Source organism: Mixophyes fleayi, chromosome 1, assembly GCF_038048845.1.
Source record: "Mixophyes fleayi isolate aMixFle1 chromosome 1, aMixFle1.hap1, whole genome shotgun sequence".
Lineage (NCBI taxonomy): Eukaryota > Metazoa > Chordata > Amphibia > Anura > Limnodynastidae > Mixophyes > Mixophyes fleayi.
The window spans coordinates 26,489,956-26,562,044 of record NC_134402.1 but is presented as its reverse complement, the minus strand read 5'-3'; the positions used below and the strand labels follow the sequence as shown (position 1 = coordinate 26,562,044).

Genomic DNA, 72,089 nt, shown 5'->3' with positions numbered 1-72,089 from the left:
CCTGTCTCTGATCATTCCAGGAGCTAACATATGGCCAGAAGATATCTACTACATGTATAAATCGTTTATAACTAAACTTTAAGTCTGCAGCATGTAATAAGACAATACCGACTACTGTAAACCCACAATCTGTGATGGTTTCGACGCACGGGCGTTTTACATTCTAAATACAACAAAAGGGCACAGGAGGAGAAGAGTTTGGACACAGAGAGCCACGCGTTCTCTTGGTGGTGGTCAATGATCCCTCCCCACTTGTGTCTGTGCGCTGTCTATTTTAATAAAACATAGCACCAATGTGAAAATCAGATCAGGCACATTTCACATTAAAGGGTTTATTTTATTTTTTTAAGCACCTGATGAATGAGAATACATTTTTTCTGACCAATAATCAACAATTCAATTGAATTTTTGAATGGATACTACACAAATCTTTATACACTGTACAGACACTGAATGAGTAATGTAGTACAAACCATGAACTTTAAAAGCACAGTGGGCATATGGGAAGACCATTAGACATAACTGTTCAGAAAAGGTAGGGTTGCCTATAGCAACCAACCAGATGTTTGTTTTCATTTTCTAAACTGTACTAGAAAAATTACATAATCTTCTAAGCAGCTAAGAGCGTGACCTGTTCTGTGGAACAGTTTTCATTAAAAAAAAGACCCCCACAGTACAAAAGAAAGACCATGATATGGCCTTGGACACCTACTGCCACCTAAATGTCCCATATGACACTTATCATACTATAGTTTATAGTCGTTCCCTTTATATCACCTATGCTCTGACATAACTCAAGTCTCACACTAAGTCTGTTCCATTCTTTAGCTAATCACTCCCACCTACACCATGATAACACTTCTGGAATCCCTGAGGTTCAGGTACACTGCTTGGGACCCCATATTTCTCTTGTCCTATCTAGTGTCCCCAAACTAGAAAATAGATACCAAGCTGTGGAGGTAAAATGATGGAACCAGAGCCTTATCAAGGCTGTCATTAGTCCTACTGGTATGGACAGGTTGTATACCACTGCGTCTCAGAGCTATAATTCCCTTATCACCCCTATTGTCTGGAACACCCACTTGTTATTTAAAACATCTACTGCCTCTTTATATCCCTTGATCTTCTTACTGAAAACTTTCATCTCTGTAGAAATCGCTCTTCTAAACCTATGCTACTCCTACAAAGCACATTTTACTAATCTTGCGTCACTTGTATTATTAACCCTCCAAACCTCACTCTTGGATTCCTTACCTCTGTTATTCTGATGTACCCTTTATCATACTGAGCTTTCATTAAACAATCACAACTGCCCTGCTGTCTCTCGCTACTGTCTACCATCAGACTTTTCCTGAGGTCTTATTTCACTATATATAGGATTATGGACACTAACTTAACCTTCTATCCCACTCATCTGAGGTTTCAAAATACACAGACTTTTCATGCACACTAACTTGTCATACACAGCGGTCCTTCAACCTTAAACTATCTCCTTCCACATCCCTCAATACTCGCACACATACGGAAACTTGCAGAATGTAGACATGCCAGTACCTAATGATAAACTGACATCTGCCATACACCAGAATACAAAGACCAGCCCCTGCCATAGCATAGAGTATGATAAAATAAGAGGTAATCCTGTTTGTTGCAATTGTAACATTGAAGACCGTTGCTAGTGTAGACCAGTGCTCTAGGTTTGAAACCTTTCTATTGGCTTTTAGCAACACCCCAAAACCTAAACAAGCTCAGCTCCACTCTGATTTCTGCTCCGCTCCAGAGCATTGTTAGAAAACAAAAGAAACCTGAACTTAGAGCAGGCACTTCGCTCCAGAGTATCCACCCAGGGGCAAACGCAGGATTTGCAGAGGGAGGTTTCCACACCACGTCGCCAGTGGGCGTGGCCAGCATGCATGGGGGAGTGGCTATAACTTTAGACAGTGCTTGGCTGCTCTCCAACTCTTCCTAGCCCCATAATATACATGGGCAATGCTGCGTGCACTACTGTTAGGTGCACACAGCTCTCCCCCCTTTTAAAGCAGAGCCGTGTGAAGCGGAGCAGGGTCCAGCCACCTCAATTATACAGTGCCCCAGGCTTGGAGGGGGGTTTCCAGGCACTAGGAAACCCCCCTCGGTTTGCCTATGCCACCATTCCTAATTGGCCTTGGACAATTTTTCAGAACACTACACTAGGACTGTCAGCTCCTATTTTATTACTATTCTAGTCAGTGATATTAAGGTGAGTGGAGTACTCCAATGACCAAAGTAGAGTTTGTGCATAAGACACATGCCCCTATCCTGAACTTTTACCTTTGAGGAGTAGGACTGATCACTTAAATGTATGCCGTCCATACTAGTGCTTCTATAATTTATATATATAAAACATTTTTCCACGTTGTCTGCCGCCTTATTTTGGTCACATGACAACACGCAAATCACATGACTATGAACAGCTGTGATCTGTCCTATAGAACAGGGGTCACATGACTATGAACAGCTGTGATCTGTCCTATAGAACAGGGGGTCAAATAGGTAACCAATCATGTGATCTATCAAAGAATCCGTGGTGTAGTCACATTCTTACACAAGCCAGACATTGTGGACAAGATTCAAACTTTTAATAAAATAACATTTTTAAAAAAGAAGATGGCCCCCTCTGGAGAAACCCTTAGTTCACTATATAGCAGCTAGTACGACTGCAATACGTGCGCCACAGTTCTTTCACATGGAAGTCCCATAGAGCATTCAAACTGGCATGACGTTCCCCATCTCACGCAGCGGTAACCTGCCACTTGTAGTTACACTGTCAGTCACTAATCCACCCATGTCTCATTGTCATACTGCTCTCCCTCCCAGTAACTACCCATATCCCAGACTGTAAACAAGCCGCAGCTCACCTTCTGCCTCTCCAGGGTAGCGGAGGCCTTCTGGGCTTCCAATACGGTTAATATACAACAAAGTTCAAGTGCTTTTATTTCACATTACAGCATACAAGAGCATAGAAGAGGAGACTGTACTGTCCTTGGACTTTACCAAAAAATAAAAAACACTGGCTTTAAGTAAATGGAGAGGAAATTTGGGAGCATATCTGAAGTGTCAAACGTGTTCCGAAAAAACGCTGCTTACACTGACGTAGTCTTAAAGGTCTCCAGTTTACGACAGAGTAGTGTGATGATCTAAGTTATTCGAACAGGGGATATGGTGCATACACAGCTGACCTGTTATCCCAAAGTCTAATGACAATTCCCATTCAATATACAGCTAACCTATGTGCTCAAAATTGGGAATTAGGTAGTTTATGTGAAATACCTTTCAGAAATGATCAATATAAGGGAATCAAGCATCTGTTCTTATGCATTAAGTTCTCTGAGCAAAGAATATGATGAGTACATATTACATAAAAAGCACTGTATGCTGAGACCATCATTACATGGTCTACATACCTGTTCCGAAAATGTGGAAGTAGATTAGATTCTCCCAATCAGATGAATATGGGATGTATTCATGTGAATATATCCAGGGTTGGACCAATCCCAGTCACATTAAACAATGCCCTCTGGCGACAGGACCACTGCCTATGATGGCTCATACTGGAGCACATTGGTCGGGAATCGTTAAAACGGATTTCTACCATAAAGAGCTACTAATGCATACAGAGCCTAACCTACATATGTGCCAGACACACCAATGGCATTATAAACATAATCCCTGCATTGCAGCTCTTTCCGCAGGAAAAGAACAGGCTTATAGAACGCTGTGCGATACAATGGAGAGGAAAGTGGGGCTTGTACTTTGTGTAGTGGGTGTAAACTGGTTTGGAGTTGTGTACAATATCATCTGCTTTGATCTAAATGCTGGCAAGATGTAGCTTCTCTACAGAGGGACTTAAATAAACTGGAGGATTGGGCGGCCAAATGAAAAATGGAATATGATGTTTAACATAGATAAATGTAAGATTATGCATTTAGGGATCAAAAACAAGAACGCAATCTATAAATTAAATGGAATTAATTCAAATCTATAATGGAAAAGGATTTGGGAGTGCTCGTAGACAGTAGACTTAGCAATAGTGCTCAACGTCAAGCAGCAGCTGCAAGGGCAAACAAAGTATTGGCATGAATAAAAAGGGGCATAGATGCAAGGGAAGATAGTGTAATTTTGCCACTGTATAAATCGTTGGTAAGACCTCATCTTGAATATGCAGTACAATTCTGGGCAAAACTCCATAAAAAAAAAAAGATTCTGGAACTAGAAAGGGTTCAGAGAAGGTCGACAAGATTGATAAAAGGTATAGAGTCATTAAGTTATGAGGAAAGAAAAGAGGCGTTTAAGGGGAGATATGATTACTATGTACAAATACATTAAGGGTCAATACAGAGAACTTTCATGGGAACTTTTTACCCCAAGGACTATACACAGGACACGCGGTCACCCCCTAAGGTTAGAGGAGAGGAAGTTTCCAAACCAGCAAAGGAAGGGGTTCTTTACAGTAAGGGCAGTCAAGATATGGAATTCAATGCCAGGGAAGGTTGTGATGGCAGATTCAATAGATATGTTTAAGAAAGGGTTAGACAAATTTTTAGCAGAAAAGTGTATCCAGGGATACGACCATTAATTAAAATGAAGGATAGTAGTGGATATAGGGTAAATATAGGACTGCAATATTGAGTCTGGGGGGATTTTCACAATTGAAACAGATTGGCAGTTGCTTACTCTGGATCAATTTCAAATATAAGTGCAGGATCGCAGGAGATCCAAAATAGGTTGAACTTGATGGTCTGGTGTCTTTTTTCGACCTCATCAACTATGTTACAACTGTTAAAGAACAAAATAAATGTAAAATATTATTGGCTGGAAGTCAACAAGTTTAATTACCTGGGATGAACCTTTTCTTTTCAATCTGCAAGGTTTCCCCAAAGCCTTCTACAGTCCACCACTGCTCTATTCTATTACCCCTGACCCGTGAACGTCCCCTTGGCATGCACGGAGAAGTACACTGAGGCAAGGCTTAGATTAAAATCAATTCCTGTTTAAATCAGGAGCAGAGCAGCACTGAATTGTTAAAGATTGTGGGAACCATTGTGGATCAAGCAAATGGCACATCCCACGTAAGTAAAGCTCTCGCTTATACCTTAACTTTATTTTTTTATTAACTCCATCCAATGCATAATTTTATGTTTTTTTAGATAGAGTTCTTCTTTAAGTGTGATATCCTATATGAGTATGCTGTGCAATTCATGTATATTGCATAGACACGTGCCAATGTGCAAAGTCCCACTAATTATGTTTATGTGCACGATTCACATTTTTCATATTACAAAATTGATGAGCGTTAACATTTGACTCTGGCTCCTTATTTTTTGAAAAAAAATCTGTCTAGAACTGTATATGTCAACACACAAGGAAGTGTACCATACAGTACAATGTGGAACGTTTATTGGTGGAAGTTGTATATTTCCTTTGACCTAAAAATATCAAAAACCTACTTTTTTCCTTAAACAGAACACAGAGGGTAGTACATTAAGGGTGGAAGTAACAATCTTCAACACTAATCTACATCATGACAGGAGCGCTCAAATACAGATCAATAACCTATGAGAGTACATGTGGTATAATAGTTTAAAGTAGCACTTGGGAAAATTAAAGTTGCACCCCCCCCCCCCCCCCAAAAAAAAAAAAAAATACAGCAGCTTCTAATGAAAAAACAAAAACAAAAAAATACAGTCAAGTCAAAGCGGTTATCTTCACTTGTTTAGAAGTGTCAAGCTGGCTGGTGTAGACTAAAATAGCTCGCAGGCGATGGGGCTCCAATGACCACCAATTACAGCCGAGAACTATAGAAATTCATCTGGATTTCAATTGCTCTGGCTGAAAATGCAGTTAGTCAGCGACTGCGGTCACTACGAGCGCAGACATCTGCCGACCACACTAATGGCCAAGGCACTCAGTCGAAAGCAGAAGTGTTTACAAACATCTAAATACCCAACATCAGGCCCATTACTAAAATAAGAATACAAGTAAAGCCTGTTCCTATATACAAGGTGGTGTGTCATGTCAGGTAATGGATCATCAGCAAATATTTCCTTTGTATAAAGAAAAATAATTTGGTATATTTAGGTGAAACACTGGAAGGGGAGGAGCTGTGTTTAGAATACCATATATAGACATTATAAGACTCTCCACTCCCAAAGCATATAATTAAGAGCTAGGATAAGGGGGGCTCACTAATTACATCATAAATGAAAAAGAGATTATGATGCAAACTCTATATAAAGTCCAGAGGACTCTGAAGTGCCTTAAAGACACACCCAATGAACTCCCAAATCTAATAACAAGGGGATACAAATCCAGCGATTATCCAAATTACAAGGACTTCCACTTTCTTCCTCAATACCTGGTGGAAACGGAGTATCTGTCATTTCCATACTCTGCGTATATGAAGATCATGGATTTATGCTATAACTATTTTCCAGTGATATCAGTGGAGCCTGCTTTGTATATGCCTATATTATGAATAAACTCAAGACAATATTAACCAGTGGGGATCCCAGTGGCATAAAGCAAACAGGGTAATTGGAAAAAATAAATATCTTATGCACATATATACCATGAATACAAGGGACTGAGAAAGAACACTATTCCCATAACATACACTGTGCAGTTAATCCTACTCCCATAACATACATTAATGAGGCCATAATTATTCCCAGGGAAGGTAGAGGGGACTATGGAGTAAATGTCCAATCCCCAGGATATAATTATTGGGGGGCTATGGGGACTGTCAGAGGTTTAATCAGATTGAGGCAACCTGTGGGTTTTCTACCTGCTGAGGAAGCTGCACGTCCCTGGATGCCCTGACACTCTGGGACTTGTAGTTCCCCAGCAGGGATCTCACTACAGAGGTGGGAGACTCAGACTCCCAGTATAAGGACAGTATATAGGATAGACAGGGCCTGTGCCCCTCCCCGGGGCCTGTGTGTGCAGGCTGGGCCTGTCCCAGGCGGGGCTCACTCACACTCACCTGTCAGGCAGGGGATGGTGGTGTGGGCACTACTACTAATGTCACCCCCCGCCATGGGCACGCTACAGGGGCTGCTGCTCTGTGTTATACTCTCCACTAGCTGCGGGATGATCATCGCACCCTCCGACGCCATGTTTCAGGCACTGAGCTCTGCTCTCTCTCCCACTTCCCCCACCCTCCGAAGGGACTGACCGCACCGGGGTGTGGACAGCAACGTCATGAGTGACGCGTCACCTCCGTCACAGAGCCCGTTTAACTTGTTCCCGGCGGCCCGTTCGGCCTGTGACCGGAAGTGCGTGTGGAGGAAGTTTCAGGCGGCTTCACTTGCCCTCTTCTCGGGCGCGCCATCTTTCTTCAGGGCAACAGCCCGCAACAGAAGTAAAAAGTCATTCATGCATTTTATAGACAGATATGTCTATATAATAAATATAGATATAATGTGTTAATATATATAGATTATTGGTCAGAGAGGGGGAGGGGGTATACGGCAGGGTGTATATATATATATATATATATACATACATACAGATGTATATATATGTACTCAATCACTGTACACACACACATCAGTTATATAACGAAACATAACGGTCGCCTTGCCTGCAGTAAGCACTCGATCAATCACAAAGCAGAGCAGCGCCATCACAACCAGCGCGGATGAAATACGCATGCGTCGGACTTGACACACAAGCAGCCCGCATGCACCGTTTTAATGATTTTGCGCCGACCTGCTACGCTCGACAGAGTGATTCAAGTCCACGTCAAACATCAAATGTTCAAAGGTTACTTTTAAAACTTGAAAAAAAAATCAGTCGAAAAGAAGGTGCCAGAACTCAGTACCGGTGAGTTCTATGACAAAAAAAGCACTGTGTATATGTATATATATATATAGGTGTGTATGTATATCATACATGCCAACTCTCCCGGAAAGTCCGGGAGACTCCCGAAATTCGGGTCAGTCTCCAGGGCTCCCGGGCAAGCTGGCATTTCTCCCGCATCCCAATCTCACAGAGAATTGCGTCATTTGACGCGATTCTCTGTGAATCACGCCATTTTGGGGGGCGGGATGAGGCCAATCGCGTCATTTTGGCCCCGCCCCCCCGCAACGCAAATTACGGTTTCGCGGGGGACGGGACAAAAATGACGCGATTATCCTCGTCCCGCCCCCTCCCGCCCTCCAGTCATGCCCCCTCATGATGTATATATGTATGCATATTTATATATATATATATATTTCAACAAAATAAAAAGAAAATACTTTGGGCCTAATTCATTAAAGAAAGTTGAGGAAAAGTATGTGAGGCAAAACCGTGTTGCATTGAAGGGAGAGGTAAAATTAAAGTGCAGATTTATATTTGGGGTAGGGCATGTCCTAGATCAACTTTACATTTCAGTGTACAAATAAGCTGTCAAGTATTTGTGTGCTACATGAAAAAAGAGACAGTATTTTCCTTATGTGCAAATTAATAACCTCATTATTTCGCACCCATTACATTGCACTATGGTTTTGTCCAGAAAACTCGAGTAAGAAAACTTTAATGAGTCAGGCCCTTTGTCATGAAGTGGTTAAACATAGCACAGCCATCTATATATATATATAAATATTGTATACTTATGCATCTATCTGTAGATTTCTATATATATAGATGGCTGCGTTATGTTTAACCACTTCATGACAATGTTTTTTTTTTTTTTTTGTTGAATATATCTTTTATTTTTATTTATTATTATTACATTTTTACAGTGCTCTTCTCGGGAGACATGCCAACTCTCAAAACTTCTCCCCCGGAAGTCATGTGACGGGGTAGGAGGGAGCATGGTGATCATAGCCCCGCCACACTATACAATGCCGAAATTCATTGCATTGAATAGTGGGGATGGGGCTTATTGACACAATTAAGCCCCGCCCCCGCCATTCAGTGCCGTGAATTTCGGCAAATCTGGGAGGTTTGCCTACTCTTCCGAGAGGACTCCCCGAAATTCGGGAGCCTCCCGGGAATTCTGGGAGAGTAGGCAAGTATGTATTACGTTAGTCTGTTATTAAGGAAGAATGGTGGATTATACTTTAAGTAACTTTGAACCAGTTAGAGCAAGAGTATAATTCCCTTAGAAATCTAGTCAGCTTGGTCTCCCAAGTGTGATGATTGCAAGTATGTGGTGTTTATTTAGATTATGAAGTAGTGGTTGTGTTGTAAGTACTAACTGGGCATATTCACTTAGTTTTTATTTGACAAACACTGCTTTGTTTGATGGGTCTCTGCTTTCTGGGTAAACTGGTTCTGATACACCTGTTATTGTGAATGATAAAGTAATAGATGCAATTTGAGGCTGCTTTAACACATGAAGTTCCTGATTTAGAGTTACACATAAGTGCATCTGCGCTGTGTAAAGACGAATCTCTGCATAGAATTGATACATTGCCCATGTGCACATGTTACATATGTAGTTAGATGTTCTTGATATTAATAATGACAAGATATGCCCCCTTTAATATTAATAATATACATATTTGAATGAAGAAGTGTGCCAGCGGCGTGTGTCAGCATCAGAAAATGAAACCTGCTATTGAAAATTTTAGCGTTTTCATATTTGTAATAATACTCCAGACTGTACTGTACATGGTTCTATTTTGTAATCCTCAGCTTGAGACTGTTCCGCCAAAATCGGCACCGATGGAAGGTATGAACTATGGTGGAAAGGAAGACAAGCCACAGGCATGTGAAATATTCTATTACCGTCATTTTATCATCATCATTTATTTATATAGCGCCACTGATTCCGCAGCGCTGTACAGAGAACTCATTCACATCAGTCCCTGCCCCATTGGAGCTTACAGTCTAAATACCCTAATATAGACAGACACACACAGTGAGACTAGGGTCAATTTTGATAGCAGCCAATTAACCTACCAGTATGTTTTTTTTGGAGTGTGGGAGGAAACCGGAGCACCCGAAGGAAACCCACGCAAACACGGGGAGAACATACAAACTCCACACAGATAAGGCCATGATCTGGAATCGAATTCATGACCCCAGCGCTGTGAGGCAGAAGTGCTAACCACTTAGCCGCCATATATATAATATATGGGGGTAAATGTATCAAGCTGAGAGTTTTCCGGCGGGTTTGAAAAACCAATCAGATTCTAGCTGTCATTTATTTAGCACATTCTATAAAATGACAACTAGAATCGAATTGGTTGCTATAGGCAACATCTCCACTTTTCAAACCCGCCGGAAAACTCTCAGCTTGATACATTTACCCCATGGTGTCTGTTGTGCTTGTATAATATACTTGTACTGGTAGGTACGGTTTTGTGATTGCTGAGACTTATAGTTCCACAACAGGCTCAAAGCCACATTTGGACCACTGCATTCTACAGTTCCTAAGGAAAAACCATAAAGAAGCCCCCACACGTCAAAATTGTTCAATATGTCGTTATTATTGAATGTTGAAAATGTAAAGAAAATTGTACATATAGATGTGTTGTTTTCCAGCAGCTTCAAGCAGTTACCTTCATGGAAAGGTACAAAGGGGTCGTACTCATGTTTAGGTGCGGAAAAAGTACATTCATAGTGGAAGGGAAATAAATCAGTAGAACTTGTACCCATTGATAAAACGTGGTACTTCAGGTAAGGACAGTGGTCTATTACTTACCTGATAATATGGGTTGACCTCCTGTCCCGGTAATCAGTATCCACTTGTAAGGAGGACTGCAAGAAAAGGAGTGTGCACTCATTAGAGTGCGTAGTATACCCAGATCCAGCAACTCAAATCAATGGTTAATACATTTAGGAGGTTGTTTATGAAGTGCAGAAAAGAAGAATCACGTGTGCCGCATGTAATAATGACAGTTCTTATGTTTCCGCATTCTCAGGAATCGTGTAGTGAAAGAAGTGGTTCTAAATTCCAATCCAGATGTTTGTGCCTCTCCGCACATATGGGTGCAGCATGAGATCAGAGAGTATACATGGTGAGTGCTCTGCTCTGCGCATCCATCGCACTTTGTAGGTTACCTCTTCTGTGATACAACACTGTAGCTTCAGTTACCACTAGGCTCAGTTAAAGTCTGCTGCACCCTTTTCAGCATCACTAAAATTTGCATCCTGATCCTGCTTCCTGATCTGTCTTTTTTCTTGATTCGTCTCCAGACTCTTTAATTGGTTCATTGTTCCTATCAGATGATATCCTGTTGGTGATCCGGCTTCGTCCTGATCGACTGCTTTCCCCGGCTTGGCATATTCTGATCCTGAACTGCCCTCCACTCACCCTGCATTTGTCTTTTCCCTTTAACGTGTCACATACCAGCAGCTACAATGCTGTCCTGATATCTTGGCTGTCTTCTGCAGGTGGGGTGGCATTGTACAGTAACACAAGGAGGGCTACAGTCTGCATTCTAGGATATCAGGGACCCGCGTGTGGCCTTAGTATGACGTCTGTTCTCAATTAGTATTTTCTGTCTTTGGTGGGATTCCCTGTTTTGGGCTTAGTTTCTGTAGCTCCGCCCCTTCTACCAGGGATATATTTTACACAACATATAGAATTTATTCAAATATAATGCTAGGCAGCCCTCTGGGGGAGTGACCACGCCCCCATCTTACTATGGCCACACACCCTTTCCCCGATGCCAGAGAGTAAAATGTTGGGAAGTATGATCATGGTCAGCACGTTGGCTCAGTGGTTAGCACTTCTGCCTCACAGCACTGGGGTCATGAGTTCAATTCCCAACCATGGTCTTATTTGTGTTGAGTTTGTATGTTCTCCCCGGGTGCTCTGGTTTCCTCCCACACTCCAAAAACATACTAGTAGGTTAATTGGCTGCTATCAAATTGACCCTAGTCTCTCCCTCTGTCTGTCTGTGTGTGTGTGTTAGGGAATTAAGACTGTAAGCCCCAATGGGGCAGGGACTGATGTGAATGAGTTCTCTGTACAGCGCTGCGGAATTAGTGGCGCTATATAAATAAATGGTGATAATGATGATTGGCTGCTGAAGATTACATATCACGCAGTATGTAACATTTGTACAGCAGTGAATGAGATGGAATGCATGTGCTTCATATAGAGCTGCAAGCAAATCCTGCTAAATAGAGCAAGAAATTACTGGGAAGCTTTATTTAGACATTGTGATTTACAGTTGAGCTAGGGCACCTGAATCTGTCTGCTCATTACAGCGCAACAAGGTTTTGGCAAGTTGAAAAATTATTTCTAACTCCAAGGGGTATATTTACTAAACTGCGGGTTTGAAAAAATGGAGATGTTTTCTATAGCAACCAATCAGATCCCAGCTATCCTTTATTTAGTACATTCTACAAAATGATAGCAAGAATCTGATTAGTTGCTATAGGCAACATCTCCACTTTTTCAAACCCGCAGTTTAATAAATTTACCCCTAGCACTCATACCCTATGGGGTCTATGCGTTATGCTGATGAAGTGGAAACAGCTGTTTCCGCATGATTTAAGTTTAGTTGCTCTGCAATAACTGTCTAATGGAGAAGATTTCACAGAAATCTCTGTTTAGGCAAATACCATATAGCAGTGGTACCCAAACTGTGTGCCTAAGCTCCCTGGGGTGCCTCGGCGATTTCACAGGGGTGCCTCAGCTAGGGCAGTGGTAAGCAAGGCGGGGGAATACTTGGTAACTATTTTGGCTTAGGGGTGCCTTGAAAAAATTATGGAGACCGAAAGGGTGCCTTGAGCTGAAAAAGTTTGGAATCCACTGCCGTATAGCACTCATATTAATCTATGGGGACTGCGATGTTCTGCAATGCATCAAGCTTTGATAAGCTTTGCATTGCGCAGACAGGAAACGCCATCACAGGATGGTGTTACCTGTCATTTACTTTGGGATTCTGGGATTCTGCTGAATCCTCTTCGGGTTCACAGAATCCGTTGCAGTGGAAGTGCCGGGCACATGTGCACAGCACTTCCTCCTATCACCGGCAGCGCTAAGTTGCCGGTAAATAGAAAAAAACTGATCGCGGCACAGGGTTCACTTTCGAGAGTAGCTCCAGCATGGTGCATTTCAGCGGTTTAACTGAAATGTGGTTTGCAGCGATGCATATTTAGTTGCACCGCATCCTATTGATGCATAGACCCCTGTGTGTCTAGCATTTTACAAAGTTTAACGTGTATCTCTTCAACGGTACAATAACACAGCACAGTGGCCACAAGCGGTACTGCAAGTGTCGGGAGAAAATCATTACCATAGCCTGTATATGCCAATGGTGTATATGGGGTATGTTAACAAATACCTCCGTAAGAAGAGATGTGCCTCTATCTGTAGATGTGTCTTGCTAGTGAGAGGAAAATGTTTAAAACTAAAACAGGCACTTTTATCCCCACTGGACCCTATAAATACGTCTCACCTTGAATAAAGTACACACATGTGGTATCACTGTACTCAGGAGAATTAAATTGTGGTATATTTCAGTTGTGGGCAGTGGATGAAGTCGGAATGTAGAAGTGCTGATATGGATGGCAGAGAATGGCAGGGGGCACTTACTATTAACACTGTCACTGACACCTCTTGAGGTGCGTCCAACTGCACATGTGCAGGTAAATGAGACATTTTCTTGCATGCCTTTTACCCCATATCCACTAAGCCCATACGTGTCTTTGAAACACTTATTGATTCCCAAAGCTGTCCCGCCAAATTCATCTGGCTACACAGCAACTCCCTTAAGCCAAGTTCACTTTATCAGTTGACAGGATAATAATTGCAAAACTGACTTTGAACAAGTGCAACGTGCCCCTAATATCCATAGACAGAGCTGTTTTAGATTTGTACCTGGAAGTCACAGTGATTGTGCTGCAAATCTCCAAGCATTCTGTCAGTGAAAGATACAAGAATGTGCCCCAAATATTGTATATGCAGTTCACCCACCACAGACCTCGGATATTCATGAACACATCAACTATCGCTTTAATGTGCATTGATTTTGCCTATGTTTCCTGGAGCACTGCACTCTCCACTATTATAAAAAAAGGCCAAAGGCTTCATCTATTAACTGCTGCTGTGACCTCGTGGTCACATGATCTGCAAGCATAGCGCCTGGCAGTGCCGTAACTAGACATTTTAGTGCCCTGGGCGAGACAGGGCACCGGCGCCCCCCCATCTAAGTGGGAGTGGCATTTGACAAGTGGGTGTGGGCAACCTAATGTGTGGGTGTGGCTAGCACTATACTGAAAGAATTGTTATATGTATGCAAAAACTATATAGCAATAGGTATTGTAATATTTTATGCACTTAATACTCAAATAAGAACAGCAAAATTTAGACTGTAAGCCCCAATGTTGTAAAGTTGTTCCTGTCCAACTACACAGGTACAGTTCAGATTTTTTATGGCCATTCCAATTCAAAGGCAAATTTAAGACTAAACATTTTTATTTTTTGAGGCAGAAAATTGAACCCTGAAGAACGGTTTTAGCCTAGGCAGAAGGATGACCTGACATGGTTAAGGCAAAGGGTAGTTTCTGCTATGAATAGGTTAGAGATCTGGGAGATTGGCAGGTTGTAATTTGTAATTTTTTTAATATTGACCAACTGCACAATTAAATAATTATATTTCTGTCCCTTAGATGCAAATGAAATTGAATTAAAAGTTGTTATTAATTGAAGATGAGGTAGATGTCTGAGATTATGCTCCTATATATTAGTAGCAAAATGTGGAATCTCATAATGTGGTGTTTTGGCGTAAATGCCATTTTCTCATGTATTTGTTCTAACTTCTTTTGCTTTCTGTGTGTGGAATATTAGAACCACAGGATACTTCAGTCACTCTCAGATCATTTTGATGCCCGGAGTTATAACCCGCTTATCCTCATCTCTCTTCATCTACAATGGGAGAGAGGTGATTGAGAACTAGATATCCACACTCACATAGCTCCTGATTAGTCTCACAGCAGCCTGCCCTTTGGCTAATCTCTTCCCCAGTATTATATCTGCCAGTGCTTGCTGCTCACCATCTAAAATAAAGAATAACATTTCTTTGTGCAGTGCTTGTAAATCAAACTTTCCTTACCTTTCCATCGCCTTTATCTCTTCTGTTCTTCTCTCTTCTGTGTTGCGCTGCCGCTGCTCCTATCTGCCCCAGCAATGCTCCTCACTGAAAATGACATCGGGCGTGATGACGTCACGCCCGCATTCAGTGGGCGCGAGGAGACTGCTGGGAGCCGCCGGGAGGTCAGGTGACCTTTTTTTTTTTTTTAACACTGCCGCAAACGTTTTTTTTTACTATGCCGGCGGGGAGGGGTTGGTAGCGGGCGGCTGCTGCGCCCCCTTGGGCTTGCGCCCGGGGCGACGGCACCGCCCGCACCACCCTAGTTACGGCTCTGGCACCTGGTTGTGAACCGCATGGGCAGCTGACAGTGCAGTAGGTAGAAGTGTGCTTATGTCATACCGGCACACAGCGGCCACTTCGACCACTGGTTGTGGGTAGAACCATTGCAAAGAGTCATTTTTTTCTTCACCTTGGATGTGGGTACTATTTGTCCTTCTGCCTCACCACACACCACCATTCACACAATGATAGGCACGGCACCTAGTATCGGAGAGAGATAATAGCCGCAGCTGTTTATTTAAAAGATCTGATCTTAAAACCTTAAGGGGAGGGGCGTGTCCTTTCCTGGCAGGCCGCGTACCACCATGGCATATGACATACTTGCCAACTCTCCCGAAATGTCCGGGAGACTCCCGCATTTTGCGAGAGTCTCACGGACTCCCGGGCGAGTGTGGCTATCTCCCGGTTCTGCCCACTTCACTAGGAAGTGCCCACTTTTATTTTGTAACCAACATCTTTTGTTACTTGCTTCATTACATGTCTTTCCATGCTTTATGTTTTATTAAGTATACCCTAAGGGTTACCTTAGGCAGCTTCAAGCAGTACCTCACACTGTTCATTATAACTAGCAACATTAGTAAAACATTTACATGCATAAGGAATAGCTTAGTGTAAATGTTACTTAGATTAGTATGATATACAAATACACTTTGTAAATATAATCACATGTTTATTATCATCATCAACATTTATTTATATAGAGCCAGCAAATTCGGTAGCGCTTTACAATTGGGAACAAACATTAATAAAACAATACAGGGTAATACATACAGACAGAGAGGTAAGAGAACCCTGCTCGCAAGCTTACAATCTATAGGACAATGGGAGTTCGAAACACAAGGCATGTGCTACATCATATTGCACATTGGACCAGCTAGAATGCAAAGGTAAAAGTATTGAGTGGGCTGTGTGTGGCAATGTTGGTCAGAGGGTTGTTGTCTTGTGTTAGCTGTGTAGAGGGTGGTAATAGGGTAACCTCATGCTTGCCAACTCTCCCGGAATGTCTGGGAGACTCCCTAAATTCGGATAGGTCTCCCGGACTCCCGGGAGAGCAGGCAAGTATCCCGCAAACTGCAACTTTTTCGTCAAAATTACGCAATTCGGAAAAAACTTCATTTTGTTGTGGGGACGGGGCCAAAATGACGCCCCTCCTGCCCTCCAACCAAGCCCCCTGCCCGGGATCTCCCAGAATTAACTTTTTAAATGTTGGCAAGTATGGGTAACCTAGGGAGATTAAGATGGTAGTTGAGGTATAAGCTTGTCTGAAGAGGTGGGTTTTCAGAGAACGCTTGAAGGTTTGAAGACTAGAGGAAAGTGTTAGATTAGTATGATATACAAATACACTTTGTAAATATAATCACATGTTAGAGGTTTGTGTTATCATATAAATAAGGTGTTGGAATGCCAAATACACATATTCAATGTTTGCTTACATTACAGAATTAAGTGTTATGTAAATTGAAGAAGATAAATAAGTGAGTCACATACAGAAAATAGGATTCTATCCTTTATATCCAGCATTAGAGGGCTCCTAATTCAGGACAATCTCTTTCTAACAGCCGCCATCAAGTAGGAATTAAAGAAAGTCACATATGCCTATTGTGGACTATTTTTAGGCGTTACATCTGTGTTCAAGGGTCTGGAAGTGAGTGGAGTTGAGCTTCAGATAAAGCAGGAATTTGGCTCCACTTAGAACTGGTGCTATTAATATTTTTCTCTTCCTAAAACCCTTCCTTTCTAGTGGCATTACATGGCACGTAAACCGTTCCCCATAAGACCCGCAATAAATGTATATCCAGATACCAGCAGATGAAGAAGAAAGGGACAGATGGAATGTTCTGAATATATTTGATTAAACAACCCCACTGGGTGTGAAGAGCTGTACAGCACATACTTATATTGATACAGTAACAGGTACAATTTACAATACATGGTTCACATGCATACCTCACAACAGTCCCAATTTTCGTGGGACAGTCCTGAGTTTAATCGTATGCCATAGCATAATGAAGGCATCACCTTGGGAGAAATGGGTTTTATATGTGTGAATCGGGCATGTTTTGAGCAGAGCAGAGGTGTCCTAATTTGCACCCCATTTTTTAATAAAGTCAGCCTCTAATTCATACTTACCAACCTTTTTAAAGTTCTTTCCGGGAGATCCTAGGCAGGGGGGCGTGGTTGGAGGACGAGTGGGGCGGGGCGCAGTGAATCGCACCATTTTGGCCCGCCCCCCGCGACAAAATGCCGGTTGAGTACAGAAAGCACATAAGCCCCTGTAGGATAACAGAGGATAGGAATTGGCCCAAAGTCAGATAAACTATTCGGTTGTAAAATATGTTACTTTCACCAGATAGCACATTTTCAAAGCGAATTAATTGTAGATGAAATTTATAAACGGTTAGATTTTTTAGTATCTTAAGTTTGCCACTTATTTTTCCTGCCCAGGATATACTTGAAATTAAAAATAGTCTAAATATATTTTTGCTACAATTTAAAAAAAAAATAATAAGTGTGTGAGATTGGAGGTTCCTGATGGATTTACAAGCGTTAGGCAAAATTCTTCTCTGACAGGCCTAGGGGAAGATTTATCAAACCTAAATAGGCAAAGTGGATATGTTGCCCATAGCAACCAATCATATTCTAGCTATCATTTATCTACTACATTCTAGAACATGATAGCTAGAGTCTGATTGGTTGCTATGGCTTTATAGAAGGTTTGATAAACCTACCTCATACTTTCCATAGAAAATCTGATGCCTCATGTGTTTTGCCTTCTTCCACAATATTATGGTCACGTTAGATATTGGTGGTTAGCAGCCAGGGGAGGCAGCTGTAAATCAGCCTCAGTTTAATTCTGCTCCGAGGCAGAATGTAAACACTTAATCTCTGTCTGTTGGGGAAATGTATTGATGCTGTTGCATTCCTTCCAAAGTTTATTTCAAAGCAACAATGTTTACAGACAAAGATATTAAACAGACAAAGGAACTGAATCATACAGTCTGGCCAAACATAAATGTGGAATCATCCAGAAATCTAAATAAAGAGATCCTCCTGAGCGATACATCTCCCATTATACATTATTTAACGTGTGTGGAGTAAATTCTGCTCTTGATATTAGTTCAAATATATAAGCCAATGTATAATACCTTTTCTTTGTGTAATGATAAACTCTTAGAACTTGTTGATAACTACAATATTTTTTATTTGTGCACAACAATTGTCGTATTTAGGGATTTTTCCTAAATATCAAAGCCCCATGGTTGTTGAAGGCTATTGCCGGCTTTCACCGGTGGTAGCCTTCGCCGTGGTCCTCCCCAATACTATTTATCTTGGACAGCCGAATCCTAACATGACCTCCGATTGCTAATTCTAATCATGGAATCTGGAAATTGGAAGGCTGTGTCCTGGCTTCCAATCCTGTGTGCATGTGTGCAGGGCCACTGAGTGGGGGGGGGGAGCGGGTACCAATTACCCGGGCCTGCCAGGGGGCCCGGGTCGGGCCCTCACGCTGACAATTTTTTTTTTAATTTTTAATTTTTTTTTTCAAAACTTTTTTTTTGTTGCTTTTTTTTCTTTTCTTTCTGGCGGGGGTGGGGGGACCCCCCCAAAACATACTCACGTGATCGCAGCGCCGGCGTCCCTCCTCTCTGCTGCTCTCTGCTCCACACAGACTGAATGCCGGGTGTGACATCATCATGTCACGCCCAGCATTCAGTCAGTCTGGAGCAATGGAGCACAGAGCAGCAGAGAAGACCAAGAGAGAAGAAAAGGAAAAGGTAAGTAAAGGGAGGAAAACGGGGGGGGGGGGGAGGGGGCTTTGCACAAAGGAGTTAAAAAACGAGGGGGGGGCTTTGCACAAAAGGGTTAAAAAATGAGGGGGGGCTTTGCACAAAGGGGTTAAAAAATGAGGGGGGGCTTTGCACAGAGGAGTTAAAAAATGAGGTGGGGCATGGCACAGAGGGGTTAAAAAACGGGGCAGCATGGCACAGTGGTGTTAAAAGCGGGGGCAACGTGGCACAGTGGGGTTAAAAAAACGGGGGCAGCATGGCACAGTGGGGTTAAAGAAAGGAGGGACAAAAGCAGCATGGCACAGGGGGATAAAGAAAAGAGGGACAAAGGCAGCATGGCACAGGGGGATAAAGAAAAGAGGGACAAAGGCAACATGGCACAGTGGGATGAAGAAAAGAGGGACAAAGGCAGCATGGCACAGGGGGATGAAGAAAGGAGGGGGCAAAGGCAGCATGGCACAGGGGGATGAAGAAAGGGGCAAAGGCAGCATGGAGGGCGCAGTGTGATCATAAGGGGGCATAGCGTGGTGATGATAAAGGGGCACAGTAATGTGTGTGTGATGGCACGGAGCTTTTGGCAATGCAGTGTGTGTGAGGTAGATGGTGGCTAATGGTTGCTATTCTGTTTGCGGGGTAATGGGAATACTATTTTAATGTTGGGGCTGGAGGAAGGCCTAATTATTAATCATGGATGTTATTGATTTAACGATGGGGCTGGCTGTAATTTTCTAAATGTAGCCATTTTTTTCCCCAAATAGGTCCTCCAACATTCCAGGATCCGGACAAGCCGCAACTAAAGAAACCAGCAGCCACATGTGGTAAAAGTGAGAAGAACAGGTAGGACAGAGCAGCATGGTGTGTGAAATGTTGTGATTCTAGTAGGGACAATGCCAATGTTTGGTGAGTGTTTGGTGAGCCCAGTGGGCGCAGGCCAAGACTGAACTCTTTCTGTACACACTGCATTCTTCCTATACTACACAAGGGTGCTAGATGTCCTGAAAGTCAGGAGTGCTTGGACAAATGTCACGCTACAGTGAATTCAGGACCTAGTGATTTTGATGTGCTAGCTACGCCCCAATGGCACATTGCCACACCCCCAATCGTGCGACCACACTCCTGAAAGATTTTTTTGCATACTCAACTATAAGTTGGGGGGCCCATGAATTTGTTGTACCGGGGCCCTGAATTCCTCTTGGCAGCCCTGCATGTGTGAACTGGCATACCAGCAAAAGGACTTTGGAAACTCTTCTTACTGGAAGGATCTTGTTTAATAGACCTCAGAGAGTGTACTTAAAGTGTAAACAGTATGTATACAGTAGCTTCCAACATTGGTCACGAGGGAATCGAGATATCAATTCACACAAATAGGGGACATAATCACACCACACTGGGGCGTGCCATGTCTCCAAGGGGTGTGCCTAGTTCTTTAGAGGCATCACCCAACACGTCTAAACTGAGCTAATTTGAGGGGACTGTCCCAGCGTCTCAGAGGACTTTGTGCCGATTCGGGGAAAGTTGGGAGTTATGTCACACCGAGGGATGCCGCTTCAATGTTCAATGCTGCCACTGGGCAGAGTGTGTTATAAAAGCTGTACTATAACACTGTGCATGGTTGCTCAATGCAAGTTCCCAGTAGACTACAGAGGGGGCTGTCAATCATCTCAGAAAGAAGGACATGTTCTAGTCTATAGGTTGGATTTTACAGTAGCCATGGCATCTTGGCAGTTAGGATTTGTCCCGCTCTGATAATAAATCATCATCTCAATATGCCAAAATACAAAATATAAAATTATTTTAACTCCTCAAAGTTACCTTATACCTTGTGATCAGACCAAATTTCACAGAGCAGCAGTGAATGGGACACATCTCTCAAGGCCAGTAAGGGATTGTTCATTTTATAGCTGAGACAGATCGTCCTATTGAGATTGAAGACGAATCGTAACCCACGTGTAAGTTGCTATGATGGATCACATTAAAACCAACTGCCTAATATTGTGTGTAGATTCCGCTTGTGACGCCAATACAGCTCTGACCCGTTGAGGTATAGACTCCACAAGACCTTTGAAGGTGTCCTGTGGTATCTGGCACTAAGACGTTAGCAGCAGATCCTTTAAGTCCTGTAAGTAGCGAGATGAGGCCTCCATGGCTCGGACTTCCAGCACATCCCACAGATGCTTGATCAGATTGAGATCTGTGGAATTTGGAGGCGGCCAAGTCTTTGTCATGTTCCTCAAACCATTCCTGAACAATCTGTGCAGTGTGGCAGGGTGCAGTATCCTGCTGAAAGAGGCCACTGCTATCAGGGAATCCTGCTGCCATGAAGGGTGTACTTGGTCTGAAACAATGTTTAGGTAGGTGGTACGTGTCAAAGTAACATCCACATGCATGCCATGAACCAAGATTTCTCAGCAAAATATTGCCCTCAGCATCACATTGTCTCCGCAGGCTTGCCTTTATCCCATAGTAGCATCTCTTCCCCAGGTAAATGACGCATGCGCACCTGGCCATCCACATGATTTAAAAGTAAATGTGATTCTTCACACCAGGCCACCTTCTTCCATTTCTCCAAAAACCAATTCTGGTGCTCATGTACCCATTGTAGGCGCTATAGTAGCTTTTCTGCGGACCAGATGGACTAGCCTTTGCTTCCACCGCACATCAATGAGCCTTGGGTGCCCATGACCCTGTTGCCAGTTCACAGGTTGTCCTTCTTTGGACCACTTTTGGTAGGTAGTAACCACTGCATATCAGGAACATCCCACAAGACCTGCCATTTTGGAGATGCTCTGACCCAGTTGTCTAGCTATCACAACTTGGTCCTTGTCAAAGTCATTCAGATCCTTACGCTTGCCCATTTCTTCTGCTTCCAACACATACGAACTGTCTGTTCACTTGCTTCTTAACATATCCCACCCCATGACAGGAGCCAATGTAATAAGATCAATGTTATTCACTTCACTTGTCAGTTGTTTTAATGTTGTGGCTGATCGGTGTATGACTCATTACTGCCCACTCTTTGAATTACCATTATATTATCCCGCAGTCAGGAAAACCTTATACTGTACAACTTGCATTGTCCAGCATATATAAATGTGCTCATACACACTGCTATTTAGCAAATTGTATTGGCTCAAAAAGATGTTGATTCTGATCAGCAAATGATTGGCCACCATCAGATGTTGGTTGGTACAGTACCTCCCAACCAGGCACGCACCTGGGGGGGGGGGGGGGGGGGGTTTCACTTGCCCAGAACCCCCCCCTCCCTCTGGCCTGGGAATGGAATGACCGGGGCCAGCCAGCTTACAGTGCATGGCCACAGATAATTCCACAAAGTACACTGGGGGGCTAATCCAACATCAATTCCGTAGGCTCCTGGGGCATCTTTAAAGCACAGTGCCTCATGCCTCAGTGATGTCCCTGGTTTTTCATGATTTTTTTTATTGTTGAAAATGCTGGAATACACAAGGTTACTCGTGCCCCAACATGTGTCGTGTCTCCGTGATGTTATTGATGCTTTGTAAATGGACAAATTACTGAGTATTGATTCAGCCCATGAAATGACCGCCCCTGCATTGACTGTGGTTCTATCTTTTAAAGTGAAAACCAGCACTCAACGAATGAGCACTTACACTCCACCAAAAACATCATATAATGCATTCTAGTGCCTAGCACCAGGTCTAAATTAAACTCCCTTGTATTTACTTTTATATCAGATTCTTTGGCCACTGCATTGAATCACACGGACTTCTAAGAACATCAGACAATTGCGCACATTAGCACCTGACACTTAATAGAAAGCATATGTATACAATGGTACATTTATTCCATCTGTTAGGGCAGCTGACTCTGTTCAGGATCTATATTATTTTCTATAGGGATACAATGCCTTGCTTATATTCCTCTGAATATATTGCATCAATCTTTTGTTCTGTAAAGGATTAGTTGCATTGCCTACACCTAGCACCGGATAAATAACATCTATCACAGTTGGCTTTTGCCTGCGGTCAGTTGAAGGTAGGGGCTGATTTATAAACTATTGCGTTCTTGCTGGTAGTAGAGCTTTTATCATTTTGACCAATACCTGAAAAGGTACTTCCAACTGGTGATATGATTGGCTGTCTTTTGCTGGCGATGGTTCTCCTATGCCTTTGTTTGGGAAAGCCCATTTAACAAGTATGGCAGAGGCACCGCCAACAACACCTGTTCTGTTTTAGTGGCTCACGCAAGCGCGATTCTGCAGAGTCCGGCACGGCGAAGCAATAATGTAACCCTTACAACTCTGGCCAGTATCGCCATGCAGCTGAACATTGATCAGCTGCTCTGACGATAGTTTTTGGGTGTAAATCGCAATTATAAAAAAAATAAGTGGTGTTAAGTTATGTTCCAGTAATAACCAAACAATAATGAACCACAGGAAGGAAAAGTGGAGGTGTTGCCCATAGCAACCAATCAGATTCTACCTATCATTTATCTAGTACATTCTAGAAAGCAATAGCTAGAATCTGATTGGTTGCTATTGGAAAACTTCCAATTTAACTTTTTAGAAGGTCTGAAAAATCTACCCCTTATTATCGATCTATTTGAGGTGAGATCTTAAAATGACCACTATGCATGTGGTGCAGAAAGTGTCCTAAACAATGCAATCTAAACATCTCAGAAATATCTAAGTTTGGACATTTTAATTGGTCAGTACTTGAAAAGAACTATATAGATCTGCTCGTGGGAAAATTGAATGTTCATAATTAAACGTATCTTTTGCATCTGCATTTGTGTCTCAGTGACATCACTACCATAGCTCCTAGCATTCAGAATCCTGAAAGCAGGACAAAATAAGGCCCGTCTGCCTAATCACCACCCAGTTGAGGGCGAACTCTGCCCACAAATGGCCATATTTGGTCAAACCCCATCCACTTTCCCATTAACCCCCACCCCTTTTTAAATATTGGGCTAATGAACCCAGTTTAGTAACTTGGTGGTGCAGCAAGTGGGATAAGAGGTGTGGCTTTTCTGTGTAATAAGGGCGGGACAAGTTTATTGAGAGGGATTTTGGATCCTTAAGGAAGCAACACATGGGCTGATCCTGCTGCGTGGTGCAAGCACCGAGATTAATGTCCGATCTGGCCAGACTTAGGTTTGTCCTGATCATTTCCAGTGTCAGTAGGGCCAGTAAGTGCGGACGGAAGATGAGACATTCTGCAGCCATCTTCCGACCATATATATGAAGTATAGAAAAAGTGTAGGGATAACAGCGCTGCTCTAAAGATATGTAGAGCTGCCAGAGTGGGTCTGTGTGGGACGAATTCCAAACTCCCCAATATAGATCAATGTAAACATAATATTGACCCACGGCGCTATGAATCAAAATGTTAATAAACGGAAATACAGTAGGGCTTTATGGCAAGGATGAATGCTAATAAATATAATAATAACAGGAGGCACTTTAAAAATAACTAGAAGGGTTTATTGAATATCCTATAACTCAACGGTAATGTTGGGATGAAGCTATAAAATAAAAAATATAGAATATATAATAAATAAAAAATAAAATAAAAAATAAAAAGTTAAAAAATTAAAAAATATGTAAAAATAAAAATATGTATGAGGTTAAAATGGATAAAAAAATGGAAATTCAAAATAAACATAAAAAAAATTATTTATTAGCATTCATCCTTGCCATAAAGCCCTACTGTATTTCCGTTAATTAACATTTTGATTCATAGCGCCGTGGGTCAATATTATGTTTACATTGACACTATATATGAACATACCTGATAATGATCCCATTGATTTTGGCATCACTATCATGTTGTCGCCAATTGGCCAATATGGACTGCAATATCGCAGATTGTACAAGATTTGACATTATAATAATATCATTTAAAAAACTCAAGCAAATGCAATAGAAAGGAAATAAAATGACAGAATATGACATATTATAGTAATAACCCTCATCACTTTACAATAGCAGCACACACCGCACCAATACAGGGGCTCCTGCCTCCGAAGGACAACGCCACTCACTGGCATTGTACTAAATGACTGGAAAGGCTTGCATGGAAAGCCAGAGAACGTTCCTGGATGCCTCAGATGGGTCTTTAGGGATATTCGATTACACGTCCATCTATTTTAAGCATGATTACATTACAGGGACTCTGCTGGATGTTTCTAGATATCCCCTGCATCTACTACTGCTGCTTGTGTTCCAGCACAGTGACCTAGTGGTTAGCACTTCTGCCTCACAGTACCGGGGTCATGAATTCAATTCCCGACCATGGCCTTATCTGTGTGGAGTTTGTATGTTCTCCCTGTGTTTGCGTGGGTTTCCTCCGGGTGCTCCGGTTTCCTCCCACACTCCAAAAACATACTGGTAGGTTAATTGGCTGCTATCAAATATTGAACCTAGTGTCTGTCTGTCTGTCTGTCTGTGTGAGTGTGTGTCTATATTAGGGAATTTAGACTGTAAGCTCCAATGGGACAGGGACTGATGTGAATGGGTTCTCTGTACAGCGCTGCGGAATTAGTGGGGCTATATAAATAAATGATGATGATGATCGCTTTTTGGAGCTGCCTAAATAAAACAGCTGCAACGATAACCCTTTTTGTCCCCCGCATTATTTCCCATTCTAAGTACAGAAACACATTGAGCAGGAACAAGGGGCAGGACAGTATCTCCCACACACGTTCAGCTGTTGCCAGTTGATGGGGCACAGCAACTGGTTTTCCTATAAATAGAACGTTGATAAAAAGTTTCTCGGAGCATCAGTGGAAATGGAATATTGTAGTATATCACTGTGGGTATGCTTTATGAAACTTGCCAGTGGATACATTCCTTGTGATACTGTTTAAACTCATTAAGAGATATTTCAGCCTGGTGAAAGGGGGGGGGGGGAGGGGGAGTATGGGGAGTGGGAAAGTGCAATCACCTCTGAGCTGTGGGGCAGGAGGGGAGGGGGGGAGGATGATGTTCCTTTTATAGGACTCTTCTCTGGGAATGTGAAGGTGCTGAAATAGCAGACGTGACTGGGAATTGGGACAGTCATTAACAGCCAGGCTGACTTCAGTTTTGCTCAGCTCTGGGATACCACAGTGGCAAGGATGGAGAACGTGGAGGTGTTTAACTCCGAAGACAAGGGACGAGGTCTGAAAGCTGCTCGGGATTTCTGGGCCGGAGACGTGATCTTCGCAGAAACTGCCTATGCCGCCGTAGTGTTTGACAAGTAAGTTTAAGCAGTTTTATGACTGTTTAAGTAACAATCCTGCAGAGTGTTGGAAAATACTGATACTGCTGCCTTACACCAGTCACATGGACTGTCAGCATCAGCAGCTACAATCCTCTACCTTATGCGTCAAGTGTTCCCCACACCTCTTAGATTGTAAGCTCATTGGGTCAGGACCATCTTCACCTTCTGATTCATGTAACTGCGTGCAGTATGTGTCAGTGATCCTCTCATTGAACATTGATCTACATACCGTCATGTCTTTTTAAAGAAAATGAATGGGTAGCTGTTGCAGAAACTGTACAGAACCTGGCGATTGGGTCACAAGAATTTGGGGATGACAATTTAATGTCTGTGAAGCTTAGACAATAGTGTGCAAATGGAAATATCTGCAATACTACAACTAGATTTAATCTTGCGCTGCATTTATTAGCATTACACATTTGTCACAAAAACATGGGTGGAAAAGAGACAAAGGGCAGATATTTGAGAACTAGACAAGTCGCAAGGGCAAAATGTCAATGGACAAGATAAGAGTGACATGTGTGCGTGTGTGAGTGTGAGTGTGAGTGTGTGTGTGCACGCACAGTAGTTGTTACTAGTGGTGGATTGATATAGGGGGGGCTGCAGCCTTAATGGCCTTTAGCTACCCCTCTGGGAGAAAGCTATACTGCAGTTCAAGAACATATTTATTCATCTACTGGAATGAGCTTTTGTATTGGCATAACTTAAATACCAATACTCAGTTGTTGCACAGTTTCTCTTTATGTTAATCTCTGATATGTTTGTAACTTACTTCCAAAAAATATTCACTGTATAATGTTTACATAATTATACCAGGTATCATGGTCATATTTTATTAATAATTAATTGCCTGTCCTTAATAAAATAATATTTGGCATTACTACAAAGTCATTAACCTAAACCGTTTTTCTATATGGCACATTGAGGGTGTAAAACTCGTTTTTATACTGAACATAATCGGGATTGCCAAACCTAAACAATATAATAATAATTATTATTACTATTATTATTATTATTCTTTTAATGTATCAACAACTTGCATTTAATGGGTAGTTTCAAATTGTACCCAGAACTGGAATGTAAGGTATTATCTACCTGAGGAACTGGGATTTTCAATATCATTCTTGCTGCTTTTGTAACCAGGAAAAGACGCCCACACGGAAAAGCAAATTTATATACATATGTTCAGTAAAAAATGTATCTCAGTATGTACATCTATATAATGTGTACCAGGTGTACATCTATATAATGTGTATCAGGTGTACATCTATATAATATGTACCAGGTGTACATCTGTATAATATGCACCAGGTGTACATCTATATAATATGCACCAGGTGTACATCTATATAATATGTACCAGCTGTACATCTATATAATATGTACCAGCTGTACATCTATATAATATGCACCAGGTGTACATCTATATAATATGTACCAGGTGTACATCTATATAATATGTGCCAGGTGTACATCTATATCATACTTGCCAACTCTCCCGGAATGTCCGGGAGACTCCCGAAATTCGGTTCAGTCTCCCGGGCTCGTTGGCATTTCTCCCGCATCCTGGATTTCACCGAGAATCGCGTCAAATGACGTGATTCTCGGTGATTGACGCCATTTTGGAGGGCAGGAGGGGGCGGGACGAGGCCAATCGTGTCATTTTGGCCCCGCCCCCCGCGACGTAAATTACGTTTTCGCGGGGGACGGGACCAAAATGACACGTTTGGCCTCGTCCCGCCCCCTCCCATCCTCCAGTCACGCCCCCTCTCCCGGAAACTTGTTTCCGAGAGTTGGCAAGTATGATCTATATAATATGCACCAGGTGTACATCTATATAATATGTACCAGGTGTACATCTATACAATATACGCCAGGTGTACATCTATATAATATGTACCAGGTGTACATCTATATAATATGTACCAGGTGTACATCTATATAATATGTACCAGGTGTACATCTATATAATATGTACCAGGTGTACATCTATATAATATGTACCAGGTGTACATCTATATAATATGTACCAGGTGTACATCTATACAATATACGCCAGGTGTACATCTATATAATATGTACCAGGTGTACATCTATATAATATGTACCAGGTGTACATCTATATAATATGTACCAGGTGTACATCTATATAATATGTACCAGGTGTACATCATTATAATATGTACCAGGTGTACATCTATACAATATACGCCAGGTGTACATCTATATAATATGTACCAGGTGTACATCTATATAATATGTACCAGGTGTACATCTATATAATATGTACCAGGTGTACATCTATATAATATGTACCAGGTGTACATCTATACAATATACGCCAGGTGTACATCTATATAATATGTACCAAGTGTACATCTATATAATATGTACCAGGTGTACATCTATATAATATACGCCAGGTGTACATCTATATAATATGTACCAGGTGTACATCTATATAATATACGCCAGGTGTACATCTATATAATATGTACCAGGATGTACATCTATATAATATGTACCAGGTGTACATCTATACAATATGTACCAGGTGTACATCTATATAATATGTACCAGGTGTACATCTATATAATATGTACCAGGTGTACATCTATATAATATGCATCAGATGTACATCTATATAATATGTGCCAGGTGTACATCTATATAATATGCATCAGGTGTACATCTATATAATACGTGCCAGGTATACATCTATATAATATGCATCAGGTGTACATCTATATAATATGTGCCAGGTATACATCTATATAATATGCATCAGGTGTACAACAATATAATATGTACCAGGTGTACAACAATATAATATGTACCAGGTGTACATCTATATAATATGCACCAGGTGTACATCTATATAATATGTACCAGGTGTACATCTATATAATATGTACCAGGTGTACATCTATATAATATGCACCAGGTATACATCTATATAATATGCATCAGGTGTACATCTATATAATATGTGCCAGGTATACATCTATATAATATGCATCAGGTGTACAACAATATAATATGTACCAGGTGTACAACAATATAATATGCACCAGGTGTACATCTATATAATATGCACCAGGTGTACATCTATATAATATGTACCAGGTGTACATCTATATAATATGTACCAGGTGTACATCTATATAATATGTACCAGGTGTACATCATTATAATATGCATCAGGTGTACATCTATATAATATGCGCCAGGTGTACATCTATATAATATGCATCAGAGGTACATCTATATAATACGTGCCAGGTATACATCTATATAATATGCATCAGGTGTAGATCTGTATAATATGTGCCAGGTGTACATCTATATAATATGCATCAGGTGTACAGCTATATAATATGCACCAGGTGTACATCTATATAATATGCACCAGGTGTACATCTATATAATATGCATCAGGTTTACATCTATATAATATGCATCAGGTGTACATCTATATAATATGCATCAGGTTTACATCTATATAATATGCATCAGGTGTACAGCTATATAATATGCACCAGGTGTACATCTATATAATATGTACCAGGTGTACATCTATACAATAAACGCCAGGTGTACATCTATATAATATGCATCAGGTTTACATCTATATAATATGCATCAGGTTTACATCTATATAATATGTACCAGGTGTACATCTATATAATATGTACCAGGTGTACATCTATACAATAAACGCCAGGTGTACATCTATATAATATGCATCAGGTTTACATCTATATAATATGCATCAGGTTTACATCTATATAATATGCATCAGGTGTACATCTATATAATATGCATCAGGTTTACATCTATATAATATGCATCAGGTGTACAGCTATATAATATGCACCAGGTGTACATCTATATAATATGCACCAGGTGTACATCTATATAATATGCATCAGGTGTACATCTATATAATATGTACCAGGTGTACATCTATATAATATGCATCAGGTGTACATCTATATAATATGCATCAGGTTTACATCTATATAATATGTACCAGGTGTACATCTATATAATATGTACCAGGTGTACATCGCTATAATATACACTAGGGGGTAAATGTATGAACGGCCGATTTTTTCAGCGTAGTAAAATCACGGCAAATCTCGGTTGTTAACCCGCAATTTTAGTGCAAAACTCATCAAGTGTATCAAGTTGCGATTTTTATCCTGATCTTCAAAATCGCTGGTCATCTCCGGTGCTTTGCTGCGATGTAAAACACTCCTGTGTTAGCTAACTCTCCTGTGTTGTAGCAGCGTGTTCTATAAACCCATCACTGTTACACTGTCCTGTCATACTGCCGGAGGTCCCAGCAGTTGTCAAAACTGTAAAAAAAAGATTAAAGTTTTTAAAAAAAAGTGTGGGGTCCCCCCTCGATTCACTATTAACTCTAGTGCTGCCAGCCTACTGCTGGTTCCGTGAAAATCAGGGAAAAAATTTGCGTGGGGTCCCCTAAATTTTCACTGAACCAGCACTAGGCAAACCAGCCGGGGTTGGTGGCACTATAGCAGGGGGACACGCGGCAGGGGTCCCCCTGTCATAATGACAAATCATCCCCAGGCTGTTCAGCGCTTTGCTGGATTCCCTAGGGAGAGGGGTCCGCCGAAAAAAACGACCGGGCCCCTCCTCTAGGGACACCCAGCCCAGTGCTAGGGCTCTTCCTACACCCCTGGTGTAGGGTAATAAACGGCAAAAAAAGTGTAAAAAATAAACAGACGCCATATTTTTTTTTGGAACTACAAGTCCCAACCAGCCAGGGTGCCATAAACAGTGTGGGCATGCTGCTACCTGTATAACTACAAGCACCAGCATATCCATGGCAGCCAGGGCATGATGGCACTTGGAGAACCAAGTGCCAACATGCCCTGACACCCACGGCTGGCTGGGACCTGTAGTTCCATAAAAGAAAATGTTAAATAAACCACCACACCCTCGTTAAAACCACAACATTTAATAAAAATAATAAACCCACAATAAAGACAGTAAACCTTTATTTATACCATATATTTTTATTAAAAATAATAAATGTCTTATACTCACCTCAGATGTTGTCAGCAGCTTTTAATCCGAAAATGGCTGTCAACCAAGTCCCAAATAATTCTGTATCCAATAGCTTGATAAAGTCCAAAATAAATGTGTAATTCCCAAAGTCCGGCTTGCAAAGTCCCAAAATTATTTGTATATCCAAAAGTCCCATCTTGAAATGTCCAAAAAGTATTTGTATCCAAAAGTCCCTGCTTGTAATGTCTTCTTTTATTCTTGGGCAAAAAGCCCCCCTTGTTGCTTGCAGTCTTCATTTCTTCTTGACCAGGGGGGCTCCCTTGTTGCTTGAAGTCTTCAGCCAGAAGGGCCCCAGATTTGTAAGATCCACGCTGGAACATTCTTGGTTGGCAAAAAAAAAAAAAGATCCGCCGCAAACAGCTTCTACAATGTAGAAGCTCCGATGCGCAATGAACTTAGTTCATTGCGCGAGGTCTATTTATAGTATTAGGGGTTTCCCAAGACAGCGTGGGAAAATCCCCTAATAGTATAAATAGACCTAGCGCATGAAGAACTGACTCCCCTGTTTTCCATCCTCTGTTTTGCTCACAGACATTAGATATGATCAATCTTTTATGTAAGGACATCTCTAGGGGTTGTTTAATCAGACATACGTTATTTGTTTTTCTCCTTCAACGACTGATACTGCTTCTCTCCAATACCTTACATGGCATTGTCTGGATGCTGCTTCTTGGTATTGATAACTCACACACAGTGTTAGGCCAGGTACACACTGGAGAATTTTCCGACCAAACTGTTATCTACAACGATTGTACCTACAAGGTCTGACCAGTCGGCCGATTCATGTGTACACACTACACACAAGTTACCTTCAGATCTGTGCACTTCATCTGGTCCTTCAGTCATTTAGAGAATGACAATCATTCATTCATTCATTCCTGTCACACTGATTAACCGCCTTGTTATAGCTATACGCATGTCCTTACGAATATCGTTAGCTTCTGTGACTATGACACAAAATATTCAGTCTCAGAACGAACGAACGAACAAACTATTCCATCCACAGCACTCTCTACATTTAGTCATCAGGACATGTTCATTGTCGGCATCAGCTGAAAAGACCATGGGGTAAATTTATCAAGCTGCGAGTTTGAAAAAGTGGAGATGTTGCCTATAGCAACCAGTCAGATTCTAGATATCATTTATTTAGTACAGTCTACAAAATGACAGCCAGAATCTGATTGGTTGCTATAGGCAACATCTCCACTTTTTCAAACACACAGCTTGATAAATTTACCCCATGACTCTGTAAACGCTATGGAGATCGTGATTATGAGTTCATACACACTACATGGTCGAAAGGTGATTGGAAAGTGATTATTAAACAGTGCGACCAATCTAATGAAACAACAATCGGCACTTTGGAACAACTGTGACATTGTTCAGTGCCATTGCTCACACAGAAACAGGAGGGGTAGCAGTGTTCTTGTCACTCTCCAGTCTCCAGTAACATTGCTCACACAGAAACAGGAGGGGTAGCAGTGTTCTTGTCACTTGACAAAAATTTACTGGAAATGACTGGAAATTAATGTTATTGAGGTTAATAATAATGTTGGAACAAAAAAAGAGCCAAATTATGTGATTTTAGAAAAAAAATAAATCGGGATTTTTGAATAAAAATAGGGATCCAAATCTAAAACCAAAACGAAAACACACAAGGGCGGTTTGGCCAAAGCCAAAACACAGAGTTAATCCAGATCCAAAACCAAAACATGTGGGTCAGTGAACATCTCTAATAATAAGACTTTTAGGGCTAGATTTACTAAGCTGCGGGTTTGAAAAAGTGTGAATGTTGCCTATAGCAACCAATCAAATTCTAGCCTTCATTTATTTAGTACATTCTACAAAATGACAGCTAGAATCTGATTGGTTGCTATAGGCAACATCCCCACTTTTTCAAACCTGCAGCTTAGTAAATCTAGCCCTTAGTCATTGTTTCATACTTATGTTAAGTTCTGTTGGAGACAAACTACTGTAGTTGCCACTAGATGGCAGCATGTAGCATAGCTCACATTACTACAGCTATCGGCATCATAAAATTTCAATAAGAAACCCAATTATGTGAGGATACATGACACATGTATGTATGTGAGGAGCTTTGCAGGCCTCTAACACTGAAAAAAAAATCAGCACTTAAACCACAATAGAATAGGTGATGTACTAACTGCATTATGCAGACTTGCAGCATACATAGGTGTACACGTACATCCTGAATTCTGGGTAGGTCTTCCAGACTCCCAGGAGATCAGGCCAATTTCCCACATCCATACAGTGGCCTCTATGTCGTGATTGTGTCATTGCGTCTCAGAGGCGGGGCCAAAATGACCCGATTAACGTCCACCTTTGCGCTTACACTTTATTTCCCCTCTGGCAGAAAACAAAAATTGCCAAGTATTTGTGTGCTACATGAAAAAACAGTCAGTATTTAACTTATGTGCAAAACAGAATGCTAATTTGCACCCCTTGCATTGTAACATGGTTTTTCCAGGAGACTGAAATAAGACGTTTCTCAAGTTAAGATCCTTAATGAATCAGGCCCCTAGTTATCATTTATTTAGTGCATTCTACAAAGTGACAACTAGAATCTGATTGGTTGCTATAGGCAACATCTCCAGTTTTTCAAACCCGCAGTTTAGTAAATATACCCCTAAATGTCTCTTAAATATGTAAAACATGTCTTCACTGATTGAAACGATCAGGGCTTATATTGTACTGTTAATAAGCTATATAATGGAAAAAACATATTCCATGTGTCCTGTGGGCTTGTAGATCACATATTCTGTTAGTGTTTTGTGATGAAAATGTAATCCAGGAAAGATGTTGACAATGTGCGGTGATTACTGCATGTGGCGCTGGGCTTTAATGCATGTTGATGTGCTGTCAGTGTTTTATAGTGAACTATGGTGTGTTTGTAAGAGAGCAGAAAATAGAAATGACATTCAGTGAGTGTTATGATCTGTCATCGCTGTGATGTAAACCATACACTTCACTTACCCTTGGCAGAAACTGTGTGCTGAGTACGTGTAGAAGATCAGATAACGAGAGACACATTAAATTGTACTTGCTACCTAAACACGCTGGTCCTTTTGTGAGCCGAAAAAATGATCCGGGTGAATTCACAATATGACCCCAAAAAACACATTACAGTAACCCACTCGGGATCTCCATCTCTGTTGTAGAGGATGGATCCCTGAGTGACAAATGTTGTAATTGAGGTGCTGAGAAGAGATGCCTAAAATTGTTTCAAAGTGGTTTTCAAACCAGTTCATAGAACTGGTTTTTAAAGTTTGAAATTGTCATCAACATTTATTTATATGGCGCCACTAATTCTGCAGCGTTGTACAGAGAACTCACTCACATCAGTCCCTGTCCCATTGGAGCTTACAGTCTAAATTCCTTAACATAGACACACACACAGATAGACTAGGGTCAATTTTGATAACAGCCAATTAACCTACTAGTATGTTTTTGGAGTGTGGGAGGAAACCGGAGCACCCGGAGGAAACCCATGCAAACACGGGGAGAACATACAAACTCCACACAGATAAGGCCATGGTTGGGAATTGAACTCATGACCCCAGTCTCTGTCCCAGTGGAGATCACTCGATGAACTCGAACACTGAATTAAAAAACTGTTAAGAATATTATAAAATGTAGCAATTCAAGCTTAAACAGGCATCATATTATAGTCTATATTATCGTCTCTAAGAACAGCATACCTAAAAATGCAATCTGTATATGCAGATGTGAATTTCGTACCACAAGCTATGCACCTCGAGCGTGGTTCAAGGTTTCTTGTTTGAGAGTTTGGGATGGGGGAAGGAAGGGGGCAGAAAATAAAACAGATTGAACTGATACATTGTTCCGCTAACAAATTTGAGGACATTGAACTGACCAAATTCAATCAGGTGTTAAACCTGTTCTAATTATTTGAGTATCTCTAGTCCTCAGTACTAGTGCTAGTTTCTGCCAGAAGAGAAGCACTTGGCTGGGGTAGTTATAAGAAAAACACCACTACCGGCCCAGTCCCTTAGTCCAAGGATGAGTTGTGAGGGTCAAAGCGGAAGTAGGTGGGTTGGAGGAGGTAGAATCATGAGGGATGAAGCCGATTTCAATAAACCGGCAAACAAAACAAGACGCTTGAAGTACCAGCAGTGAGATGAAATTATAATTTTGCTCATGCATAGACTGGTGGGACTGGGGCTGCATACAGGTGAGGTCTCTTAGTCTTAATTGACTTGGTCTTTAGCAAAGTGCTGATTGCAGTAAGTGAAAAAGAATGTGCTGTTGACGGTTCACTGCAACTTGTCATCTGTAGCTGGGTCCTCACAAAAGAGAAAATGATCATTCTGAAGTTTCCAGGTATTGAAGAGGATTCCGCTGCAGCTGGTTTCCATTGTGCATCCTCTCAGGGGAAATGTAACTGCTAGTAAGGTTCCCTGATGCCATCAAGGGCAGGTGCGCCCATGTAGTTATTTGCAGCTGCTTATGTATGTTCGAGAGAGGTCACCTCCTGTTGAGAACTTTGTTAGCGATAAAGCAGTTTGGTGACAATATTACTGATCTGGATATTCCTTAATTATGCATGCTGGTGAGATGTATGCATCTCCCTGGCTGACGATTCCATCTGGAGCGAAATTTATTTTGATAACAAGAGGTGAGAGTGGTAGGTGGGTTACCAGCGGTACCCAAGGCAGAACGAGAGAGAAAACCGAGATCAGGGAAGACAGAGAAGAAGGTGGAAAATACGTTCATGGTTTGTGCCGCTAAACATTGTGAGAATGGTAAATTGGTATTGAAGTAAATAAAATCTAGAGTGATGGCGTTATATATCTCATATTGTCCATCTCTTGCCAGCCATACACACTCTGTGTGTCACACATGTTTCAAGAGGCAGGAAAAGCTGCAGCGCTGCGGACAATGTAAATTTGCACATTACTGCGATCGCACCTGTCAAAAGGACTCTTGGGCCAACCACAAATTTGAATGTGCCTCCATCAAGAAACTTGGCAAAGCCCCAAACGAAAACATCAGGTAAGAACAGAGTCTTTCTGGTACAACTGGCCTCAGCCAGTTTTATTGAGTATGTGCAAATAACAAAACATAAACCCGTCCGGCACTAGCTAAACATTCCTTAGAGGCCCTCTCTCGACTCTGAGACCTTGTGTCCCAAACTCAAACTCCAAACAAAGGATATTTGCTCACCCTTAGCAGCCTCCTTCCCAGGTCTGAGAGACAGAGTGATACTGGCTGCAAACTTTTACAGACCCCACACAGGTGCAACTCCAAATTAGTCTGCTTTGAAACATACTCTGGAAAGCTTTTCCCCACAGAGCTAAACAATCTCCCTGATGTTAGTGTATACAAGGCAGGAGACCTGGGACAAATACCTCTGTGATTTAGCATTAATCCAGTGACTATATATATATATATATATATATATATATATTTGCAAAATACAAAACCTATCTATATTCTATTTCTATTTGTTCCATAAATTCTTTGCTTCTAATCTCCCTCCTACCTTTCCTTTTGACACTTCCCTCCTCCTGCCAGTGGCTATGGTATGTAAATGAGAGGGGTGGGGCAGATTCTGAAGCAATCCAGAAAGATCAGAGAGAGAATTGATATTACAACAGCTGCTTTACTTTTAAGACTTAGGAGTAAATGTATCAAGCCTTCTAAAAAGCAAAAGCGGAGATGCTGCCCATAGCAACCAATCAGATTCTAGCTACCATTTTCCAGAATGTACTAGATAAACGATAGCTAGAAACTAATTGGCTACTATGGGCAACACCTCTGCTTTTCCTATTTAGAAACTTGATACATTAACCCCTTCTAGAAAGAAAGCATGTTTAAGAGACACCAGTACAACGAGACTGTGTTTGTTATAGTTTTAGCTATTTTTTACGAGAGGAGAAACTGGGCAGACAGAGGGGGACTGAGGTGCACACAGCGGAGATCATGGATATATGGAACATGAGATAAAGTGTATCAGATCATATAATACTGTATAAATTGTAATGGAGTTCCTGGTGTGTGAAAAACATGTGTCTGCTATGTAACTAGGCTTGCTGCTAGAATAATGTGGCGGATAGACAGAGAAGGAAGCGGACTGACAGAGGGATGTTTAGTCTCCGTCGAGGACCTGCAAAACCACCTATTCAACTTCGATGAAGAGGAAAAGAATAGTCTAATGGAAGACGTGCAAAGCTTTCTGGATTATTGGCCAAGTCAGAGTAAACAGTTTGGCATGCACTTCATTTCTTATATCTTTGGAGTGGTAAGTCTTAGTAATGGAGAGCAAAGTGTACTGGATTTTTGGAGGCCACATTCACAATCTTACTACTATTGTTCTATATGATAAAGAATGAGGAGGCCAACTGACTGCCCACAAACCTCGCCCCATTAACACTCTTTATCCAACACTCCAAGGGGTAAATGTATCAAGCTGAGAGTTTTCAAGTGGGTTTGAGAAGTGGAGATGGTGCCTGTAGCAACCAATCAGATTTTTGCTATCATTTTCTAGAATGCACTAAATAAATGATAACTAGAATTTGATTGGTTGCTATAGGCAACATCTCTACTTTTCAAACCCGCCGGAAACTCGCAGCTTGACAGCATTTACCCTCAAGACTGGAGCGCGGAGATTTCACCATTTAACATACTACCTATACATTTTTCTATAGCCGAGAGATGTGAATCTAAATTTCGCCCTTATGTATGTTTTGTATGTTGTGTTTTTTTATTTTACTTCTTATTAAAAAATATATATATATTTTTTTATATAACATAATGCATTAACAACTCCATATTAACTTATATTTGCTGATTGACGGTTTTATTCTTGTGTGTCTCTCTACCTCTTCCTCCGGGCGGCTTTACATGGAAAGATAAGCTGCAACGGATTTACTTTAAGTGACCAAAGAGGTCTTCAAGCTGTTGGAGTTGGCATCTTCCCAAATCTCTGTCTTGCTAACCACGACTGCTGGCCGAATTGCACCGTTATATTCAACAATGGCAAGTAAGTACGATATTTCCGCCAAGACATTTTCATTATTATATGATATTGTGGACATGGTCCAGGCCTTTCTCTTGTATTGTCTCTAGAAAAATCGCTTTGCAGTAGTCCAATTTGCATAGCCGCAGGTTCACAGAGAACTCACCAACGTGAAATGCGATTTAACCTAGATTACAGTGATGGAGGCCGCATCAGAGCGAATATTCACCAAAGAAAAAATTTGCAATTAGAAAAATATTTGAGTATTTGAAAACATTATATACTAAAAATGTTTTTCCTTTAGAAGTAATTGTCATGTAGTGCTTCCATAGTAAGTTATGGCTGCATAGAATTTTATCCTTAATGCTGGTTGCTAGGGTGAGAGGCGCATAGCAACCAAACAAAATAGTCCTCGGTAACTATTATTTTCATTAGATAATTTGGTCATAATATACATAATATGTGTTTAATGACCATAAACATCTAAAAATAATAGTGTGAAGGAAAAAAGGGTAGAAAATACAGGGACCACACAAGTGAAACAGGGTTATAGGACATGTGCTTTATTAATTTAACTAATTAAAAAGCTCAGTCCACCAAGTATGCTGGACTAATTGCATGGGCAGTCATGCTAATCTCCAGCTGCCGGCAATATGATCAGGCATTTATAGAGCACCCAGTCCATTGTGTGAGACAAAATAAATAAAAAAAAAACAATACTATAAGGCACTAACTTTTAATTTAGGAACCACATCTGGGCTCTAATGACTCAAACACATTAAAATTCAAACAGATCTGCAGGTATTGGGCAGAATTACACCTACAATCAAAAAGCCTGTACTGAAGTGGAAGGGAGCATGTTGCCCACTACATTCCTTCTACATGCCCATACCACAAGTTTCCAGGGCGCATTGCACAGCTTTGATAAACATCATTGTGAAAATGATCAACGCTCAACTCTCTTCCTCATTTTACTCTGTCTCATCTATGTAAGGGGGAAATGGTTTATAATATTCTAGTGCCCACTTAATGGCTAAGTATTCCCTTTCAACCATAATTTCTTTGACAGGGAGTATTTTTCTGACTTAGATATATTACTAGGTGTTGCTCCTGATTAATTGCTGACGAGATGGCTGCTCCAAATCCCACACTAATAGCATCCATTGGAACTACAAACTTTTTCCTTTTTTAAGTTTGGAGTTATTAAGACTCTGGGTAGGTCTCCTCTGCCTCTGAACTCCTATCATAGCTAACTGGCTTTCCCTCAGTGGCAGTGTGTCTCGGGGACCTAACAAAGTTAGGCGCGAACCTACGATAAGGTCCCACTGTAACGAGGGAGGGTCTAACTTATTTGTTTTTACATTGGCTGTGGTTAATTTTGAAATGCCTCCTAATAGGCAGCCATCGCTACTAATTTTTTTTAAAACAAATTCAGTTCTCTGCAAAACAGTTAACCCTTAGTGATAGAGATAGGATAATAACGTTATTTGTTTTTAAACACATTACGCTGAAAAACAAGGCATGAATATGGTAATGTTAAGTCATACTTGCCAACTCTCCCGAAATGTCCGGGAGACTCCCGCATTCCGCAGGAGTCTCCCGGACTCCCGGGAGAGTGTGGCAATCTCCCGCCCATGTGGGCAGAATTAGGTCCAAAATGCCGCGATTCACAGGGAATTGCGGCGTTTGGTCCTGCCCCCTGCTGTACGGGGGCGGGTCCAAAATGGCACAAATTTTGGAGCCCCATCACGCCCACCTCCCCCGTCAGGCTCCCGGAAGCCAACTTTAGAAAGTTGGGAAGTATGTGTTAAGTATGTGTGCCATTTATCAAAGTAGGATCGCACATTGAATGCCTGATTTCAGCATCTGCGCTTGAGTCGTAAGGCAGCAGATAATGAACTAATGTTTACAGTTCATCTTAATTGCAGAATACAATAGTATTGAATTAATATATTTTGAATAATCGTTCAGCATAGGGCTTGTCATTCATTTCCTGCCAGGAGTATCTGCAGCCAGGTGGATATACGGTGTGCCCTGTAATACTATAAGATCCATCATAAGCCAGATCTTCTTGGCTTAGCCAGTTACAAGGAGCTGTGGTATATGAATATCTGTTCTTTTCTATTAGTGAGTTTGTTCAGCAGACTGTGATAAAGCCACTTTACAAGCAGTGTCCTCTGTGCTCTTATCCTTTGACATTTATATGACATTACGTTCATTGAAATGCCAGCTCCCTAGCTTACCCCAGCTACGCCGACAGCTGATCCCTGTTAGCAGCTGACAAGGGTGGGCAGGTGTGGTGAGGCTGAGATTCCCATGTGCTGTACATGTTTAATGGTCGGTGTCATGTGACACAGGTTAACAATGTGCAGTATCTTAATTAGAATTCTGAGGGCAAACCTGCATTCTAATCCTTACAGAAGAAACTGTATAATTAACTTGTAGAACTACTGTCGAACTGAATTAAGGAAAAAATGTAGGTCAGTATGGAGCAGTATTATTTAATGTTTCTTACTTTCTTTAATCTTCATTGACCAGGATTTGCCATGTGCTCCCTTAGGATTCTGTTCTGTTTATGCTGTGTATAAACAACCTGTATAAATCTATTAATTCATTTGGTTACAAAACACCTTGGACTACCTTTATCATTTACACTGGGTGTTACACTATCCCATATATCATGGAAATACTTGCTCAGGGTATTTTGTAAACAAGTTTGAAAATAATAATATGAAGTTTAATGTGGCATATTGCTCTTAAAGCATAGGTTATATATCAAACCTAAACCAAAGACATGAGAACTGTAACAGAATATTATAGAAATCCATCAATATCCAGTTAGCACCTAATACAGTATCTTGTTCTGGAAACCAAGGAAAGACAATACAGTGCGATTGTATTATCTCAACATACTGAACAGATTTTTGTTTTTTTTAGAATACACTCTATTAATAACATCAAGTACAAAAAGATAAATTCCAAGAATTCATGGGAGATTCAGCAATAACATTGTATAAACAAGTTTAGGGTACATGACACTCCCCTACAATGCTTTTGCAATATGAAGTCAACAATATGCTGGTCTTGTACTGTGGTGATGTTAACATTTCAAACAGGAAGGGGAAGGGGTTATAAGGCATAGAGGTGAGAGAGGTATATTTCAGGGTTGTAGGGGGGGGGAGGGGAAACAGGGAATTAGGCAAAGTGTGTGGGGAAAAAAGTTCATGCACTAAAAATGTAGGAATGGTCTAGGCCGGGAGTCCGCACACAGATTCAATAGCAATTAGAATCTGAGCAGAGGTTGACTATAATAGGAAGCTCAAGGGGACCAAGTTTTGTAGAAGGATACGAAGGAGCCCCTCAGGATACTGGTAAGGTGGTAAGATGTTCCATCTGGTAGGTGTGTCATACCTGACTGCAGACCATTTGAAGCATTGAGGGAGTAGGATTCTTCCAGGAAGCAGTGATTTGGCAGGTCGCCGCACTAACAATATGTCTGAAGAGTTTATGGGCATGAGAAGGAAGGTTTGAGACAGGCAAGGGTAGAAGCACGTGTTTGGTTTCGGATGGTAGAGGGATGCCGAGAATTGTTGAGGCTAGAGAAAGTGCGGGCGTAGTTTGGGACAGTCCCATCATATATGCATAAAGGTTCCAATGTAAGATTAATGGTGCCCATGCACAGACAGAATGGTGGCTTCTATGTAAGCTTTGGCCATACAAACCAGTGTTCTGGTCAAGCTGCCATATCTGTCAGGGCGCCATTACTGATATGGGATGATGACCAGATCTACGGTCAGATATGGTCATCCACTGACTGGATTTATTGTACATCCTGGACAGCACCTTGATTGATTGGAGTCAGCAGTCCTTTTGGTGTCATGCCCCTTGCAATTTCCAGCCACTCGGGTCTAAATTTGGCCATCAAAATTAAAGGAATTATGGGAATCTTTAGACTGGGGGTTTAGGAGTATGTACTGATTGTTTTCTGTTTATTTTGTACTACATTTTACATGTTTGATGTATTTGATATACAACATTTGAGTCAAGCTTTCAGTTCTGAAACCGATTTCTCCGTTGTCAAGACAATCGGTAGTTCTACAAGAATTATAAGGTTTAAACAGATTTCAGTGAAAACATTTTTAGTTTAATAATATAAAAAAAATGTAAACATACAGATGTAATAACTTCGACAACATTATAAGTTGGCTTGATAATTATTTTCATGTAACATGTACTCAATATTTCTTTCCATGGGGGGAGAGGGTATAAATATAGATAAGTTACGGGCTATGTATCAAACTCTTAACGTCCAGGACTAACTTCAAAATACATGAGGTATTTAAAACGTTTCGAAGAACAATGATTTCTGTTATGTGTTATTATAATGTCACCTCAAATTCCTAATAAGTGCACAGCAGCTGATCCAGTGTACCCTGCATCTATTAACAATGTTGGACCAAAACTAGTCTCCCAAACTGGAAATTGATACATAGCCCCCATGTATAATGAACGACACCATAGTGCTCCCAGAGTATCCTACCCTTTGCTTAGTTATAATGGACATTCTTGTTACCCATGTGCATTGTAGATTCTTGTTTTCTTTTTCAGTCATGAGGCTGTTAAATCAATGTATCATACACAGATGAGGTGGGTCAGTGTCACAAACATCATTGTGAAATCCTCTGTTCCTCATGAATCCAGTAACCCACACAGCGTCTCTCTGCTCCCAAATCCCCTCACCCCCTCACCATATGTGCATCATATGATACTTCACAATGTATGAAACCTCCATTAATACTGTTATCCTAAGCCTGACCCTTCCACCCTAATCCCGTCCTCTGTTCTGTGTATTGCACTTCCCACCTCAGTGATTCCTTGGTGCACAGTGATATCATGTGTTCGTCGTCTGAAAGCATGGACTATTGTCAATAAAGTTTGGAAAGGAAAATTACGTCTGTCGCCTTTTCGGCAATTGGATTCTGATCTACTAATATGTATTTCTAACAAAAATAAAAATACTAAAGCCTATTAAAGATAATCACTTTCCTAAGAACTGCATATGCTGTCAATGAATGGGTTTTGATACTTTAATGATGCCAAAGTTAAAATGCACATGTCACCAATACACACAGCGCATGGCGCCTTTAATAATGATGGAGGAAGTGGAGGCAGCCGTTTGTGGTAGATACCAACATTTATGAGAAGGCAGCCAATCGCTTCGCTAGGAGCTTGTGATGTCACAGGTCCCTAGCGACCTGATTGGCTGCCTTCTCAGGAATATTGGTTCATAGCACAAAATGGCTGCCTCCAGAGTGTGTAGGCAACTGGTGCCCTATAATGGGATACAATGATAAATGTATATCTATGGTTGTGCTAAGGTGTACCGATCATACATTAAGATGTTTTGGCAGGTTTTCTGTTGTATGTTCTTAAAGCATATTACCATGTTGTTACATGATGATGCTGTATAGTATCAGCATTGATAGATTATATTAGAACACACATGTACTTTATTAGGAATCCTGTCGGAATGCACTGAGGACGTCAGGCCTGGATAATTTAATCTGGGGTCACAGGAAGCCTAAGACCACCTCTGCTCTTGTACTTGGTGGAGAGCTGTAAAGATTGAACGAATCGATACCCCCTAGGATAGCTATCACCATATTAAAAATAAAATATAAGATCATTTGCTCAGTTTAAAGCAATCTGACCAGAGGAAAGGTTTTGCTGTTTTACAAAGGTACCTGGACTCCTGTCTTCCACACTTACTGTTAAGTAGCCCTCAGCTTGGTGTCGGCAGGCCCATAGTGCCAGAATGGGCGCTTCCCGAACTTAATACCAGCTCAGCGTGACGGGTCAGTAGAGGTCGAACAGGTTTGGAGGATTGGAGCTACAGTAACTCTGTTAAAACGGCAATAGCTTTTTTTCCCCTTTAAAAGTGAATTACAAAATCATTAACAATTTTAATGGTCTTATGTTTTATTTTCAATTTTCCTATGTTTGTCCTTTAAACACCGAAATCCTATGAAGATCTATTTGTAAGATAACACTAATTATCACATTTTGTGCCTATACTTAAGTGAAAATTAGTGTCTAAAATTGTTCATTTTCCTATCTGGCTTTTTGCAATCATTTAGAGCCTAAGATAAAGGTAAGATAAGTTAGCCAATGTTATACCATGTGAAAATAAAATGTTAATAAACTTATATGTGAGTGCAGCTTAGTTGTTTTCTATTCACACGTCTAAATCTCCTGCTTGCTCTGACAATTTTGGGAAGCAAATTTTTGTTTTTTTTTATAAAGAACTAAACTACGTATATTATTGTTCTAAAAAACTGATTATTCTGTTTGAATATCTTACCAATTTAACCAGTAATATATTTGGCATCATAAAAGGAGGTACTTGATTGATGGAACTTAAATGCATTGTCACAAGCCAGTGAGGTCAACATGTTTTTACTGAAGAACACCTGATGCCTACACATGGCGGAGGCAGCCATTTTGTAAGCTGAAGCAAATATTCATGTCGCCAGTCAATACACTAGACTAGGGTCTCCCAAATCCAGTCTTCAGGGACTCCTAACACTGCATGTTTTCCATATCTCCTTGCTGGAGCACAGGTATAGTCAGTAGTCATTACTGACTGACATGTTGGGTCTGCTTCATTAAAGAAAGTTAAGCACAAAATTGAGTAAGTTATCTTACTCATATTTTCTGGACAAAACCACGTTACAATGTAAGGGGTGCAAATGAGTTTATTATTTTGCACATAAGGAAAATACTGTCTGTTTTGTCATGTAGCACACAAATACTTGATAGCTTACTTGTACACTGAAATTTAAAGTTGATCTAGGACATTCCCTACCTCAACTATAAATCTGCCATCACATTTTAAATTTACCTCCCCCTCCAATGCAACATGGTTTTGCCTTACTTTTGCTTTCCTTAATGAATCATGCCCATTGTAACAGATCCACCGGTGGTATAATTATTTCACTTGTTACCTGGAAAACCTGCACTGTTAGGGGGCCCTGAGGACTGGCTTTGGGAAACGCTGAACTAGACACTAGTGATATCACTGAGGTCACAGGTTCCTAGTGAATTGTCAGGCTTCTTTCTTATGAATATTGGTTACGTGCTCAAAAACTCTGTCTCCACTGTATGTATACAAACATCGCTCGTTAAACATGGCGTTCTTTCAGTTCCTTCATTTCAGTAACTTGTCTTGGTAACAGTTGTTGGGTCAACATAATCACAAGTAAAACCTTCAATCTTTTGTGGACGGCTTTAAGTAGGTTATTGTTGTAAAAGTTTCAACAGTTTTAAAGCTTCACTTTATATACTTTATCCCTTTGTATATGTCTTTGGCTCGGTGTCAGAATGTACCAGCTAATATTAACGCTTCTGAAGAACACACGTCGTGGGTGATGTTATGCCATTGTTTTGTTTTATTACGTCTCCTTGCATCTGCAGTGAGATATAGCCAACTATTGTCATGTAGACGGAAGACAGAGATTGTGGCGAATGCTAATTGGAGACGATATTTATTTATTTTTTTAACCAGTTTGTAAAATGATTTAATTGTCATACTGAGGGCTGCTGCTCGCACTGTGTAAAGATATTTATTATGATTTTGACATAATACGGTTGATTTGTAAACCTGTGTTGTATACCAGCTTAATGGGGTAAGCAGATACACCAGTTATATACATGAGTATCCCCTGAAAGTCATTGAATTGAAGGAAAACAACTCCACAGGTTGTACGATGATCTGTGCTGCATTTTGTTACAGTAACTCTATAATCAATAACATTTATTGTAATAAAAACTTACTTTTGTAACAAGTTCTAAAACAGTATTATGAACACTAATATTCTGACACTGATAAGTTTTTGGGTAAGGCTACGTATACACTAGACCAGTGGATCACAAACGTTTTCGGTTCAAGGCACCCTTAGGGTCTCCATAAGTTTTTCAAGGCACCCCTAAGCCAAAATAATTGGTCCCTTGCCTTCCTTACCACTGGTCCTGGCCGTGGCACCCCTGTGAGATCACCGAGACACCCCAGGGAGCCTAGGCGCACAGTTTGGGAACCACTGCACTAGACAAACATTTAAAATGTTTCCCTTAATGCATGTAAAAATGCATATCGGTCATTATACATTTATGTATGAGCTTGATATACAGTTAATCGCCAATAGAAAAGCACATCTGTATGTTCTTATTTATCTCAATGATCTTTATTTTCAAATCCGTTTACATGCATTAAATTTGTGTTAATAGCTCATGTTAAAAACATAATTATAAACCCTGGTGAATACGTAGCCAAATCCTTTTTCTTTCTGACTTGTTCTAAAATGATATAATGGAACTAAAACAGCCAGTAGATGTTTCTCGTTATCATTCTGTCCCAATTAGTTGTATGGGGCAGGTTCAACTTTTTTTGGGGGGGGATTTAGAGAAAATACCCCCAAAAATATTAACAGCACAAAACAAAACGTATGCATAACTATATAATAATAATAATTATTGTTCTAACCTATACATTGACATGGAATATTGGACATGGATGGGAATTTTTGTGGTTCGGTCACATTGACGATGCATGTGAATCAAATTCACAACTAATACTCATTTAAGTAACCGGGAGAAACAGGTGTGCACGGGCGGGCAACCTTCAGCACTTCAGCAGTTGATAAGCTCCCGTAGAGCTCAAACCCCACAGCTGAAATGCCAAAGAACCCCTTGGCCTGCACTGTCGTCTTCTCGGTGGCCTTCTGCCATCATTACTAACCGGGTTTCCTGCTTATTCAATAACAGAATTGAGCTTCGTTCTCTCGGAAAGATCAACAAAGGAGATGAGCTCAGCGTGTCCTATATAGATTTCCTCAATCTCAGCGAAGACAGAAGGAAACAGCTAAAGAAACAGTACTATTTTGACTGCACGTGTGAGCACTGCACCAAGAAGATCAAAGATGATCTGTTATTGGCTGTCAAAGAAGAAGAAGGAGGACGCAAGGTAGGAGTAATTATAATAGCCTATTCTATGCAATTTGTGATCATTTTATTACCCAGGGAATGCCAGTTAGAAGTGTATTTGCCCATTGCCTACACATAGATGTTAGTTTGGCCAACAAAATGGCTGACCAATATTCATGAGAATGTAGACTATGCCTATCCATTTCCCAGAAAACAGGGACATTGCGAAGCCTGAATCAATATTTACGAGAACTCAGCTTTGTGTATGGAGAGGTTGGATTATAAATATTAGTTCAGCGCGCAAAATGGCCACCTTCATGATGTCACTGGTACCTCTTATTGCACGCCTGCATAGTAGCCTGACAGAAACTTGGAGGCATGTGTCTGCGGCCTGTCCCAGCATTCTGCTCTCAGCTTTAGCAGTCTGAAGGCAATTTAAATAGAACCCGGGACATGTCACACATCATCATCATCAGTTATTTATATAGCGCCACTAATTCCGCAGCACTTTACAGAGAACTCACTCGCATCAGTCCCTGCCCCATTGGAGCTTACAGTCTAAATTTTGTAACACATACACTCACACAGACATAGAGACTAGGGTCAATTTTGATAGCAGCCAATTGACCTACCTGTATGTTTTTGGAGTGTGGGAGGAAAACCGGAGCACCCAGAGGAAACCCACGCAAACACGTGTAGAACATACAAACTCCACACAGATAAGACCATGGTCGGGAATTGAACTCATGACCCCAGTGCTGTGAGGCAGAAGTGCTAACCACTGAGCCACCGTGCTGCCCTGAATTTATTTACTGTCAGGTTACAATGCTGGTTCTCTGGCATAACAACCATGGCATCTATCAACCATTACAGACTGCAGAAGATAAGCCAGGAAGACAAATTAAGTATATATTTTGTTTTACATAGCTAACACACCAGGTGGTAACTTATGTATTAATTTAACATGACAAGACAATTGTAACTCTGATTTTAAAGTGCGTTTGATCAGGGTCACAGTTTTTCTATACATCTTAAACTCAAAAAATGCTCACAGCAGCACATATTATTTCAGGAGACTTATGTGCAGAGGGGGAGGGGGCAGGGGTTTGTCATCTCAAGTAATTATTATAGCAAGGACAGGACTGCATCTGACAGGGGCAGTTTCATGATGTAAGGAGTAAAGTGGAGGTAAGCAATATTCCATAGAAAATAATGCATAGATAATGGAAAGAGCAGGGTCCCCCATCAGCACAGTTCATCTTCATATGAACTGGATGCAAGAGGATTGCTGTGTCCAATATACCTCAATGTAAAACAAACATCATATATACAACTTGTTTCTGTAGCCTGAAGACAGCGTGGTGGAAGAAGTCATAGAGTTTTCCAAAAATACCTTGGAGAAAATAGACAAATCCCGTTCTGAAGGCTTATATCACGAGGTGGGTACAAATTTCTTGAACCTGACTTATAATAGGATTTTATATGCTCTACAGGATTGCCTTTCATATGCTAGCACATACCTCTTTATGCTATTGATTAATTATCCCAAACCCAGGTCAAGTGGTTGCACATAATTGCAATTAAGTAAAAACTACAAAATTGAGATATGTTACTGTAATAAATGAGCCTGTAAGTTTATCTTTTAGCTGTGTATATTGCATTTTCAATAACCACTATAGCATATGTCCGACTGGTGCTAACACACAATCATAGCGTTCACATACTGGTTATTATACCATGTCATGATGTGATTGGTCACAGTATGCTCACGTATCAGATATGTGAGGTCCGATCATGCCCTCCATCCACTGAGGTCGCTGACTGTGACAGTGGGATGGATCTAATATGGACTATGACATTCTAGCTTTGGGCAAAAGGCGATTCCACTAAGTTATGCGAATTAACAAAGTGCAGTTTCATTTTTGGATTGGATTCCCCTTTAAAGGTGGCCAACCAAAATTCAGTCTGGGGTGTAATTAAATAAATTAAACATAAAGGTAGTCCAAGGACAACATTTTGGCTGTATGGAAAATGATAAACACACAAAAAACACTAAAAATATAGGCTCAAATGGTGCATGGGCTGCATAACAAAACTGATCAGGAAACACCTAAAGAAATGAACAGGTTTAACATAGAGGAGAGAAGGGACAGATGTCATATGATAGAAACATTCAAATATATCAGACTGATTAATAGAGTTCAGGGCGGCAGTATTTAAAAAAAGAATTAAAGAAGATTTCTAGAACAAAACACTTTGAAATTGGAGGAAGGAAGACATGACGGAGGAACTTGGTTATCGGAAGAATGATAGATCCCTGAAATAATCTCCCAGCAGTTGTGTGGAGGGTTCATATAGTAAAAGAATTCAAGGGTACGTGGGACAGACATATGGCTATTGTTAAGTGTTAAGAAAATATTAAGAAAAAAGCATACACAAAAGGGCACACTAGCCAGACGTATACATTATTTTCTGTCATCATATTCAGTTTTTTTGCATTCATTATCTAATCTACATTCGAAAAAATGTCAGAATCTGATTGGTTGCTACGGCCAAAACCACATTTTACTTTACATACAGTTTTCATACCTGTCCCTGACAATGATTGTTTAGGAAGAAAATTTTAATCTCAATTAATATATCCCTATACTATAATTTTATTTAACGTTAACTGTTTCCCTTTCCCAATTTGGGAGCAGGTGGTGAAGCTTTGCCGTGAATGTCTGAAGAGACAGGAACCTGTTTTAGCAGATACAAACATTTACATGCTGCGGATTCTGAGCATCGCCTCTGAGGTGCTGTCTTACCTCCAGATGTTTGATCAGGCGGCCGACAACGCCAAAATTATGGTGGATGGATACTTGTAAGTAATTAGAGAATGATGCATGTGAGTAAAAGACATTTAAATGGATCCAAAGATGATAATATAGAGCGTTCCTGAAGGAGCACGCAGTGAAGGCAGACATGTTGGTTGGCTGAACCCAGTATAGATGAAAATGCAGCTTATTATTATTATACTATTATTTTCATTAATTTGTAAGGTACCACAGTGCTCTGCAGCTCCAGACAGTGGGAAAAACATGCTTACAACATGGAAATACAAGGCACACAAAATAAATGCAGACATTAAAACAAAGAATAGTGAGGGCCCTGCTGATAAAAGAACTTACATTTGTTAGGAACTCCCTAGCCAGGAAAATAAAACTCGGAGTCTACTCTGAAAGCCTGGTGTTCGCTGGAGCCCCTAGTGGTGGGGACAGACTTGGCCACAGGCTGACAGAGGGTCGAGAATCGTATACCAGCTAAGGAGAACCCAGGAGTGGAGTGATTGGCGGACAGCAGCGTGGGGTTCAGGCAGAGTAAACCGAGGTCAGAGGTCACAAGCACAGGTACAGAATCCAGGGACAAGCGAAAGGTCAGGGGCACTGGCGGAGGAGCAGAATCCGGTTTCCAGGCAAAATGGTCAGGGTCAGAAGCGTAGGTTCAAGGTCCAGGAACAAACGAGGGTCATACACGGGAAGTCAGTCACAGGTTTTAACACCAAACAGAGAGAGAACAAGCAGGCAGCAGAACTGTGAACAGGACGCTATAACCGGCAGTGAGGCTCTGATCTCACTGTCTTAAATAGCACTAAGAGCCAATCAGGACAGAGGAGGATAGGGCTGACAATCAGCCTCAGGAGGCTGCTAATTAATCACTAGCTAGAACCAGCATAAGTAATAACAAAACCAGGAAGCATGTATAAAAATATAAGTGAACCAGTTTAAATCATAAGAGAGCTCCCCCTGGTATTGGAGGCTGTCCCTACATCCTTCTAAATCTATGCCACAAGGAAAAGAACAGAGCATAGAACCTAAAGCACATGCCCGTCTGCTAGTTCACGCCAGGATGTGGCATACAGCCGCGGCTCGTGACAACATTCTGACTGAAAGAGGGCACAGTTGAGACAAGAGGAGCGAGAGTGGCTCAGAGGGGAGTGGCATAGGCAAACCGAGGGGGGTGGGTTTCCTACTGCCTGGAAACCCCCTCCAAGCCTGGGACACTGTAAAATTGAGATGGCTGGACCCTGCTCCCGCTTCACACGGCTCTGCTTGAAAAGAGAGAGCTGCATGCACCTAACAGTAGTGCACGCAGCATTGTCCATGTATATTATGGGAATAGGAAGAGTTGGAGAGCAGCCAAGCACTGTCTAAAATTATAGCCATGCCCCCATGCATGCTGGTCACGCCCACTGGTGGCGTGGTGTGGAAACCCCCCTCTACAAATCCTGCGTTTGCCCCTGAGTGGGTCGTATGGCTGGGAGTAGGGTAACCTCTAATAAAGAGAAGTTTTCAGAGAGCATTTAAAGATTTGAAGGCTGAGGAAGAGTCTGATTGAGAGGAGTAGGGAATTCCATAAGTGGGTAGTGGCATAGGAAGCAGGAGTGAGAGGGGGTTACCAGATGGCAATATAGAAAGTATTTGGAAATAAGATTTGAGATGTATGAAGGGTGGTGTTGTAGAGAGCCTTGTAGGTAAGGGTGAGTAATTTGAATTGGATTCTGGAGGACACAGGGAGCCAGTGTAGGGATTTGCAGAGTGGTGCAGCAGATGTGGAGCGGTGAGAGAGGGAGATCAGTCTTGCTGCAGCATTTATAGTGAATTGTAGCGGGGATAGATAGCAGGAGGTTGCAATAGTCAAGGTGGGAGATGGTGAGAGAATGGAGAAGAGCTTTGGTAGCATCTTGGGTAAGAAAAGGATGTATTCTGGTAAGAGCTATGACCTGGTGAAACAAGAGGCATGTCATGACCATTATTTATAAGATATGGCCACTATTCATGAGACATAAATATCGCTCCAACCCACAAAAGAACTGCTCCCCCCATTATGTGCAGGTTACAAACAGTCTTTATCAACATTAAATTTATTGTACCATTTGTGAACGTTTTATTTAGACTGAATACTATTAACTTCAAATGTAAACTACATGTTTAGTAGCCCCCTGACCCCTTATATCTTCAAATTACCAGAACTAAGCTTATTAAAGAGGCACTTTGGTGTAGATGTTCTAAAAAGGAAAAGTGGAGATGTTACCTATAGCAACCAATCAGATTCTAGCTATCATTTGGTAGAATGTCCTAAATAAATGATAGCTAGAATTTGATTGGTTGCTATAGGCAACACCTCCACTTTTCTGTTTTAGAAGCTTTAGTAAATCTAACCCTTTGCCTCCAGTATTCTCCTAGTCTAAGCTGTAGTTCATAAAACACAATACTGGATTTGATGGAGCCACTGAAGAAGACTTGAAGGTCCTATAATACGAATCAACCTGGAAATACTGTAAATAGCATATTGTGAAAATATTTAGCCAACCTATTCAATGAACCTATCAATCATTCTGCTTTACATTATACATTAAATGGAGGAATCTTTTTTTTTTTTTTTTATTAAAACAACAATATATTTCTTTATTTTGGATAATTGATTTATAGAGATGCTCAGGCTCGGTTTTCTGAAAACTGAACCCACCCGAACTTAGGGAATCCGAGTAGGCTCGTTTCTTTTGTGCGTCCTCGGATCTGAATCGAGGCAAAATGTCATTATTGCGTTGTTGGAGCTCGCAGGCTTTGGATTCCATAAGTACCTCCGTCACCAGGGGATCCAGCGCCATTGATCACACAGAAACAGGGCTAGCAGTGTTCTTGTCACTCTCTAGTCTCCAGTGACATTGCTCAGTGCCATTGCTCACACAGAAACAGGGCTAGCAGTGTTCTTGTCACTCTCCAGTCTCCAGTGACATTGCTCAGTACCATTGCTCACACAGAAACAGGGGTAGCAGTGTTCTTGTCACTCTCCAGTCTCCAGTGACATTGCTCAGTGCCATTGCTCACACAGAAACAGGGGTAGCAGTGTTCTTGTCACTCTCCAGTCTCCAGTGACATTGCTCAGTGCCATTGCTCACACAGAAACAGGGGTAGCAGTGTTCTTGTCACTCTCCATTCTCCAGTGATATTGCTCAAACAGAAACAGAAGGGGTAGCAGTGTTCTTGTCACTTGACAAAAATTGACTGAAAATTATTGGAAATTAATGTTATTGAGGTTAATAATAATGTATGGATAAAAAGGAGCCAAATTATGTGATTTTAGCAAAAAAAAAAAGAAATTTTAGAAAAAATCGAGATCCAAAACCAAAACACGTGAGGGTGGTTTTGCCAAAACCAAAACACAAAGTTAATCCAGATCCAAAACAAAAGCCAAAACCAAAACACCTGGGTCAGTGAACATCTCTATTGATTTATTGACATATTAGAAATCACTGTAAGACAAGGTTGGGTGTAACGTACCTTTTGATGATGGTTTTAAAATTTGAAGGACTTGATTTGCACTTTTTTTCATCAACAGGAAAATATACCACCCGAACAACGCCCAGCTGGGTATGGCAGTGATGAGGGCAGGAGTCACACACTGGCACGCTGGGCTCATCGAGGTGGGCCACGGGATGATCTGCAAAGCCTTTGCCATTCTTCTAGTTACCCATGGACCCACTCACCCCATTACCAAAGATCTGGAGGTCAGCGAAATATTTCTGTCTCGTTGTTTTATTCGGGGAAAATGATAATTAGTAAACACAACCAAGCACATAAAACTTCCTTATTAGTTATGAATGTAATGTAAGTGTGAGTGTGTGTCCGCTTACAAGAAGCGGAGGAAGTCATTACGTGGTATAACTACAACTCATATCTCATAGATAATTCATAAATAAATAATACATTCATAAGTATGTAGCCTATCACTAGTAATCAATGCCTTAGTGATACTCATACTGTATATTGATTCAAACCAAAAAAAATGGCAGCTTCCACTGTGTGTTGTGGTGATATTACTGGTTCCCAAGGTACCGATAGGAACCAGAATGACTGACCCTACTGTGTATGGCTCTGTCACACCGATAATACAATACAAATAAACATGCAACCTCTGTATTTTATATCTTTTTATTCCTAGTTACACACAATGTAATAAAATATACAGCATTTCTAAAAATGACACATAACTGCACATTGTCTCTGTTTGTAAAGACTAATTTTGTTGAGTTAGAGGAAGTCAAGATTCCCCCAGCCTCTGACTATACACCGGAATGATCCATTAGGGGCAGCTTAATAAAAACCCAGAAAGGGGCTCTGTTCTATGGGAGAAAAGCTAATAACTCAGTCTTACATAGACCTAACATTAGCCCAAAAGCTGGATTTAAACCTTACTTTAAGGGACCAGTAAATTTAGAAGGGTCACTAACAGGTATGCCCCAGCCCCCATTATGCTGGGCTTCAGTAATAACATTATTATTCCACAGCATCAGGGTCCCAAATTTGGTTGGAAAGTCTAGTGTGCAGACACTATCGGGTGACCAGGTTGGGATGTCGTCCCCTCTGAATGCTGAATGCTGCATTGTTGGACTCCCCTGACAGAGTCCTGTGCTGTATAATGACACATGAGCACTCTGGGCCTGATTCATTAAGGAAGGCAGAAAAAGGAGTAAGTTTTCTCCTGGACAAACCATGCTACAACACTAGGGGTGCAAATTAGTTTATTATTTTGCACATAAGGAAAATACTGGCTGTTTTTTCATGTAGCACACAAATACTTGATCGCTTTATTTTTACACTGAAACTTAAAGTTGATCTAGGATATGCCTTACCCCAATTATCAATCTGCCATCACATTTTATATTTACCTCCCCTCCAATGCAACATTGTTTTGACATTTTTTGCTTTACTTACTGTTGCTGTCCTGCCCAGACTGTGGGACTGTGTTAGACGAGTCCTGCAGTGTAGCGAACTCTGTCACCCCCCCTACCCGTTTTCTGGTATGAATACTGGAACAATTTCCAACCTGGTCTATTCTCACTGAAATCCTGCACAACAGGATGAAAGCGGACAGGACAAATGTATTGTGACTGATGAAGGGGGTTTGGAAAGTTATTTTGCACAGTTTACACTCTAGACTTTAAATTAGCTGGAACCTTAATCCAATCTGTATGTTACCAAGTACAATGTAAGACGCTAATATGACCTTTGCATCAAGCACACTAAGGTCTTAAACCAGTACTGAGACCAGCCCGTTTACTGACTTGTGCCATTTGCTTGTGTTTTAGGATGAGTGACCACAAGTGACCACTAGTTCTTTAGAATATTTGTAGGTCTCTCTCCAAAAACATCGGTTGAGTATGAATGTGTAAACTACTTCAGCGTTGCTCCTATTTTTGGATTAAGACGATACACTGCTCACATAGTGGTACATAAAATTGCTGCATATTATTAAGAGTTCTTATTAAGCATTGTCCATAACCTCTCCCGGCAGGTGATGCGTGCACAAACAGAGATGGAGCTGAGGATGTTCAAGCAGAATGAGTTTGTCTATTACAAGATGAGAGAAGCTGCTCTGTCAAACAAACCATTTCAGGTCATGGCAGAACCCAACAGTGAGACCCAGACAAACTTGTTCCATAAGAAGCCATAGAAAGACATCCAGAACTATCCCCAGCCACAGGATCCTTCCACCACCGGACAGGAGACAACCAGAGTCTTCACCACACTGTAGATCCTAAAGGGTTCTCTTACCCTAAAATCATATTCTGTTGCTTGACCATCTTTGTTGTGCATGTTGGTGAGCAGTTGTCTCTCATCAGACCCATCCGTCATGCTTTATTTAATTTTATGCTACTCTATGTAAGTCATGAACCCATGTTCTCCCTCCGTCAATAAAGACTATTTATGAATTCCTAGTCTCGGCCATCTTGGCGTTCTGCTTCTTAGAAATGACTTTGAAGGTGGTATCCACTGTTTAAGTGAATTAGGGGCTATTAGTCTCTTCACAATCCTAGTACTAGCCTTTACGAAGGACAATGGCCATGACCTACCTTGAACAACGCCTGTTCTATTTTTGACCCTTTTTGGTTAAGTTTCAGTGTACTACTGTTTGAAGGACTGGCAGTCCATCCGAAAATGGACCGTCTTCCTCAGATCCTTTGGCCAAGGGCCTAGAATCAAGGTTCAAGGAAACCCAAGGTAGAACGTGTCTTCCTAGTGATGACCCAGGGGAGCCCAAAGCATCACTAGGATTGGTGATCCCCACATTCACACACGGCTAGAAGCAGCAGTGCTCCCAAATGTTCTGTAGCAGCAAAAACAACATTCACATATTTCATGGTTAAAAAGCTGCGTTTCTGAAATCCTCTTTTTTTCAAGCAACAATAAAACAGCAGTGAAACAAGTTGATACTAAAAACAACATTAGAACAACATAATAAATAGGCATATCTGTCATATAGTAGCACAATACATAATATTTACATAGTAGAAACACGTAATCACATTGTACAAAGTCAGTAAGGAACAGTCATCTTTCAACTTGATACAAAAGGTGCACCCTGAATATATCTTATGAAAGTCAATAGGAAACAATTATCTTTTGACTTGATACAAATAGCATATACTTACTATAACAATATTCTAAAATTACAATCACACAACGTAGAAACTTCATAATTTAGTACATATAATGAAAAATGGACATGCTGTTAATGCTATTATTATAAAATAAATCCAGAACACAGGAAGTACAGATAATATCTTCAGGTAAAACATTGCAATTAAAATATTCATTAAGGCCATGTGGATGTAACTAATTAAAGTTATAAATTCAATATGCTTTCCTTTGCTGTCCAGACTTTACCCCGTACATAAATCCAGGCTTTACCCCAGGATTCAGATACATTAGGTAAATTTATCAAACTGGGGTTTGAAAAAGTGGAGATGTTGCCTATAGCAGCAACCAATCAGATTCTAGCTGTCATTTTGTAGAATTTATTAAGTAAATGATAACTAGAATCTGATTGGTAGCTATAGGCAACATCTCCAGTTTTTGAAACCTGCAGCTTGATAATTTACCCCTAGTGGTCTCTTTTCTTTAAATGTCCATAGTCTCATTACCGAAAGAAATCTTAATGTTGGAAATCTGATTCCCTCCGCTCTTTCCATGGAGCATGTTATAACACAGGGGCGATGTTAGCCCACGGCTATTTTTATAGCTCGAAATGAAGGATTTCTCTCTAAAACATTGTCTTAGACCTGATCTGGCAGCCTGTGCCTCTCCAGGTGTTGTGAAACATGCCTGCTAGCAAAGCATGCTGGGACTTGTAGTTTCCCTTTACCTGGAGAGCCACAGGTTTGTCAGGCCTTTCTTAGACTCTGCTTTCTAACCATTTAATATGTAAAGGTTGTTGTTTCACCTACGTTTGGGAGTCCTGCCGCTCTTTCCTTGTTTGGACATTATGGTTGTAGGTAACTCGCTGGCCGTTTGGTACAAGCTCTCTTATATCAATCACCATAATCACAGTCATTTTATTTGTGATTCTCACATGGACATGGCTGTTTGTTTGGCTCGTCTGCTTTGTATTCCTGCCCTTACTGTCTTTGGCTGGACTTTGTCCTAGAGGTAGTGTGGTCATACAGAGAAGATCCTTGCCCCTGTGAGAGGTGATAAGAGGTTTCTTCCTCTTACGTGGTGGGCCTGACTCGTACCCTCAGTCCACTTTGTTTTCCTCTGAACACTTGGTGGATTACTTGGGTGCACCTCCTGTGTTCAGTACCTGTTTTTTGTACCTTGGGTATACAATATATTTCTTCATCTTTATTGTTGGTCTTCATTTCTTATCCCAACACTGGTATAAAATAAAAGCTTCTGTGTATCTGCCCTAACATAGCTTAATATATTAGAGAGGAAATAGATCAAATGTATTGGTAGATTCAAGGGTTAAACTAGCTACTGTATGTAATTACAGTGGTGCCGATTTTGAGAGACTTTGGACAGTCGACGTTCCGTAGCGATATCGACACACCTGACCCTACCCTGTATCTTACTAGCTGGGAAAAGCACTAGGCCAGCAATAGATCAAGTAGGAACACATTCTGGACTTGGACTTGTAGTTTAAGATACAAATTACTATTATTACCATTTATTTATATAGCGCCACTAATTCCGCAGCGCTGTACAGAGAACTCACTCACATCAGTCCCTGCCCCATTGGGGCTAACAGTCTAAATTCCCTAACACACACACACAGACAGACACACACACGGGTCAATTTGATAGCAGCCAAGTAACCTACCAGTATGTTTTTGGAGTGTGGGAGGAAACCGGAGCATCCGGAGGAAACCCACACAAACACGGGGAGAACATACAAACTCCTCACAGATAAGGCCATGGTTGGGAATTGAACTCATGACCCCATTGCTGTAAGGCAGAAGTGCTAACCACTTAGCCACCGTACAAATCACATGCACTTACAGTTCTTGTAGGTTTATTACTCAATGGGATTCGTGGCAGATCACCAGAAGACAGGTAACTCGTGTACAATATATGTCCTGCAATGCACCTATCTGCCCTTCTGCCTCTGGCAGACAGACGCATAAGGCCAGAAGTTATAATAGCTCCCTATAAATACATATTGTCAATTCAAGCTTGTCATACTATAGTGCAAGTGGATTCGTAACATCTGTGCTACTTAATACCTTTAAAACCATTAGGTGGAGAAGAATTATGACCTGTTTGTCATTAACCAGCACTAAACTCTTATTGCCTTCTGTTAGTGAGTAAAAGTGGGCATGGTTCTGTTAACGCCACAATAAAACGTCACTTACATTAAATACACATTGTTATTTTTCATGTTTTGTTTTCTCTGATTGAATCAGCAATTCACATTGAGAAATAGGAAATTATTGTTTGTGAAGATAATAAAGAATGACAATAAGAAAAAGATTATTTGTTTGGATGTTTTATACACCCTACATTAAAACTTTAAAAGTACATGGTGTCAAGTTGTATAGTGGCCCATCAAAGACATTTTTACCATGTTTTCACATTCCTCCACCGTCATAGAACAAGTGTGTGTGGTAGAAAACTTAGGGCTAGATTTACTAAGCTGCGGGTTTGAAAAAGTGGAGATGTTGCCTATAGCAACCAATCAGATTCTAGCTGTCATTTTGTAGAATGTACTAAATAAATGAAAGCTAGAATCTGATTGGTTGCTATAAGCAACGTCTACTCTTCTTCAAACCCGCCGCTTAGTAACTCTAGCCCTTAGACTGTAACCTCCAATGTGACAGGGACTGATGTGTATGATTACACATTTTCTGTACAGCGCTGTATTATATGGTAGCCCTATATAAATAAATTATAATAAATGAATACCCCCTCTTTGTACAGTGATGTTATAGAACTTTGAGAGAGCCATGCAATATTGCAATCAGCCAGCAGGTGGCAGAAACGCACTTTATACAGAGGCATTATTTCCTGTTTCCAACTTAACTGCAAGTATTGTACAATTCATTGCAAGGACTGGAAAATATCTATCCAGCTCTCTATACATCAAACTAAATATACTTTCCTACATTGTATTAATTATAGTAAAAAGCATTAGGATTGTTTGCAAAGCTGCAAAAACGCAGACCAGCTGCCTAAATGATGTTCTGTGAGGCCGTGTGGCTATTTATGTGCTGTTGCAGCTGTTTAGAGAGGAAACCAATGTGATTATGTGATGGGAGCAGCTGGCTGACGCTGGGGGGGGGGGGGGGGGGGGAGTAAAGGTGTTCTTGGAAAGTGGGCCAAGTGCACTTGAGCTTGACCAAACATGACAAGGTTTAGGGGTATATTTACTAAACTGCTTGTTTGAAAAAGTGAATATGTTGTCTATAGCAACCAATCAGATTCCAGTTATCATTTATTTAGTGCATTCTACAAAATGACAGCTAGAATCTGATTGGTTGCTATAGGCAACATCACCACTTTTTCAAACCTGCAGTTTAGTAAATATACCCCATAGTGTTACAGGAGTTATTTGAGCTTCAAGGGGTGGAGAGGACACATTTACGGGGGCAGGGGGCTGGCAAATTTTAGCCCAAGGGTAAGACTCAGTTCAGCAGCCTATTAGGAACATTTTAAAGGAAAACAAAATGCTGGCACTAGGGGACTGGCACGGGAGGTAGGTGCCCGCTGCCCAGCTAGACCCTGTACGGGGGGGATATTTGGGAGCACATGGTCTATAGTGTTCTGTGGTCTGCTCACACCACAGGATTTCTTGGAGTTAGTCACCCTCAATCTGTTGCAGTTTTATTCTGCCCAATAGTGTTTGAAACTTCTCTGTGCAGGATTAATAAATTTAAATAATAGAAGTTTTAGGATTAATCCTACATGTCTCTGACCAAGCAGCTGTTTCCATAATGCGCCTAATTGCCCTTAGTGTAAACTGGATGTAAACCACAGCGCCTGTCCTTATTCTGTATGATGTAAGCGCTTCATGGAAGCAGAATTATTAAAATACAACAGCTGTCAATCTGTTATCACAGACCCCTACTCAGTACAAGATGAATGACACAGATAGTATTTATATTATTATACCACAGGTGTAATAGTACCACAGGATGGGAACAGAAATGATTCATTAACACAGGGAAGTGGTCACTCGTCACTTTATAGTAGACAGGTAAAGAGAGATTCTCCCATCCTTCCCCCTGTATTGCATCTCAGCTGTTACCGGTGTCTTTCTGCCGCTCATGGGGGTATTTTCCAAACACTGGCACGGCACAGCCGGCTGTGTCCTGGCAGGTGGGATAATACGTGGTTAAGCGTCCTGAGCTTCTCACACAGCTACATGGAGATAATTAGACCGTTATGACATAGCTTCCACTGTGAGACACACAGCACAATAATCACTACTCAGCTGCACGGTCTCGTACCTTTACCCTGATGACCCTTAGCACAGAGATGATAAAGCGTTTGCATTATTTTCTAGTCCACTGTAAAAAGTGAACCGGATCCAGCTTGTTGTCGGATGAGCGAGCGTGGGAGGTTCTCTCACCGGATTGAGACACGATTTAACCTCTTTGTAGCCCTTGTTGGGGCCCTTCCTCTAGGGCCACTGTCATTTAATCAATGCAGCGAAGCTCAAGTATTTAACATTAAAGTGGATCATCACCTATAGACAGCAGCAGAATTGATAGGATGTAGCCTATCGATTCACTAGGAGCTCGTAACTCATGAATATAAGTCAGGCCTCATGAATATTAGTCAGTGAAGTCACTGGTTACTAGCAAAGTCATAAACTGCATACCGGTTCTGACCACAAAAAATGTGGACTTTCTTTAGCTAGCTTTTGCAGCTCCAGAAAACAAAGGACGGCTTTAATTGCCAAATTGCTTCTGAGTGGACAAGTGCTGCGCCATCCAATCAGGAGACAGCAGTGTAACCCCTTCAGATTGCAGGAACTGACCATTATAGGTGTGATAGACCGCTGCTGGGGGTATCATTTCCTTATTGCGGCACCAGTGCGCTGTCTCACGCATGCCCCATCTGGCCGCACCTGGAACTACAGCTCCCAGCAGCCATTGTAGCTGACAGAAAGACTGTAGAGTTTATCTGATGAGAGTGAGAGTTGTCAGTGGAAGGAAGGAGGTGACAGTGCAGGGAGTGTGAGTGAGGTATAGGAGTTGGAGTAAAGAGGTAACCGGAAAGCTAACAGAGAGTGGAAAAGCATTAAAATACCCAGTAATGAGATAAACATCAAGAACAGCAGTGGCAGAGTTATAAGCATACTTGCTTACTTTTGAAGGCAGCTGTCCGGGAGGGGGTCCGTCGATGAGGTCGTGGCCACGCGTGGTGTGCCATTAGGCTCCGCCCCTGTCAATCTTAGGCAATTTTAGCCAATCACAGCAGGGGGCAGGGCCACGATGCCACGTTTAGCCCCACCCCCACCATCTTCAACAACGGCGACAGCTGGATCCGGGATATTTGCCTGCTTTCTCAGGAGTCCGGGAGTACTCCCAAAAATTCGGGAGTCTCCCGGACATTCCGGGAGAGTAGGCAGCTATGGTTATATGATGATTGCAGATGCCACGTGCCACGTGTAGCGGAGGTGGGCTGATCACTAGTGGAGACAATCCGAGTATCATGCTATAAATGGAAGTACCAGGGAACAGACCAGGGACATTTCCAAAGTGATCCTGAGCAGGAGCAGGCAGAAAGTAACCCTATTAAACTCTACAGCTACCACGAGCCAGCGCACGTTATATTTTATTTACAGCCGACCTCACCCACATATATAGTTTTCCTGCATTCCAGAAAGGAAACTCAGAGAAGTAAATAGACTTGATTTATCACTACATTATACTACATCAAGTCCTTTATTATTTATAGCATAAAGAGCAATATAACAAGTTGTGAAACTGTGATATGACTACCAGGGAGAATCTCCCACTACCAGAGCCACAGCTAAAGCTGCAACTGTCAGCACTAGGCCTGCCCCACGTAATCTTCATGTGCAGATACTTACTGCTAGCATTCCTATTGTGCCATTACAAGCAGAGTGTATGTGTGAGTAACACAGAACCAACGTATTGTTAACGTATGGTTACGAACCTATCACAGGTGTCGTTGAAGTATTATAACCTTGCTAGAGAGTTTTAGCTCCTCAATCGTAGTAGGAAATTATATATTTATGAAGGTTCTACGATATAGACCATTGTTTATTCTTCTGAGACATATTATTATTATTGAGAGTGCAATAAGCTCACAGTATATTATATGTGCAGTGGTGACTGCTAATTTAGTGGAATAAGAGTAAATACCTAATTAGTGATGCAGTTTTAATTTAAATTAATGGGAAAAGTGTGATTATTTAGTAAGGTGACATAGTTATGTGATAGTACATAGCTTAAGTTATTTGGGGTGTATAATTCTTGTCTAAGCAGTGGAAGGTCATTCCAGTTTCAGGCAGAGGTAGTGAGTTAGTAGAATAACTTACATTGTGATACTAAATCAGTGTTTCGGTTATTAACCATAGTGAGTACTGCTGACCACAGGCATTTAGCTGGCAGTCCGGTAAAGATTGCTGGCTCCATCCCATAGCAAATCTAATAAAACCGGTGTGACTGGATCACTTGTAAGTAACTTATGGTACAAATCTATTTAACGGAAATAGCGCAGGCGCTTATTTATATACTTGCAAATGTACTTATTTTTGATATTGTGTGTATTTTGGGAAAGGAAATATCTTTATTTCTGAGACCAGGGAAGAAAATTAGTTTTTTGTTTTAAGGTTGCTAGAGGAAATCTCCAATTAGGCATATGTGGGGAGGGAGTCGGATAGCAGGAAATGCTAACTAAGTCTTTTGATATGAGGTGTCAAATGCCTGCTCTGGCCGAATGCCCGGCAGGGAGTCGTTACTGTGTGTCCTTTTGTCCAGAGTGTTAGAACCTGTCTGAACATTGTAAACAGCACAAGATGGAGCAAATCACAGCTAGTTTTTGGATATTACAGACAAGTGTGAATATTGTTAGCTTTGCATTGCTTGTAAATCCATGTTTGGGTAAACAAATTGCATCTTGATTCTAAAAATAGCTCAGACCTCAGTGGCCTGGCTTACCCTGTTAGGCTGTGTTCAAATCTGTACAAAAAGCACTGTCTTGTATTGAAAGTTGTGCTTCTTGTTCCATCTGACCCGATCACTGGTACCTCCAATCAGTGTGACTGCAAATAAACATCACTTGCTTCAAAGACCTGCTTGGAAACTTCTCTATCCCTGTGATCTACAGATTAGACCCAACTCTAATCCATTCCCGGCTGTTCTGAGATTTGGACCCAGCTTTCCGGTACCACCGCTCTGCCCGTTACCAAGCAGCTCTGGCCAGTGTGATAGGCCAGGGGCGATCCATCCACAGCAACCCTGATCCATAGAAAGAGGTCAGGGGTCCCAGCCCAGGTACTCCAGTAATGGGGTACACTCGCAGCGCCAGTTGCCCAGAATATTCCTGGTTCTGGATGCCGGTAAGGAGTCCAGTGGTGGCAGCATTTGTAAGCCCCTCCTACTGCAGTTAGAGGGCACATTTGGGATACCGAAAGGGAACGGTGGCAAAGTAAGCCCAGCCGGTTCCCAGCAGCAACAGACAGGGTGACATAGGTGGTCCATCCTGTCACAACCGGTAATCAGATTTTACAATACTCTGCGTTCTCTTTGGAGTTTCCTTGTTTGTCTGTGTGTTTGTGGCATCTTTGTCTCTCTGCTGTGGGGTGTGTCGCTACAAAGCGTCGGATACAGCAGGGCCACGGTGTTCGAGCCTCCGTGACATACTCCAAGGTCATCCACATATCCACCGAACAACACCTGTGGTGCTGAATACCACTGGGGGGTACCACAGGGGTCTCCACAAATTGCAGATAACTGTGCCCTCCTGCAAGTAGAAGTACAGTGGGACAGAAAACAGGAAACCAAAGTCTGATATAAAAAATAAGTGTTTCATTGAACTAAATATAAATTTGTGAAGAAAATATAAAAACAACAATAAAAAGTAAACAAGCATGGCCAAAGGAAACTTGGAGCAACAGGCGATGGGTAGGAGAAGAGAAGAGAAATGTACTGAGCAGGAATTGTAATGAGTAAAGAGTAATGTAATGTCCAAAAGGCAGATAGTATAATGACTGCAGACAGCGTTCCCTCTAACGGAGCAGTAAATAACAACTGTATTATTAATTGTAATTATTCTGTGCATAGCACCAGCGTATTACACATTACATTACAGAGAATATTGAATCATTCCCATCAATCCCTGCTGTGAGGCAGCAATGCTAACCACTGTGCCACCATGCCACCAAGGTGGGCAGTGGCCCGTCTGTACAGTAATGTAATGTCCGATACTGTGAGTGGTAAGGGTAGAGTATAATATATAAATGCTGGGGAAGTTATAAGCAGCCACACCCAGGACTTGAGATACGTGAACAAAAGTGAAAATGTATTTGACATTTCAGGCACCCAGGTAGCCTGTTCTCAGGATAGAAACACTCAGCGGACAAGCCACAGATCATGGTCCTCAGGTACATTACACACACTGAGGATATAACGTTGTAACCTCGGGTTATAGCGAGTGACTATCTAATTGCTGGCCAAGGTTTTCCCTACGTATTTCTGACTCCGCCCAGCAGCATCACTGTAATTTCTATTTTCTGTTTAAGAACAGCACAGTCAGTTTATTTGTGTGTATACTGGCAGTACACAATCTTGTCTGATTTATATTGTGCTGGGACTGTCCACAACATTCTGATTCAACAGACACTTCTCCCACTCCTGGCTGTGTACATGTAATATTCTTATAGGTCTAGTGATAGGTTTTCTTATTTCATATAAGTGCCAACAGAACCTCGCTTAACTTTATCTAGTCAAGTGATGCCCGACATTCAGTGGAACTGAGCAGAGAGGAGAGGAGGAGGCTGCCGGGCACCAGGGTCAGGAGATATCTTTTTTCTTTTCCTTTTTCTCTCCGGCGGACAAGCTGCATCGGGGATGGCAGGCAGAGGGGAGCACATCTCAGGCTTGGCGCCCCCCCCCCCGCCTTGCTTACTCTGCTAAGCGCTTGCCCTGAGGGGACCCCCTGGGAACCGCTGGCCCCTAGGCAGGTGCCTAGGTTACCTAGCGGTAAATACGGCCCTGTTATCATCGCACCGTCTAAGTATTAAAAGTTCATGTATGCGTGCCACTAGATAGCAAAGAACATTTCTATGCAAGTAAGAGAGAATATAAAACTAGATGGTGTATGTACAGTACACATTAAGAACATACTGATTTATGTATTTAATGTAAACATATTTTTATTAATGATTATAGTATTATGAGTTATTTTATTTTCTAACATTTATTAAGTTTTTTTTGCATGCATTCATATGTATGTGTGTAGCCTGCAGTGTGTTCTGTAGAGATGGTCACTGACCCCCGTGTTTTGGTTTTGGATTCGGTTTTGGATCTGGATTACCGTCGTGTTTTGGTTTTGGTTTTGGTTTTGTTTGGTTTTGTTTTGCTATTTTTTGGGAAAATCCATGTTTTTGGGCCTAAATTAACCCAATTTAGTGCTCCAACTGTTTTAGAGACAAGTAATCTAATTGTTGAGGTAATAAATCATCCAAAAAAACAGTTTAATTCTTCGTTGGTAGGCCTATTCTACACACAAAACAGATTGTCTTCCTCTCCATCTATGCATATTGGCAATGCAGCCATCGTCTTTGAATGTATATTACACCCTACACTTATAGTTAAATATGTAAAGAAATGGAAAAAGCCAGTTTGGTTTCTGTCTCTCAAGGCCCCCCTCCACTTGTATAAAATACCAAAAAATTCAGCCATTATAGACTGTACAATATTAATTGACATGGAGAAAGCCAGTTTGGTTTCTGTCTCTCTAGGCCCCCCTCCACTTGTATAAAATACTAAAAAATTCAGCCATTATAGACTGTACAATATTAATTGACATGGAGAAAGACAGTTTGGGGTCACTCTGTCTCTCTAGGCCCCCCTCCACTTGTATAAAATACCAAAAAATTCAGCCATTATAGACTGTACAATATTAATTGACATGGAGAAAGCCAGTTTGGTTTCTGTCTCTCTAGGCCCCCCTCCACTTGTATAAAATACTAAAAAATTCAGCCATTATAGACTGTACAATATTAATTGACATGGAGAAAGACAGTTTGGGGTCACTCTGTCTCTCTAGGCCCCCCTCCACTTGTATAAAATACCAAAAAATTCAGCCATTATAGACTGTACAATATTAATTGACATGGAGAAAGCCAGTTTGGTTTCTGTCTCTCTAGGCCCCCCTCCACTTGTATAAAATACTAAAAAATTCAGCCATTATAGACTGTACAATATTAATTGACATGGAGAAAGACAGTTTGGGGTCACTCTGTCTCTCTAGGCCCCCCTCCACTTGTATAAAATACCAAAAAATTCAGCCATTATAGACTGTACAATATTATGAAAAATGGACAAAGCCAGTTTAGGGTCACTCTGTCTATGACACCCTACCCTTAAGGATAAATTGCCCTAACAGCAGCCTTTCAAGATGGTATGTGATATGGAAATGCCACAAGTCCCTTTCCTCTTTGGGGGTAGATTGCACCCTACACTTACATAGAAAGTTTTAAAAAGATGTTATCGGCATCATCTTCAGCTTCATCCTCACCCTCATCAGTGTGTACGTCATCATCACAGACTATCAATTCATCGCCGCTTGAATCCGCCATTAGAGAACAGTCAGTGCTTGGATGTCTTGGATGGTGAAGGCCTTCCTCGTGGAAGATGTAGTTCATTTTTATAAACATCATTTTCTCCACATTTTTGGGAAGTAACCTTCTACGGCGATCACTGACTAAGTTCCCTGCTGTGCTGAACACTCGTTCAGAGTACACACTGGAGGGTGGGCAGCTTAGGTATTGCAAAGCAAGTTTGTACATGGGTTTCCAAATGGCCTGCTTTTCTTCCCAGTAAGGAAAGGGACTGTCTGACATTTCCATATCAACTACCTCTTGAAAGTAATCCTCCACCATCCTTTGCATGTTTATACTCATATTGGATGGACTTATGGGCAAAGTGACACATTTTTTTGAAAAATCCTTCAAACCAGCCCAGATGTTAAATTGTTCTCGTCTGCCCCCTGTGTCTTCCCTGCTTCTTTTTTGGAAATTTAATTTTTTACGAGCAACAGCTTGAGAAAGTGAAGGAGGACACGTCGTCAAGCCGAGGCCCAGTTCAGCGGCCAACTTGCTGAGCAATAGCTCCTTGCAAAAGTTCACATCTCGCTCATTTACAAGTAAAGACTCAATGTAGGTTTTAAACCTTGGATCAAGCACAGTGGCCAAAACGTACTGATCCGAGTTCAAGATCTTAATAACTCGAGGATCATTGTGAAGCGAATTAAGTACTTGATCGACAAGGCCAACATACTTTGCTGAATTGCTTGCTTTCAGCTCCTCCTTCATTTTCTCAAGCTGCTTTTCCAATAGTCTAATTAAAGGAATGACTTGGCTCAAACTAGCAGAGTCTGCACTGACCTCACATGTCACAACTTCAAATGGTTTCAGCACCTTGCACAGCACTGAAAGGATTCCCCACTGTGCAAGAGTGAAATACATCCCCCCTCCTTTCCCAATGTCATGACTTGTGCAATATGCTTGGATGGCTTTGCGCTGTTCCTCCATCCTCTGAAGCATGTACAGGGTGGAATTCCACCGAGTTACCACCTCTTGCTTAAGTTGGTGGCAGGGCAAGTTAAACTGCTCTTGGAGCTGCTGTAATCTCCTACATGCTGTGGCTGAATGCCTGAAATGGCCTGAAATTTTACGGGCCACCGAAAGCATCTCCTGCACCTCACGGTTATTTCGTAGGAAGCTCTGCACCACCAAGTTGATGGTGTGAGCAAAACAGGGAATATGTTGGAAATCACCCAGCTGTAATGCTCGCACTATATTGTTGGCGTTATCTGAAATGACATACCCTGGGGAGAGTCCGAGTGGTATAAGCCATGCATCAATCACATCTCTCAGTTTGCGTAACAAATTGTCAGCCGTATGCCTGTTAGTGAAGCCGGTGATACAAAGAGTGGCCTGCCTGTGACAAATGTTACGTAGTGGTGTACATGCTGCTGCTGTTCCTGCTGGTGAAGGTGAATGACCAACCCAGTGGGCTGTCACAGTCATATAGTCTTTGGTTTGGCCACTTCCACTTGTCCACATATCTGTGGTTAAGTGAACAGTGGGCAGAATGGCATTTTTCAGCGCAATCTCTACATTTTTACACACTTTTTGGTATAGTTGTGGAATAGCTTTACGGGAGAAATGGTGTCGCGATGGAATTCTGTAACGCGGACACAAAACCTCAATTAACTGTGAAAAACCAGCTGCGTTTATTGTGGAGATTGGACGCAGATCTAACACTAACATTGCAGCCATGGCGTCTGTGATTCGCTTGGCGACTGGGTGACTGCTGTCATATTTGCTTCCCCTCGCAAATGATTGTTTCACAGTTAATTGCTGAAATGTAGGACTGCTCATTTTATTCACCTGCCTCTGGGATGACGATTCACCCCCAGCAGCAGCAACAGCAGCAGCAGGACTAACGCTTTCTTCAGAGGAATCAATAATAGTGCCGGAGTCATCCAGCCTTAAGTGGGATGCCGGGCTAACTCCGAGCGCTACTGAGGATATTGATGAGGATGGTGTGGTGGGTGTATTTTGTAGCCGTCGGTATGTCGGTGAGCGGAGGGTCTTAGCTGATGAGGGAGTGCTTGTATTCTTTTGGGAAGAACTTTCAGCTTTTCCCAACACTTTGCCATGAACTCTCGTTAGATGGCGTAACATAGACGAGGTTCCAAGATGGTTAAGGTCCCTCCCTCGACTGACTGTGGCTTCACATACACTACAAATGGCTATACAATTGTTGTCTGGATTTGGGTAGAAATAATTCCACACATAAGAAGTGGATTTTTTTGTTTTATGCCCAGGCATGACAATGGCCTTTTTCTTGTCACGTGCCAGAACTGCTGCCACTGGTGCAGGACTTACACAAACAACCTCATCCTCATCAACATCCTCATTAGCGCCCTCGTCGCCTACACAAATCTCCCCCTCATCCTCTTCTAATTCCAAAGTGGCATCCTCAATTTGGGTATCACCGGCTACACTCGGGCTATTAAGGCACACATCAGCAGAATGCTCACGATTAGACATCCCACTGTTGGATGGACTCTCCACAGGGATTGTTGTCATTTGTGAATCAGAGCAAATATTCTCCTGTAATGCCTCACTGGTATCTTGCAGCTCAGCTTTGACGCGTAACAGTAGTTGTGCACCAATTGTAGCCTGGGTAACTTTTTGGGATCTGCCACTAATAGCCAAAGGTGAAGGCCTCATTCTCTCTTTGCCACTGCGTGTGTAGAATGGCATGCTTGCAATTTTTTTTTTATCGTCACTTAACTTTTGCTCAGTTACACTTCTTTTTCGCTTCAATACAGTAAATTTTTTTTTGGTTTTTGTTTTTTGCACTAATTTGAAAACACTCTGTTGTTTGACATCGCCTTGGCCAGATGACGTACTGGGAACACTAACATCAGGACTGGTGACAGAACCTGGTTGCTCATTTAGATCATATGTGGACTGCTTTGAATCCATTCTGAGCGCAAACCACTGAGGAGTGCTAAAAATTATTGAGTAGATACTGCTGACAGATATGACTTTTGACAGCCAGAAATATTAATGCACAATTAGGGAGGACACCCCAAAAACACTGAGGTGTGCTACAAATTATTGAGTAGATACTGCTGACAGATATGACTTTTGACAGCCAGAAATATTAATGCACAATTAGGGAGGACACCCCAAAAACACTGAGGAGTGCTAAAAATTATTGAGTAGATACTGCTGACAGATATGACTTTTGACAGCCAGAAATATTAATGCACAATTAGGGAGGACACCCCAAAAACACTGAGGAGTGCTAAAAATTATTGAGTAGATACTGCTGACAGATATGACTTTTGACAGCCAGAAATATTAATGCACAATTAGGGAGGACACCCCAAAAACACTGAGGAGTGCTAAAAATTATTGAGTAGATACTGCTGACAGATATGACTTTTGACAGCCAGAAATATTAATGCACAATTAGGGAGGACACCCCAAAAACACTGAGGTGTGCTACAAATTATTGAGTAGATACTGCTGACAGATATGACTTTTGACAGCCAGAAATATTAATGCACAATTAGGGAGGACACCCCAAAAACACTGAGGTGTGCTACAAATTATTGAGTAGATACTGCTGACAGATATGACTTTTGACAGCCAGAAATATTAATGCACAATTAGGGAGGACACCCCAAAAACACTGAGGAGTGCTAAAAATTATTGAGTAGATACTGCTGACAGATATGACTTTTGACAGCCAGAAATATTAATGCACAATTAGGGAGGACACCCCAAAAACACTGAGGAGTGCTAAAAATTATTGAGTAGATACTGCTGACAGATATGACTTTTGACAGCCAGAAATATTAATGCACAATTAGGGAGGACACCCCAAAAACACTGAGGTGTGCTACAAATTATTGAGTAGATACTGCTGACAGATATGACTTTTGACAGCCAGAAATATTAATGCACAATTAGGGAGGACACCCCAAAAACACTGAGGAGTGCTAAAAATTATTGAGTAGATACTGCTGACAGATATGACTTTTGACAGCCAGAAATATTAATGCACAATTAGGGAGGACACCCCAAAAACACTGAGGAGTGCTAAAAATTATTGAGTAGATACTGCTGACAGATATGACTTTTGACAGCCAGAAATATTAATGCACAATTAGGGAGGACACCCCAAAAACACTGAGGTGTGCTACAAATTATTGAGTAGATACTGCTGACAGATATGACTTTTGACAGCCAGAAATATTAATGCACAATTAGGGAGGACACCCCAAAAACACTGAGGTGTGCTACAAATTATTGAGTAGATACTGCTGACAGATATGACTTTTGACAGCCAGAAATATTAATGCACAATTAGGGAGGACACCCCAAAAACACTGAGGAGTGCTAAAAATTATTGAGTAGATACTGCTGACAGATATGACTTTTGACAGCCAGAAATATTAATGCACAATTAGGGAGGACACCCCAAAAACACTGAGGAGTGCTAAAAATTATTGAGTAGATACTGCTGACAGATATGACTTTTGACAGCCAGAAATATTAATGCACAATTAGGGAGGAC

At 41.3% G+C, this 72,089-nt stretch overlaps 2 protein-coding genes across 4 annotated transcripts in view; one reads left to right on the top strand and one right to left on the bottom strand.

The window, feature by feature from the left end:
* Nucleotides 1-7,266, bottom strand: part of KRCC1 (lysine rich coiled-coil 1) — a 19,125-nt gene extending 11,859 nt beyond the window's left edge. The window contains exon 1 of one of the 2 annotated variants that reach the window (XM_075193999.1): nt 7,022-7,266. In XM_075193999.1, coding sequence (XP_075050100.1) covers nt 7,022-7,154 — 133 coding nt within the window. In that variant the 5' untranslated portion in view covers nt 7,155-7,266. The remainder of the gene's footprint in view (nt 1-7,021) is intronic. The other variant, XM_075193998.1, reaches the window with a different exon arrangement.
* Nucleotides 7,267-26,095: 18,829 nt separating this feature from the next.
* Nucleotides 26,096-56,225, top strand: SMYD1 (SET and MYND domain containing 1). Of its 2 annotated transcripts, XM_075193982.1 has the most exons (10): nt 26,096-26,364; nt 36,343-36,519; nt 37,555-37,768; nt 38,379-38,509; nt 43,094-43,132; nt 47,306-47,504; nt 48,811-48,903; nt 50,164-50,327; nt 53,846-54,014; nt 55,802-56,225. In XM_075193982.1, the coding sequence occupies exons 1-10, from the start codon at nt 26,243-26,245 to the stop codon at nt 55,958-55,960; spliced, it is 1,467 nt and encodes a 488-aa protein (XP_075050083.1). In that variant the 5' UTR covers nt 26,096-26,242; the 3' UTR covers nt 55,961-56,225. The 2 variants fall into 2 exon arrangements, with proteins under 2 accessions (XP_075050083.1, XP_075050084.1); XM_075193983.1 differs by lacking the exon at nt 43,094-43,132 and having other exon boundaries at nt 26,098-26,364.
* Nucleotides 56,226-72,089: the final 15,864 nt, after the last annotated feature.

What these genes read in the sequence shown, in the direction of transcription:
- SMYD1 (XM_075193982.1), top strand. Translation starts at nt 26,243, where the DNA reads ATGGAGAACGTGGAGGTGTTTAACTCCGAAGACAAGGGACGAGGTCTG. An exon ending in GCCGCCGTAGTGTTTGACAA is followed by an intron (nt 26,365 to 36,342) that starts GTAAGTTTAAGC and finishes ATCTCTTGCCAG; the next exon opens with CCATACACACTCTGTGTGTC. An exon ending in GTTATATTCAACAATGGCAA is followed by an intron (nt 38,510 to 43,093) that starts GTAAGTACGATA and finishes TTTCTTTTTCAG; the next exon opens with TCATGAGGCTGTTAAATCAA.